General features: G+C 46.3%; 5 protein-coding genes across 15 annotated transcripts in view; 2 read left to right on the top strand and 3 right to left on the bottom strand.

Annotated features, from left to right (window-relative positions):
- Window positions 1-2,536: 2,536 nt before the first annotated feature.
- LOC125941034 (transportin-1-like) lies at window positions 2,537-3,478 on the bottom strand. Its single transcript, XM_049657945.1, has one exon. The coding sequence runs from the start codon at window positions 3,476-3,478 to the stop codon at window positions 2,537-2,539; it is 942 nt and encodes a 313-aa protein (XP_049513902.1).
- Window positions 3,479-13,006: 9,528 nt separating this feature from the next.
- LOC119465915 (ribonuclease 3-like) lies at window positions 13,007-34,242 on the bottom strand. The gene is given in 7 exon segments (XM_049656841.1): window positions 13,007-13,988; window positions 16,039-16,332; window positions 16,334-16,347; window positions 16,946-17,068; window positions 18,651-18,726; window positions 20,025-20,129; window positions 34,063-34,242. Coding segments are annotated over 6 exon segments (762 nt in total). The 5' UTR covers window positions 20,100-20,129; window positions 34,063-34,242; the 3' UTR covers window positions 13,007-13,808.
- Window positions 34,243-49,480: 15,238 nt separating this feature from the next.
- Window positions 49,481-55,388, top strand: LOC119465918 (T-cell immunomodulatory protein). The gene is made up of 3 exons (XM_037726394.2): window positions 49,481-51,091; window positions 51,804-52,061; window positions 54,067-55,388. The coding sequence occupies exons 1-3, from the start codon at window positions 49,688-49,690 to the stop codon at window positions 54,205-54,207; spliced, it is 1,803 nt and encodes a 600-aa protein (XP_037582322.1). The 5' UTR covers window positions 49,481-49,687; the 3' UTR covers window positions 54,208-55,388.
- Window positions 55,389-55,393: 5 nt separating this feature from the next.
- Window positions 55,394-57,217, bottom strand: LOC119465920 (thioredoxin domain-containing protein 15). Its single transcript, XM_037726395.2, has one exon. The coding sequence runs from the start codon at window positions 57,011-57,013 to the stop codon at window positions 56,147-56,149; it is 867 nt and encodes a 288-aa protein (XP_037582323.1). The 5' UTR covers window positions 57,014-57,217; the 3' UTR covers window positions 55,394-56,146.
- A 1,142-nt stretch (window positions 57,218-58,359) lies between these two features.
- The window catches only part of LOC119465917 (RB1-inducible coiled-coil protein 1-like), a 96,764-nt gene continuing 83,985 nt past the window's right edge, over window positions 58,360-71,138 (top strand). For 9 of the 11 annotated variants that reach the window (XR_007463801.1, XR_007463800.1, XR_007463798.1 and 6 more), the window contains exons 1-9: window positions 58,360-58,793; window positions 59,065-59,165; window positions 59,798-60,006; window positions 64,673-64,758; window positions 65,565-65,680; window positions 67,195-67,281; window positions 67,599-67,713; window positions 68,174-68,230; window positions 69,250-69,420. Coding sequence is in view for 4 of the 11 variants with exons in the window: in XM_049656985.1 (XP_049512942.1) it covers window positions 59,098-59,165; window positions 59,798-60,006; window positions 64,673-64,758; window positions 65,565-65,680; window positions 67,195-67,281; window positions 67,599-67,713; window positions 68,174-68,230; window positions 69,250-69,420 (909 nt within the window). In the remaining 7 variants the exon portion in view is untranslated. The remainder of the gene's footprint in view (window positions 58,794-59,064; window positions 59,166-59,797; window positions 60,007-64,672; window positions 64,759-65,564; window positions 65,681-67,194; window positions 67,282-67,598; window positions 67,714-68,173; window positions 68,231-69,249; window positions 69,421-71,138) is intronic. The other 2 variants (XM_049656987.1, XM_037726393.2) reach the window with 1 other exon arrangement.

Here is a 71,138-nt window from a genome sequence, read left to right on the forward strand (position 1 = left end):
CTCACTCTCATTTCCGTGCGGCGCTGAACACCTTCGAAATTTTAGGATTGGAATGGCCCCTAAACGGAGTATTTTCGGCCCGTCATGGTCTGTTTCGGACATTACCTGCAGCCTCAATGTACCCCGGCTACCGGCAAAACGCATCATTCCAATTGCCGAAGCTAAATTCCTTGTACTGGACCACTTGAGCACACCGCACCAAAGCCACCTACAAGCGTACACAGACGGGTCGGTGTGTGCACAAACAGATAGCTGCGCAGCGGAATTCTGTATATCCTCCCTTCGTGTATCATGGTCTAACCGTCTGGATCACGTAGGTTCGTCTACAACAGTACAAATCGCCGCAATTACCGTGGCCTTGCGAAAACTATGGGTATACTATGATACTGCACAAGATATCGTCGTGCTGACGGACACAAAGTCCGCATTACAGCGATTACATCTTGGCCCATGTGAAAACACCCGTGCACTTAGATTTAGGTGCACGTTAAAGAGCCCCAGGTGGTCCAAATTATTCCGGCGTCCCCCACTACGGCGTGCCTCATAATCAGATCGTGGTTTGGCACGTAAAGCCCCATAAATAACATCTTGGCCTACCTCGAGAGCAGTTTACAAGGCAATCTCTAGCACTGATCAAAGATCTAATGAGCTAGGAATTTAACGTAAAAGTTTACTCGATCCCATCCCACGTAGGAATTGAAAGAAACGAAAAAGGTTGACGCTCTTGCACGCCTAGCGCTGACATGTGTCCCAAAAATGAGAGCGCCAAGCATTTTTCAGAACTCTAAGTATGCAATCCGTTATCACTTTAAGGCGATCCACAAGACTTCACACCAAACCTGTGTGATCCATGGACTTACTCGCGAAGGAGCGACGCTGTTGTACCGCATCACAACCGACTCCGCGTACACACCGGCTTGGTCATTCAAGACAGGAATTTGCGCTTCTCCGCTCTGTTGCTTCTGTGGTGATATCGGCGACATTGACCAATTCACTTAGCTATGCCCACAGTTCCGCACAGAAAGAAACGCGATGGTCGACAGCCTGCGAAAGAGTGGTCTTTCGCACAGGACAGTAAAAGACGTCGTTTTCCCCGGAGGGCCCGCGGCAATCAGGAAGAGAGTGCAAAGGAATGCTGATTGCCTTCCTGTGAGACACGGGGCTCATTGACACCTGGTGATACACCCCTTATCTCAACTCATAGGAGGCTCGGGCGGAACAATTGCCGGCTATGTATACCAGGCTAACCCCGCCTGCTGCAACACTACCACCACCACCCCCCAAACCATGGAATGTCAATTGGCAGGGATGTTCGGGGGAAACCGACACCTTCTTGAATGGCCACACAGCCAGCATGTGGGAATAGACGCTCGGAAGCTACACATTTGCTATAATTGACATGAACTTCATCGCTATGTCAAATACGTGCTCCAAACCGGCGCGCACGCCGTGCGTCGTCTTTAGTGGACTAGGTGTGACACGCCGATCAACGCCTGGGTTGATAGTATGCCTTGAATTGCGAGGGCATTTCAAGCCTCCGGCTTCGGGTGGCGTGCTGGTGTGTGCGGTGTGGGTGAAGAGAGGGGAAGCATTCAGCTCGGCATCACCGAATGCTGCACAATGCCGTACTGCTGCGTACCGCACTGCAAATCATGGAGCGGCCGGAAAGAAACCGGAGTATCATTCCACGAAATTCCCAGTGACCAAGAACTTCGCGAAAAGTGGCTTAAGGTAATCTCGAGAGACAACTGGACCCCAAATAGCACATCTTGTTATTCCACTGTTTGTAGCCGACAAACAGTGGAATAACAATTCGTCCCGTCCGACTTTAAAGAAGGGTGCACGACACGAAGACTGAAGAAAGGCGTTGTGCCCAGCGTCTTCCAAGAGTATCCATCATATTTGCAGCCTCGAAAGCAAACCGAAAGAAGCTATGCAGCCCTCAGGAAGCGTACCACGACCCTCGAGGAGCATCTCGACAGGGGGAAGACGTTGCTCCCAACACCAGATGTTGCTGCACTAGCAATGGTTGGTGGATATATCGCACGAAAAATCCACGAAACCATTTCCTGTGATGAATGCTTCACTCTAGTAACGAAACCAAACACTTCTACGCCATCGGATGCCTTAATTAGGCACCAGGACAGAGGTGTACTCCTCTATCCGTCTGCTGAGCTTGTAATGGTTCTGCATTCGCTAAAGAAGTACGTGGACGTTTTCCTCGCAAAAGCGAGAAAGATGAAGCAGCCAGTAAAGGCTGCCGTTGACAACGCCGCGAAAGTACTTCAGAAACGTGTACAACTCAAGTGGTCAACCACAGGCCATCTCGGGACTCGGAAAAACAGCGACAGTCGCTCTACCACAGCCGCACAGTCACTGCTCGTTCTCCGCCATTCTAGTACGATTTCAACATTTTCGCGCAACTCCTGTCAAATTCTCGAAAAAGATTAATCAAACATGTTTAATTGATTAAGTCGAATAAATGAAAGGTGGACATCGATGAAGGTTAATCGTCTTGCGGGATACTTTTAATCGATTAATCGTTTATCGATAATACCAATTCTATGCAGACTGGCTTCTTCGTCATGAAGGTCAATGTCGTGCACGCCTCTAGCGCAACACTTCCGTCGGTATCTTGCATCTTGACCATCGCGTACTCTATGATTCTGCTCATATGAGGGACGAGACAGTCGATTTGATTTTCTAGCAGTACTATCAGAGCACGGCACATGGTTTTCTGCACTTTGGAGTCTTCTTCATACACCAACTGCAGCAAGCTCGTAACAGCGGAGTCAGCGTGGACCATCACAGCATGTGCGCGATTGAGGAATAGCAGGCCGATGAAAGTTATGGCACAGAACCGGATCCGAGGGCTCTTGTGCCGAAAGAACTTCAGAAACTTGGGTGCAAGAGCAGTGAGCTGATCTTTCAGTGGCCCTGTACGCAGCGCCTCAGCGTAGTCCCGACAGATCTTGTGCAGCGCCCCGAAAGAACCCTCGCAGACTCTGTCGTCCTTCGAGTCTAGCAGTTCGCCGAGCCGCGGAAGCAATTCAGGCCAGCGTGTGAGCTCGAGCGTCGAGTCAGTCGTGATGAAGAAGCCCAGAGCAGCAACGATCACCGCCAAGGGATCGCCCACGCTTTCGAAGCTGTTTGTCTCGGTGGAGTCGCTCACATGCCGGGGAACGTTGCCAGAGTCGGCGATCACATCTTCATCCAACAAAGATCCGGTTGGTTTTGTCAACCGCTCATTCTCAAACTTCAACTCTGCGATGATGAATACCAGGTAGTTGCTGAAGTTGGGAATTTCACTCAGCTTCTTGATTTCCTGCCGAGCCGTTAGCCTCGTCGCTTCCTTAGCAGACAGCGAATCCTTCAGAAGCTGCAAGATTTGCTGAAGACGTCCCTCTTGGGGCACCCACGGTGAAGACGACTGACCGCTCTTCTTCACGAACGGGAATCCCACGTAACGGCAGCTCATTACGTCGTAGTTGTTTTCGAGGACAGACTGGAACCATGAAAGCGCGAGCCGGGCACCTTCTTTCTCTTCTTTTTCTTCTTCTACTACTTCTCCTAATGGCAGTTCCCCATACAGCGCGATGATTGGCCCAACATAGTACGGTGCCCGTTTGCCACTACATAGCCATCTAGATGAAAAAAAAAAAAAATCGTGAGTTTGTGGCAGCTACCCACTCAGGGGGATTGGTTAAGCACCGATTAGCTCAAAATAAAATGTGGAATAAAGATGGAAAACAAATGAAGCTAATATTGAGAATGTATTTATAGGTTAAAATCAAGAGGTGGAATTTATAAAACTAAGAAATAAATGAAAAAATAAAAATATAGAACCAATCGGACTAAATTTTACAGAAAGAAAAAAGGAAACAGTAAGGCCAAAATTAAGAGATTGAATCGCATTTACCTTACAATAAATTTTTAGATTACAGCAAGAACCTTCCGGTCGCCGTGCCCAAGATTAAGGCAACCGAGAATAACCAATTAGAAACAGTCATATATAACCCCAGAAGATTAAATACAGGGTGTTTCTATTGTTAATTTTTGTAATATCAAGAACCGTCGATTAGAAATTGAAAATGTTCTATGGTATCTTCGTCTCTACAAGAAAGCCGCAGTATTGCCCGAAAGGCGAAGCATTGATAGGGATAGCAAACTCATACAATTATCTGAAGTAAGACTCTGATTTTTATCGATGGTGTAAATTGAAGTAAACATTCGCGTACTGGTTAAATTAACAAGCCCAGACAAACATGGACAGATCTCACTAGCTGACCGCGAGCAATCGCCGTCACAGCGCCGGCGCGCAGAATGCCGCCGGCAGCGGGGAGCGAGAGCTTTGTGCTGCCGCTCGGGAGGACCCCCCGAGAAGACCGCGCGCATGAAGCTGTCAGCCATCTCAGCTCGCCCTCATGCGTTGCACCCGCCGCATATTAACTCCATGATGCGACGCGCGGGCAGCGTATATGCGCGGACGGCCGTGCGACGCCGCGGCCGGTCTAGAAGTAAAGGTAAAGCGGATACGCCACCAGACCGAACGCCGGCGGCGCCGCTCGTCCTCTGCGGTTATGCGCCAAGACTTCCTATCCGGGCACTTCGTGCACCACGATGCTGCTTACCGCGCAGAGGTGTTGAGCTATCGCGCAGCTACTATGGGGTATGGCGTTTTGTGTTTACGCCACGAAATTTTCTAACCAACCAGAGGTATATAAAGCTTCGCTGTAAAAAAAAAAAACAATGTTGAAATGTATAGAAAAATGCTAGATGAAAAACAGCGTACCTGATTAAATCAAGCAGGCTAGGGGACTATTTGTCATCGCCCCGTTTCAAAGTGGTGCCATGAAACCATCATAATCATGATAACAATAAGTCACTCTCTGTCTCTCTCTCTGCATTCGCTGATCACGTGTGCGTATGTATACGTGTGTGTGCATCACTGCGGTAGCTAACATAAGCGCGACGACGCAGAGCGTATTCTCTGTCAATTGGGAAACGCACCAGGTGGTGGTGGTTTTTTCGTCCCATTGGCTACGTGGGTCACGGCATGCCAGGTACTACGATGAGGTGCTACGTCTCGCTTTCGCCAGCCTTCCGGATTCAACAGGTAGGCCGGAAACAGTAGCGCGTCGTGTCGTCTGTTCCTTTCGGAACTTTTGCCCGTTTCGGTGGGTCTGTACGTTTGGCTCTGTAGCCGAGTGCGGGGGTCGAGACATCTGTCTAGAACCGCGTACTCCGGACTGTGCTGGCGACATTAGCGACAACACGTGATACGAAAGCGGCTATGCGCGGATACTTTTGCGAGATGCCTTGCCTCGTATCGCACCTGTTGGTGGAAGTTGTTTAGTCCGTCAGGAGCGCGTTCTAGACCAGTGTCTTTGAGTTCTGTACAAACACAGCATTTGCGTTGGCCATTCTCTCGCCATACGGAACGCTCTGCTCGTATCGAAGACATTTTTCGTCAACAGTCGAAACGCGACTGACAGCAGCCAAGGTACAACTTCAGAAGTGCTTTCGTCCTGCAGAAGGTGCCTGACCGGCGAGGAATATTCACTCTCGCCGGGAGGCTCAGTCGTAGCTTGTGCAAAAAAAAAAAAAAAAAAAAAAAACGTTTCATTTTTGTTTACAGAGATACGTGTTATTGGTTCCTAGTTGGCCCAGACTAGAATGCGCATGCGTAGTTTGGGGCCCCCATCTATCTCAGCCTTTCTACCTCACTCGAATGTATTGAAAGCCGTGCCAACCAGGTTTACTTAAAATTAGTACTCCTACCACAGCAGAGTGTCTCATATAAAATTTTGAGGCTATCTACACTACTTGGAACTAAGACGTATAATACTGCAAAGCTATGCCTGTATGACCAGTTCTATTACTCATCTACCAGTCGCCCGCAACCTTCACTGTACATCACCGCTCTTCGCGCATCCATCACCAGAAATCCGTATATACATCACCTGCGTGTGGTATTTCACATCCTAGGTCCTTTCTTTTTCTTTTTTGCATACAGAGAGGAACTGAAATGATCTGCCAGAAGATGTCATTCACCACTCCGGCACTGTCGAAGACATCTTTCTTCAGTAGTGTAGGGTAGCCAACCGGGCACGTCCTTGGTTAACCTCCCTACCTTTCCCTCTTCGTTTTTCTCTCTTTCTTCAGTAAATAAGCCCTCCTCTCATGTAATACCCATGGCAGGGGCATTTGGGGAATACATCAATCAACAAATAAACAAACTCACAAATAAATAATTAAACAAACAAATTATAGAATTTATAGCTGCCTAAAGAAAAAAAGCGGGACTCAAAATCGTGTTGCCCATTCGTCCCCCCTTCTCGTCAGCCTTATCCCTGCGAGGTACTGCGTCGACACGGTGCGAAGGCGGCATAACAATAGTTACGGATAAAAATAAGAGAGAGAAATAAAGAAAGAATCGGCCCGCTTTCTGTTACTGCCTTCTCAGGAGCACGCTTTGCAAGGGTTCGTTCTATGCCCCTGCCCAGCCTTTTCTATTTCCTCTGTCCACTCCCCTTGAAATTCGTCGCGGGTCGTTTCGACGCCTGGGCCTTCCTGCGGTCTCGGCGACGCGAGTTCTGTTCCACTGCCGTCACCGTGACAGCTCTGCATTCGAGCACCTGCTTATAAGTTTCCTGGAGGACGAGGTGCTGGCGTCAGCTATCGCCGCTGTGAGGACGATGACCTTCTCTTTCTTTTTTCCTCTTCTTGTCCCCGTCTCCTTCCCGAGGGGTTGACACGTACTCCCCAAAGGGCTGCCTCTTCTTCGCCACAATCACTCTCTCTCTCCCTGCACTCGCTGATCACGTGTGTGTGTGTGTGTGTGTGTGTGTGTGTGTGTGTGTGTGTGTGTGTGTGTGTGTGTGTGTGTGTGTGTGTGTGTGTGCGTGCGTGCGTGCGTGCGTGCGTGCGTGCGTCGCTGAGGTGACTAACATAAGCGCGACGACAGACAAGGAGTGCGCATTCGCTGTCAGTTGGCGAACAGACTATGTCGTGGTGGTCGTTTCGTCCCAGTGGCTACGTTGGTCCACGGGATTCTCGGTACTACGCTGAGACGCTGCGGCCCGCCCTCGGCCTTCCGGATTCAACAGGTAAAACGGAAACAGAAGTGACTCGTGTCGTCTGTTCCTTTCTGAACTTTTCCCAATTTCGGTGGGGTCTGTTTGGTTCTGCATCCGATTACAGTGGTTGAGACACCGGCTGTCTTGAAACGCGGCGCGTCCCCCGGACTGTGCTGGAGACAACACTCGATACTAAACCCACAGCATATGGCGATGCGCGGCTACTTTTACGAGCTGCCTTGTCTACTATCGCCCTGCCAGTGGCAACTGTTTAGTCCGTCAGGAGCGCGTTCTATAGACCAATGTCTTTGACTTCTGTAGAAACACAACATTTGCCGTTTGCCATTTGCTCGCCATGCGAAACGCTCTACTCGAATCGAAGACAATTTGCGCGCGTCTGCGTAAACAGCCGAAACGGTATACCGTGTTTTTATGCCTATATTCATTGACGGCAGCCAAGGCAGAAATTCAGAAGCGCGTCTGGCTGCGGATGGTCGTCTCAGGCTGTGCCCGATCTAAGAGGAATATTACCTCTCGCCAGATGGTTTCGTCATAGCTAGGTGGTGCAAAAGAAGAAAAAAATAGAAAACTTTCATTTCTGTTTACAGCGATAAATGTTATTGGTTCCTATTTGCCCCAAAGGGATGTGAAACGATAGTCGTAATTAATGGACGCTGTGCGATATTTAGACAGCAATAGCTCGGAATTATGTTAAAATCGATGGAATAAATTACATGATGGACCGCAGGTAAGTTTCCTCAATCATCTGGCCTGCTTAACCCCACACTTCAGAAGGACTGAAAGCCAGCAACATGTTCGCAAGGCTGTACAACTTCGTGTCCGTATTCACACGGTCAGGTCTGAGTCGCCTGACAACGTCGCGATTTTGTGAGTGTGTGCACGTGTTTGACACAGAATTAGGTGTTCTGTTCTCGAGGATGCAGAATTTTTTTTTTTTGAAGTACACTCCGTGCGCTGCTTAATCAGTGATATACGGGGTGCTTTTTCAGATCACACAGAATTTTCATAAATCGCCTGGGGCATACATCGTTTAATTGTATAGTCCTTGATTAAAACTATATTCTGAAGTTTCACGAGCCAAAACCACGATGTGCCTATGAGGCACGCCGTAGTGGGTCACTCCGGATTTATTTTAACTACCTGGTGTTCTGTAACGTGCACCCAATGCACAGTACAGGGGTGTTTTTGAATTTCGACCCCATCAATACGCGGTCGGGATTTGATCCCGTGTCCCTGGGCCTAGCATCGCAACACCAAAGCCGCTACGTTCGCCACCAAGACGGGTCTGTAGTCCTTGAGCTAGATTACTCGAAACGGCGGACATGACTCGCACGAGAAATTGAAATGCATTATCGACTGATAACAAACAATCGCTAATGAACTTTCGAATTAATTGCTTTACGGCACATATTGTAATCTTACGAATTGTAGCGGTCGAGTTTGCGTGGAATATTTACTGGGAACGAATTCGAAGGATCCGCACAAGTTTCCAGATATGCGGCCGTGAAACTTGCGGCAAATGCACTATTGCTTCCTCTTATTTTGTAAACAAACCGCAGTTTTATGCATTGAAGCACAAATGTAATTGGAACACGCACGTATTAATTTCGCCGCACACTTTGAGAACGAAGGTCTCGTAACACTGGTGTCATCCTGAAAATCCGTTCCTTGCGAACTCACCGGATTTGCAATATGTGCCATGAACTAATTAATGTTAGCGAAACTGTAAGTTATTAAAATATTCAATTTGATTTCTCGTGGTGGTACATGTCCGCCTTTTTGAGTATTCCCGCTCCATCACCATGATTGTTTTATTTGCCTCTGACGATTTTAAAAGTTCTTTATCCATTCGGTATATACTCTGCAATTGAGCTATTGAATATAAAAAAAACGTTTTGAGTGCTCTCTCACTGACCTGGCAGACGGGATCGACTCCCTTGAAAACCTTCAAGGCAGTGGTGCGCTGGAAACTCGGACCGCACCATGACCGCAGTTTCGTTTACACGAAGCCGACAATCGAAGGGGAGTCGGCGTGTCGAATCGTAACCCGTTCGTCGGATTCATGCAAACGCTATAGCGTGTCGGTGTGACGGAGCGTAGGGGCGAGTTTCACTCAGTCCGACTGCGAAGAGCGTTGTTGATTCGCCCGACCCGCTTGCGCAAGGCGCACAGACATGGTTTGGTCAGTGTCTGTCAGTGAAACCGAGGAGGTGACTGTAGCCGATCCTTTCTTAATTACTACACAGAAGCGACAGCAGTACGACAGGCGTGGCACGAGTCGAATGCGAAGCACACAATGAAATATGATTGAATGATTGATTTGGCAGCGCGTGTACCCAACTTTCCGGTGACATGTTCATGGTGTGGTCCGTGGCCCTCGGGCTACGTGGAGCTCACATGAGCGGTTTGTGACAATGCGTAAACGCCACCTGCGATTTTCTTCATGTAACGTGTGCTTTGCGAATAGAAATCGCGAATATGAATTTAATAGTGTTGGTCAATTGGTTCGAGAATTCTCATTTTAAAAACATTATCAGTTGAATGGACGCCCAGTTGGGAACAGCATTACACTGCACGTATCAAAATATGTCAATAAGCCATTTTTTTTTTCAAGTAAACATATGTCGCGCGAACTTTATCTTTAAGTTTGTATTCGATTCGACATTCGAAGGTCGTTTTTCACGAAGTTCGTCTGCCATTTGGTTCGGAAATCTCGCTGTTTGAACGCCCCTAGTAACGAGGATTCCCGAGTTCAAGCACCAAGTCGCGCGCCAAGTGGCTCGCTTTTTCGATCACTGATCACTTAAAAGACGAGAAGACGGCAATATATATATATATATATATATATATATATATATATATATATATATATATATATATATATATATATATAAAGATCACGTGCGCGTGACGCCTGCGGCAGAAAGGATGTTCCATATCCGCCGCCATGGTTTGTGAGTGGTGGCGCGGTTAGTTCTAGTTGTAAAAACACAAATACCCCAGAAAGTGGATGGGAAAACGGCTCCGCGGTAGCTCAATGGTAAGAGCTAGCATCGCACGCGTAATGCGAAGACGTGAGATCGTTCCCCACCTGCGGACAGTTGTTTTTTCATCCATCATTTCTTTAATTCAATTAGTAAGTACGAGTAATTTCCCCTATGCTGTCCTTGGTGTAACTGCGAACAGGTATATTGCTTTCGTGTCCAGCACGGACAAGTTAGCTTCGCTCGCTTGTTCCACCCCCTCAAGCTCTCCACGCGGAACGAGACTCACCCAGGAAAAAAAAAGAAGAAAAAATGTCACAGTTTCGCCCTAAGGGCGAAGCAATGAATGCGATAGCAACACAGCAATGTCATACGAAGTAAGGTGAGCGGCTTTGGTAGCAATATGAATTGTAGTAAACATGAGCTGATTAAGTAAGCAGGTGTGCTGCGGCGTAAGTGGACCTACATGAAGAGAGAACTCGATGACCACGAGAAGGCGCGTGTGAAACGGTGGTGTTGATGAGAAGCGCTTCCCGTGGGCAGCGCGTGCGAAGGGACACACCTGTAGCGCTGCATTGCCGATCCGGGCAGCATTACATGTGTAGCGTGCGTTGGAAAATGTGGCCCGACTATTACTAACTGAATGAACAAGCGTGGTGTGAGCGCGCACAAACAAACATGAATAGATCACACTGAATGACTGCAGACAACGACTGCCAAAACGCTGGCAGCAAGCTCATACGCTGCAGCGGGCGAAGGTACGTGCGGTCTATCGCTTCAACAGAAACTGAGCCGCGAATGCACAGTGCATAAAGGTCAGAGCCGTGTGGAGATAAGAGACGGTGCGGGCGAGCGACGAGCGCGGTTGTTGGCAGAGTAGAAGTGCCCCCCCCCCCCTCCCCTTCGGCGCTGGCTTCCCGCTTCCTTGCTTGCGCGTGGGAGAGGTAAGAGACGGTGCGGGCGAGCGACGAGCACGGTTGTTGGCAAAGTAGAAGTGCCCCCCCCCCCCCCCTCGCTCCCTCCGGCGCTGGCTTCCCGCTTCCTTGCTTGCGCGTGGGAGATTGAGTGCGTTCGCTCTCCGTGATAGCACGCGTCCCCGCACGCTTCCGCTGGGCATACGTCGCGCGGCGAAGATTTTATCTATACGGAACCTCACGGCGACGGCGACGCCAACGGCAGAAATCCGGTTCAAGTGTCCATATAATTGCTATCGCAATAAAAAGAAAGGATGGTGCAAGTTGAATGCCCCTTCCATGTGTCGTCTGGAGGGCACCCCTTCCAAAATGTTTCGACGAGGATACGCGTTGTCGCCAACTCAAAACTTGCTCGTGGAGTTTCGGTGCCAGCTGCATGGCTCAGCTGCATCTTCAGGAGCGACGACAGACAGAAGGTGGTTGAGTTTCTAGCGGCGAGGGCGGCAAGTTTTTGTTGCACGTTCTTCTTTAGGTGTCGATGACCGGTCGAAAAAGGGGCGAGGGGGCGCTGCGGCGGACGCGCGTGCTCGACAAGAGTCGATTTGTGGGGGACTGGTTTAGGCTTTCAAGGAACGAAAAGGTAGGCGTGCAAAAAAGGAGTCGTTCTAGGTTTCGAGAAAACCTGTCGTGCACCTTGAGAGGGAAAGACAGACGTTCGACCGGTTGACGACCCTGCAGAGCCTCGATCGGTTCACCACGTGCGTGTCCTAACTACGTTTACACGAAGCCGGCCGTAGAGTGTCGCCTTTTTTAGCGCGTCTCGGTAATTGCTATGCGATAGCGTTGCAAAATAATAAGAATTGATTGTTTATTATGTTTAGTGTTTGTTACAGATACGCAGTCTTTGAACTTTCGGAATAGGGATATAGTCACCGCAACGATCTATGCGGCAGACAAGCAGATGTGTTTATGAAGTTTATTACTGCCATATTCACGTAACGGGTGTCGAAGATTCGATTTCCGTTATACATTGGTCCTGCCAGTTGATACTGCTGCCGCGCTGGTAGGCCCGTATAATCAATGGCTCCGAAAAATTACTCAGCGACTGTATTTGTCTTTCTTTCGAAGTTAATGCCCTGAACTGCACGCAAATGCAAAAAAAAAAGTAAGATATTTGTGCCAATACGACAATCGTAAACGATCACTGGAAATCGGGCAGTTTACAGTAAAATCGTAAAAGTTGGCAGGTGTGCGGCGGCGAGAGGAGAGTAGCAAACGGCAGTTGTCGTCTCACTCCCTGCAAGCAACATGCCAGCCTTTACATGCACCGCGCGAGACGACTTTTACCCCGTCTCCTATCGCATCAATGCACGATGTAATCCCACCGCCTACATGAATGCGTTGCGCCAGAAATCCGATGCAGTGCGCCAATTCATGTAAAACGCAGCTCTATATATAGTGCAGTCGTGTACCGGAAGACTGCGATTGTGACAGCAAAGCTGGTGGAATCTTTCATGACGTTGTGTACTACCAAATGACTGAGAAGTGGCACTTAAGTTTTGTCAACTTTGTTCAATTATATATTCGTGCCTGTTAGATCTTCGTGCCTGCTGCTACTATTCTCTAAATTCATATACATGCACTGGAAAAAAAAGTTTCAAACAAAACGTTGTAATGACCTATTTCTTACCGTTCTTGTTCCAGGGTAATCGTGAGGCTAGCGACTTATTAGCTGCCATGGAAGCATTTCTCGATAATAGCTCATATCTTCCCTTTATTTAAGAGGAGAAACACGGAGAAGGCGGGAGATGGATATTCAAGACGATGAGCAAAACGAGAACTAGGTGAAAGCAAGAGCCAACGTTTCGACAAGTGGACTTAGACAAGACCATTTGTCAAAACGTTGGCTCCTGCGTTCATCTCGTTCTCGGTTTGCTAATCGCCTTTATTTCAGAGAAAATTCATATCTATCACAAATGAGAATAAATGCAAGGCGACACTACTGATTAAAAAAACGCAATTGTCAATTTAATTTTTTCTCCGATACAAGCACAAGAAAGTCTTGACGTGACATGCAAACGCGTCAGGCGGATGGATACATCACAACAGAAATAGCTCCACCTTCATGTAGCAGATCAAGCTCGTAGCCCACGCTACAAGTAACAAAGGCTTCATTTCATTCACGCAAGATATATACATCAAGAGAAAGAAATGCATATGTCATAACACTTCAAGCACACAAACACAGTGCAAATGCAAGGAAAACGGATCGCTCCGGCGTCGCGTGCATATTAATGTTGCCGGAGTGTACCGGGATAAGGCCGTCCGTATTCCTAGCCAATCACTTTCGAAGGCAGTGCCATAAATTTCCCCCTTCAATTCATAAGGCAAATGCAGGCCGGAAAGTTAAGTTGTGATGTAGCCCTGAACGAACCTGCAGAACGCGTCAACTGACGGTGGACCATATGCAACGTTTCAGCTACATTCACCTGTTTTTCACTGCCTGTAGTCCTCCGGTAGCAGAGTCACTCAATGTGATGTGATCTGCTTCGGGCCTGTGAATCTAAAACTTCACTGCAGCCAATTGTCGCAGTAGTCTTGAAGTTGACCCACAGACATCCTGCTATGATCGACAGGGAATACGGGCATACAGCACAGCCCCTCGCCTTTTGTACACAATACGACACGGCGCGAAGCGGCAGCACCCGAAGAGGTAGTAAAATATAAGCATGGCCTCCGAAATCAGGGTGCTCCACGCCGTCCGATCCCGGAGGCCATATTATAGGGAAGAAGGTACGATGACTAGGGCTTCAGTCTCCGAGCTCCATTTCGACCACTTCGTCGAGGAACGGTTTGAGCATGGGCAGGAACACGCGCACGACGGCGCGCAGGTCGTAACCGCTGTCCACGTACACGGCGCCGGCCACGGACTGGAAGAAGTTCTGGATGAAGCAGCGACGCTTCTCCACGGTGCTCAGCTGCTTCAGGGTCTGCGGTGCCGGGAGAAGGCGTTCGGTGGGGCATGTGCGGGAGAGATACAGGAAGAAGCGTTACCACATGTGGACATTTCATTCATTCATTCATTCATTCATTCATTCATTCATTCATTCATTCATTCATTCATTCATACTATGCAGCCCCTATAGTCCACGTATTGGTAGCTCAAATAATCAATTACAAATAAGCAATGTTCAATTAAGGCCGGTAAATGAAAGATAAATTGAGTTATGGGGTTCAGCATCCTGGAACATCGCAGTGGGTCATGAGCGATGCTGTAGTGGAAGCCTTCGGATTAAAATACACGAGCGTCTCTGCATTCCGTTTTCGTAGGAATCCGACCATCGCAGATGGGAATCGATCCCTCGACCACGTGCTCTGCTGCGCAACGTCATCACCAACAACAGCCTAAACAGTAAACTCATAATGTCATGAGCGTGCTTAAGATACGAAGACGCAAACGGTCCCAGGCGAGCTGGTTGGCTCCCAGCCAGACCGTTTCTTCGGTACGGAAACCGGTGTCGTCCCATTATTTAAAAGCTCTGAATTAGCCCTTTCAGACGACAATTGATTCTCGATCTTGATTGAAAATTGAGTTTCACCATATTTCTTGCATTCACAGGATGACGAAAAGCGTACAGTTGCAGAACGATGCAAGAATTTTCTTTTCTTCACTGTGTTTTGCAACGTTTGCACAATTCGGACTCCATGCGAGGTCAGGTACGAGATTAACTACTACTTCGTCTAGCATGTATGGAAAGAACCCATCCAGCTACTTTAAAAGTATGCCTGACGTATGTAAAACATTGTCAATAACAGTGAAAGTGAACCCGCTACATGACAACATACTGACGCGGTGAGCAAACACCCGGTCGTCCACATTCTATAACTTGTTTGAGTAGGACACCTTACACGTATCATTAACTTGCCGAACAGGTGGTATCGGAATTGTTTAAAGATTATACGACTCGTTTTAAATATAATTATTTTCACCAATGCTGTTGCTTTTGGTGGGTGCTATCTTGACATACATGATTGCGCCCACAGAGCCTCAATGACCGGATACTAGAGGGCCGGACAATAAAGAATTGAATAAATATTCGTAAAAATAAGTAACGGTGCTGAGTGTACGCTTATTTTATAATATTCTTTGGGTTATACCTCCGATGTGCTTTCTTTAAATAATTAATTTCTCATGTTCATTAGTTGCGTTGGCCTTCTTGCATAACGTCCATAAAAGGAGCGAAATAAACATCTTGGGATTATAATTTCGCTTTCACCTAGAAGTCTCCGTGGTTACATCGATTTAAAATATTATGAAACATTCATGGATCATGCCTTGAGGGATTTTCCTGCGCCAGAACGGCCTAAGAGCGAGAAAAAATAAATACTTGAAAATCAGTTTCGGCATGCGGAAGTTTCAGTGCGAACTTCAAGAATGGAATGCTCGGCCTAGATTTTTATCCACTAGTAAACAACTTTCTTCCGCTGAATGATTATAAACGAAGTTTTGAAACACCTTACCTGCCTTAAAAAGAGACACTGAATTAATTTAGACAAGTGAGGTACTTCTTTCAAAACTCCCGTTTCGTCAATTTCACGGAAAGGGGTGGATTAGCAGAAAATAATATGCCGGCCAAACTTCCATTTTTTTTTTTCATTTTCAAATTTCGCACTCGAACCCCAGCGCCGGCACGTCACTGTGACGTCAGGATGTCCAAGTATTTTCTCAAATGGTTATGCCGCAGTAAACGTTCTCGAAACTTTCAGTGTTTAACTTCTTTTGAATACAATGAAGTGCATCATAAGGGAGGGGGGAAATTAACTAGGCCCTCGTAGACATCGTAAAAACATTTATGACGTTAACGGCGAGCTAGTGTACGTCCGAGCTCAAACCGGGGCCTTCGAGTTTCGTCAGCGCAACGCCACATAGCCACTAAGCTACCGCGGGGGGTTAGCGGTCGCTAAAGTCCGCGTGTTCGATGTAGACAGTAATTCGCTTTATCCGGGTTCGGACTGCACGTTAGCCGGGCGGCCTCTCACCTGAACACCCTTGACGTTCTTAATGTACTCGTTGAGGTGCTCCCAGTCCCGGCGGTCGTCGAGGAATACTGCCTCGTGGAACCCGTTGCGCACCGCCAGCAGCGCGTACGCCTCCTGGCACTCCACCAGGGCGCGCCTCTGCGCCAGCTGCTCCTTGGTCTTGACGGCGCAGTTCTCGAGCAGGTACTGCGAGATGACGAACTTGAGCACGTAGTCGCCCACGTAGTCGAGCGGGTCGCAGAAGGTCTTGTTGTTGGGACGCTTGCTCTGCTTGTACGTGCGGTGCAGAAGCGCCGCGAAGCAACGTGCCTGCGGCGGTGAGGAGGAGGAGGAAGAGGGATGTCGCAGTGTAACGAGGTAACACGGCTCGAAAACTTTGCGCTGGTAACGCGCCTCTCCCGATAGAACGGTGGTGGCTTTGCGCCAACATGGCTCTGCGACTGCCTGAGTGATAAAACTCCACAACCACTTCAGCACTGTCACGGCATGTGGAGTCGCTCTGCTCAAAGTCTACCCTTTCAGGGTAGCGCTGACCGATGGTTTAGTCGGTAAAGCAGTACCACAGTGGCCGCGCAAAAGTGGCGCGTGACTCTTAAAAGAGGGGGACCACAGGGGATGACCGTTGTCATGTGCGGTTCTCCCCCTTTATTTCGTGTCACTTAAGCCCTAGCGCTGAGGCAGGCTAAATTTCTCCTTTAACGCATATAAGGAAACTGTGCGTCCGTTAAGGCTAAAGCTCTTTGCTCATATTAAGTACTACACCGCGAACTTGGGCGGAGTTCAGTTGGAAATAGGGCAGGTTTAAGTGACCTTCTCGTGTCCATGAGAGGGCCGCGCGAGGTCCAGCCCGTCGGCCTCATAATGAACTCAGCAAGAAGAGATAGAGGCAGGCAATATGCGACTCAACTCTTCGTCTTGAACTCGTAGCCCCCGAGCCTTTCCTTGACAAACTTGTCCGGGTACTCCATCTGCAGCTTCACCACCAGCTCGGGCTTCAGCACGAAGTGCGGATGGGTCCCCTCGGTCGAACCTGCCCACAGACAGACAGAGAGAGAGAGAGAGAGACATAAGAAAGTACTGCAGAGTGTCGCTCGAAGAAAAGTATTAAGCAGAATGCAAAACCGCGGTAGCTGGTTCGATTTGGGCCGCTCGACGATAACGCCGACAAAGTCAACCGTACAACGATGACTATAATGACCGCAACGGCAACTACACAGTGATGATGATGATAATGACAAGGAAAACCGTGCAATGGTGACGATAACGACGACAGCGAAGGAGACGAGGACAATGGTGCAACGAAAGCGACACCAGACACGCCTCACAAATCGTGTGCGCCCGGAATCGAATCCTGTATGAAAACAAATACTTTTCCTTCTCCGGTGGCTGGTGTCTGTGATGAGGATAGTAAACACCATGGCGATACCATTGCGAGATGTCACGAAAGTTGGCTACAGCCATTGTAAGTTGGCTTAGGAAAGTACATGGAAAGTACATGGCTTAGGAAGTACGTGGAAGCACAGAGATCGCTTTGATCGGCATTCAATGGAGCGATTTTAATGATATCTGTCGCAGCCAAAATAAATGATAAAAATGTGGAAACTGTCGGAAGCAGACTTTTTCATTCAGGCCACTAGTTCCTGTCAGACAAAACAATTTTTAAAATCGACCAATTTATTAAAATTTAAGTGTACTGCAGTTTACAAGTGTAAAAACAATGTCACAATTATGCCGACTGCATGTATCGGGGCATCTAAAGGAAACAAAATTGTTGTAAATAAGGCTTTTGCAAAACTTTGCAACGATTTTGCAACGATTTCGCGTGAGCTGTAAACTAATAAACCACGTTTGTCTACTTGTGACTCTCTAAAAAAACAAAATTTACAGAATCAGTTATATCTGTTTTTAGTGAAGCCTCTGCGGAGTTCTAAACTTCGTGGTTAATTTTTTTTTTTTAGTTCTTGAGTGACTTTTGCAAGAAAAGTTGAGGCCCTAAATCTAAATTCTGCTTCTCTCAAACGCCAAAAGTTTGCTTTTTCTGTCAAATCTAAGAAATTTAATTCGATCCTGTTCAGCGGTTGTCTATCCGGGACCAGATCCTGCGTTTCACACATGTTTATTTCAATAGGATAGTTGGAGTTGGGGCTCAAATAAAGCTTTCTCTCAATACCACCCATAAAGAAGAACCAATCGCTGTGTCCCACCAGCAAGAAACACGTTTCAAGGACGACAACTTTTTCGTTTCAAGGCAGAAGTTCACAGGAGGATGGATGCTTGATGTGACCAACAGTGGTGGAACAAGAAATGTCGCCCTGCAGCCAACGTTTTCGAGAAGGGTCGCTGCCCTGGCGGAGTAAAGTCCCTTTGTCGAAAGTTTGGCTACAGTTACGCATTCGTTACGTATTCACGCAGCGTCTCAGACATCGGGTTTTAAGCAAACAAACACGGCGTAGTGTATCGGTATGCGCCCTCAATACGCAGCATTCACGGGCACTTCGCAATCTTCGAGCCGACACGTTCGGAGTCGTAGTATACCGTATTTCATAGAATTCAAGCATCTCTATTGTCTTTTCTTTCCTTTCTAAGTCGATCCTAACCGATTTCGAACTCACCGTTCTCAAACAGCCTGCTCGTGGCGGATGAGCCTGCCGGTGCCTTCGGCGCTTCTTTCAAAGGAGCCTTTGTAACCTGCGGAAGGGAAAAAAAAAAAAGAGGGAAGAGGACATCTATGAAGCATTATATTTTCAACAGTCAACTTTGCGTGGTGCTCGCGTTTGCCATGTGTTCACTTCGCCACTTCGCACATGTCTAGTATCTTCTCCCTATCGGCATGTGTTGTCATCCGTTATTAGCTACTATATATGTTATTATTGCGATTGGAACATGGACACTCCAGGCGCATTACTGTCGTCGTCGTCGCCGTGATGTTCCGTATAAACTCCAGGGGCGATAACATCGCCGCCGCGCGCCGTACGCTTTTGTATGCGCGAGTGAAAGTTTGCGAGGGATGTGCCCACGATGGTGGTTCAACTCACGCGCGCAAGGGAGGGGAGCTGGGGATGAAGAGCGCCGTCTTTTCATAATTAGTCCTCACCTTGACCCAAGTGCTGCTTATATTTGGACTACACTACGACCACGAGTCCTAGTGCGGTTCAATGGTTCGAAACCTTGGCATTCGTGCGTGAATCACTTTAATGCGAAGCATTATTGAAACCGACACCCGAGTTTCTTCGCGCGTCGGGATGGGTAGTGTGGTTTAATTTAGACCGGCTGTGAGCGCCAGTGAGTAATAAAACAATAAATCACGACATAAAGCCTGCGCTGCCAGCTGATATAGATATCTCTAAAGCACGCGTGCAGAAGAGCGCGTGGAATTCAACGGCTTTGATTTTCTTAAATTTCTTACGCTTGAGCTGCACCCCATTCCTGGTGAATCCTTCAGAACGTGTATGTGACATTAGGAGTGTAGAATGCCTAAATATATTATAGACAAGTGTTCTCTGTGCACGCACCGCTCATCACCATTTCTACCCCCCGAAAAGCATCATACATCGCCTTATATTACTCCCGAGATCGCGGCGTCGAGGCCTAACACAGTTTTGAGGTTTTACACTTCTGCTCGGTGTAAAGAGGACAGTTTGAAAAAAAAAAATCGAGGCATTTTTTTAACATGAAATATACGAATGTGTTTTCACCCGAAATCAGTACCCTACCTATTATGACACAAGATAAACGAAGAAACAGCGTCTGATGACAGACACTTGCTGTCTTTCTTTGTCACCGAGCGCGGTCTCAATCGGCCGACGGTTACGTTCATAATGCGTCAAACTAGCTCAGAGGCTTGCGTAAACTGTACTTGACCGACTTTAAAAAAGTGGTGAAAGTTGAGTGCGTGTGGGCTGAGTGAGACCTGAGAGGGAGAGAGTGCGGACTTAAAAACAGATCTGCATCAAGAGCAAGCTCAAGCACGTCTGTACAGGGCTCACCTTTTTGGTGGATTCGTGTCCTTCCAATTCGTCAAGGATTTCCGCCATGTCGACAAATCCGTCGGCGTTCTCCATTGTGAGGAAAGGAAGTCTAAGGAGTCTCGTCTAAGGGAAATAAAAAAAAGAACAGCATGCGAATAAAAAGAGCTTAGAAAGCTGGGCACACCCGCCGACCACGACGCCATTTGCATTGGCCGGACTAAAGCGCGTCTAGTCCTGAGCGAACGTGGCACACAAAAATATGAACGCCGATTAGTAAGGACGCCGACAGTACTAAAGCAAAAAAAAAAAAAAAAAGAGTGACCGGGGGTGTAAATCACCACGCGCGGTGATTTATAGCAATTATTGCGCGTGGCCGTGAACGAGATGAACTGGTGAGACAACACCCGCGGTTGCTTAGCGAGTGCTTTAGCAATGTTCTAAGAATCTGTCAAAGTATGTTCAAAAGCTTGAGTTTTCATGAGCGGTTATACGCGTTTCACGTAATTGCGTCAGGCCTCGTAACGATGCACATTAGGGAGCTTTAGAAGTAGGGGACCCAAAAGTCACGAGATGCTATCGACCAGACGTGCCCAAAATAACGTAAAATGAACACTCAAGATCTCAAGCGAACTTTTGCCTGTTTTGGGGCAAGTTATAAGCCACTTGGGTGCGCTATTTCTAAATCTCCCTATTTACTGAAGCGGGTAGCCTGCCTTCATTGCGATAGAGCCGCGACCGATGGTGCTATTCTGGACTTTAAGCTTACAAGAACTGAAAGTTGGGTCAGTTTGTATTCATGCGTGGTAGGCCTAACATCGCAAGGAAAAAGAAGACGTCGGGATAAACGTTGACTTCAAACTTCAAATATTAGTTTATTCCAGACGAAAGGTACTTTGTTTTTACCCGCCGTCACAAAACAAGACAGGCGGCTAAAAAAGTGCTTTTCGTATGGAATGAACTTTAGCTTGATGATAGCGCTTGTCCTGTCGTCTTCTCCATCTTCCTTGCGCTGTTAGGCCTATCATGCTTTCCTGGAGACCATCGCATTCGGCAATGTTGGCGTTTTGAGCCAACCACAGACTGCGTAGCTGCGCTGTCAGCCAATCGGAGCTGATAAGATTGTGAATTTGACAGTACGGAGGAACTTGACCATTTTAACTTGTTGCGTGTCCAGAAAAAGCCAATCAGAGAGGCCGGAGCAGCGCTCTGGATCAATCAGAACTGTCAAGATGGCGTTTCTATAATTTGGTTGATCTTTACAATGCCCAGAATAGCATCCTTCGTGAAATCAGCAACATTGTTTTCCACCTCGTGGCACCGACGGCTGGGTTCCGATACTCGCCGTAGACGGCAAAGTAGACGGCTAAGTGGACAGCGGCCATCATAAGAGGAAGCTTTAGCTCCGGCCCAAATCGGATGCCGCCTATTCAAATAAATGTTAAACGCCGCAATGCTTTTCTGATATAACCCAATGGACTGATTTTACTGAAATGTGTTGCACTTGAGAGATAAAGTTAAACTCTAGTGACTGTTAAAGGTATTTTTGATTTACCGGGGCCTGCAATTTTTTCACAAAATTTGCAAAAGTTGACAACTCTGAAAAAATAAGGGCGCGAAGTTTACAAATACGTAACTCTGCAACAAAAACAGACATCTCAGTCATGTAAACTACATCCGTTAAAGCATCCAAAGCGAGAAAACTTTATAGATTAATTTATATCTGACGTGATTTTGTTACAATGTTTACGTGACTTTTGCAAAAACACCTATTCCCATGCATATTACTGGTGTATCTAAGAGCCATCAATTGTGTCCGCTTTAGATCTTTCAAGTTTCGTTCCAATTCTGACGAAGACGTCAAATAAGGCAGCTTCGCGAAGACCGCATCGAAACCAAAAACGATGCAGGCTACTTTGCTGTCCAAACAAGATGGTAGTTGTGCAGGAAGCTTGGAAACTCGACGGGAACGTCGTCCGCGCATAATAAAAACTTAGCCACGCTTTCCTATGCGCCTAATGTAAGTCGCGCTGTGCTTTTGAAAGATTCGCACGCGTAAGAAGGTGCAAAACAGAGATAATATGTGCTTTTCTCAGTTCTTTTCTTAAATTCTTGTCGCCACCAGGTGGCATTATATTGCAGAGGCGCCGAAATTGTAATGAAGTGGTGGAAATTCACGAAGGACTGCAGCAAGTATGTCCTGTCTCCATTGCAACTCACGCTATATGTTAAGGGCATAGAAAGACGACTGGGAAAAAGTGAATCAGGGTTTGATTTATCCTACATGCCTAATTGGCAAATGATGCAACACAAGGTCCCCGGACTGATTATGCAGACGACGTAGTGCTACTAGCGGAAAATGCGAGATATTTGCAGAGACTTGCGAATATGTGTGGCAACGGAGCGACAAATCTAGGCCTCAAGTTTACTATTAGCGCAGAGAAATCGGGAATTGCGATCTCCAATGAAGAGACGAGTAATTATATATGTGGTGCATGTCAATTCAACAGCAAGCATTACCCATAGTCAAACAATATAAATACCTTGGCGTATACATAAACGAAGAAAGTACTTACTGAAGCACCCACGAAGATAATCTGAAAATAAAGGGGAAGCGGAATGCAGCAATAATGAAACATTGATCATGGGGCCACAATAAATATGAGGTGGTGCGTGGAACATGGAAATTAAGGACTAATGGTGCCAGCGCTAACGTTCGCAAATGCCATTCTATGCTTAAAATCGGATATCTTGTCGGGGTTGATTGGAAGTTCACCAAAGTTCAGTAGGCCTGTTGGCTTTGGGAGCCCACGGTAAAACCACAAATGATGCAGTGCAGGGTGACATGGGTTGGGCCTCTTTTGAAGTCAGAGAAGAACAGAGCAATATTAGCTTTGCAGAAAGACGCGGGAACGTGGATGAACATAAATAGGCGGATAAAGTGCACAAGTATCTTATACCACAAAAGTGGGGACACAGAATGGAGGAAGAGGTCAAGAAAGTTGTCAACCAATACAGCGTAACTGAAAGTGTAAATGTACAACCAGGAGTCACACACACACACAAAAAGTGAGAGATACAGAGACAGCGAATTGGATGCAGAGAATGGGAACAAGAAAGACCATACGAGATTTACAAGGATGGGGAGAAAGAAATTCAAAGGGAGAATCAGTGCGATTACACAAAAGGTAATGCCTTGCTATTTGAGGCTCGAGCTGCTTGCCTAAGGACCGGAGCAAGTACCCGCATCAAGATGAGGGCATGTGTACGCTGCACCAAAAATCCAGGACCCACTCGGCACATCCTAATGGAATGTGGAGGGATTCACCCAGTGAGACCCATAGGTGACGTATACACCTTCCAGCAGCGCTTGGATTTAAAGTGGACGGAAGCATCAACCGGTCAGCAGTGGAGATAAGCAAGAGACGTTTAGAGCACTGGTGGAAAGAAAGCAGGCAAGATATTGATACGACCGGATCCCTTACAGGCATAGGTAGCGGTACAAAGTAGATAGAGAAGTTTTGAGGACGAGAAAAAAAAAGAAAGACTGAGATGTATACAAAAATGCTAGAATGGAAAGTCTCTATAGTCTAGGTGAATATTTGTAAAAACCCCGTCTAAAAGGGGCTGCCAATAAATCAGCAGCCTTCCCATTGTTTTCTGGACGGTTTGAGACGCGTTCCATTACTTTGGTCTTCGATGCTGGCCAGAATTGGAACACACGCGACCTTTCTGTGGTAGGTGGAGTCTCGCGGTTGCCACCAAACCGCTTCCTCGAATCTAGGCCGACCCCAGAGTTTCGTACATTACTTTTTTTTTTTAAACATAAGTATCGGCCTCCATTCAATTAGACACGCTGTTTAAACGAGCGCTGCGGTTGTTTCGTTCACGTTGGGTTCATCTGTGAACTGAAACTGCGCAAGTGCTGCGTGCATACACGCTTTAAAAATACAGAGTCCGAAGATTATCGGCAAGTTCAATGGTTCAGCACTTTCTTCCGTTTCCCTGAGTCGGCAAGTCAGCTGCGTCGGCAGAATGCGGTGCGTAAAATGTACTCCCAAGCTCCATTTATCCGCAGCACAACGTACGCGCCTGCGGCATCGGCGCACTGCGTGTTTTCTCCCTCGTCTTCCTGGGATAATGTTCGTGCTGCCGGCTGCGTTGTTATTTCCGCACACTGTTTGATTCTCGTATTGCTTTCCTGCTTGCCTATAGCCAACCGACCTCGGTAACACGAGGACCGCACTGCTCACAGACACTCGGCTGGAAGCAGGGTGAAACATGTGCGACTGTGCACACGCGCGTGCGCAGTGGCTCAATAACACAGCTGAAAGCCGAGAACCACAGTGTAACCACAACTATACAAAGGAACGCACGTGCAATTCGAGAGCACGTGCGTGCTCTGGCGAAGCGGCTTCAGCTTCGCTTGGAGATGCAGTGCGTGGGAACGGACGCCTGTGTGGTCGGCATGCTGCGAAATATACATAGTTTTTTTTTTTTTTTTTCGCGTGCATTGGAGCCATACATACAAGGAGACACTAAAGATGCGTAGTCCGCACTCTGCACCGACGTCCTACACTGAACATGTCAAATTTCTCAAAACCGTTGACAAAACAAGCGTGAGTGCAGTTATTTTTTTACTGCTATACTTGGAGCCGGGTGGATCCGTCAGTGATCACAGGTGAACTTTGGCTCACAGAGGTCGTTGATGATGATGATAAGCACTTTATTTGTATCGAGGAGAAGCAGAGCGTGAGAACAGGTTCTAAGCTTTTGATGATTTATGTATCTCAGTGTAAAACGCTTCAGAAGCATACACTAAAGCTAAGCGGGAGCAAAACACACGAAGATGGCAAATCAGCCAATATAGCACCCGTCATAATTCGTCCCCAGGATAAGCATACAACACGGACTCGAAACACACGATAGCGGCCTTTCCAAGTTATGGAGATGTTCTGTCATAAAGTGTGGATACGGAAATCACATAAGTTATTAGTGTTTATTAAATAGCTATAAAATTAGAATATTGACCACCGGAATTATATCGAACTCGCTGCTAATTGACAACACTATCACATAAGAAAAAAATAAAATACGCAAGTGAATGATAAACAAACACCACGCTACACTGACCTACGTTATTATTTAAAAAATAATTTATGCTGTCAATTAAGGTTTCCACGAAAATTCGTATGGCCACGTAATATATTTGTACGCGCTTTCATCTTGAACTTGATCAGCGACGGCCGATCATCATCTTCAAAATTTAACTTAGTTATCACGCCATTACGCGATACGCAGAATCTCGCCTCAGTGAAGTGCTAGAAAACATCCGAGCAGATATGGTGGTCTATAAGGAAGGAATAGTATGATTACAACGTGAAAATAGAAGGGGGAAAAAGGTGATGAAGGTATACCCAGAAATGTTTCGTGAATTATTTGTAGCCTTAAACAGCCCCTAAAACGTTTAGAGAGTAGAGGCCGCATGCAACACACGTATACATTACCTTATCTATAATGAACCGCAGAGTTTGCTAAAAGAACTGGTGAATCTCGATGTAAATAATAGCCGAAAAAAAGAAGGCCCGTGAACTTCGTGAAAAAAGAATTGTCGCAGAAAAAAAAAAAAGGAATGACACCTGTTCAGCGCTTTATTCGAAAAATAACGTTAGAGCGGAAAAAATAAAATGCCAGGACTCTAACCATAGTTTCACGCCTCTGAATAGGTACGCCGAATTTCTTGAGAGAAAATATTCGCCGAAAAAAACAACATAGCAGTTGGCGCAAGAAAAAGAAAGAAAGAATTAGAACCATAGAAAACGCGAAAATGCTTTGTTTGGATAAATACCGACGTTATGGCGAATCCCGCCATTCCCTAGGGAAAAGAAAAAAGAAAAGAAAAGATAGAGAATACGCTGAGCGCTACCTGCACGTCAAGGACGTCCTGATGAATAATTCATAATTGATGATGATGATGATGATAATGAATAGTTCCTTCTGATTCCGTGACGCCGTCATTTGATCTATACACAGCACCGTTGCCCGTGAACGGCAGACGATGAGGCACGAACCAAATGAAATTCATTTATAGCTCCAATTCAAGTCGCGAAGTTTTTGCCCTAATAAACTTCACTCTGCAAACGGACTGGGGACGCATTCTGGGACGATCACTTTCGGCGATACTATCGCGTCGGCCATCAGGTGCAAGCTGATTCGCTGGTTGATGACTACGTCACGCGACGGCGACAGCATCGCCGAAAGTAATCGTGCGAGAATACGTCCCCTGATGTCAAGCCGTGCCGCTTTTTCACTCCGTCATACGTCCACGAGAGTAAAATCACGTCTTTGTTTTTTTTTTTTTTTCTTTTTTAAAGATACATCGTGGTGAAGTAAACATTGTGAGCTGTGCAGTTTTACAGGGCAATGTAGCCATCAAAACTGCTATTCTAGCTCGTTCTCGTTTAGCGTACGTCATTAAGCATAGTTTCGGTTTCGTGTCATGGCGACTGCGTCCGCAAATAACCGACAACCTCGGCAATGCGTCAGATGGTGGCCAGCTGGCAGCGGTAAGCGACCCCGGAAACCGAAACTACGGCAGCGCGAGTCAGAGACCTTGAGTTGAAGGAGCAACAACGCAAAACTTTGCACGCCCGGTCGTCGCTCACACGTGCTCGCCCTGTCTATACCGCCTTCAGCAAAAAAAAAAAAAAAAAAAAAAAAAAAAAGAAGAAAAAAAAAAGTTTTAAAAAGTCAGACAGCCTTGCAGCACATCGCGCGCATGCCGTTCGAAAACGAAACGATGAAGAACTCAAAAAAAAATGCCGTTCGAAAACGAAACGATGAAGAACTCAAAAAAAAAAAAAGGGGGGGGGGAACACTCACTCCGGAAGGGGAAAAAGAATAAACACAATTGCAAGCGAACTGGCATACTACATGATGCACTCACGGTTCGCGTTGCTATTTGGGTGCCCCAACTAACACAGAGAGGATTTTTAAAAATAGTTAAGCCCTCTGTGCGGATGAAACCAACTGTGTGTTGGCTGCTAGCAAGGAGAAGCCTCCAGTTTTTTTTTTTTTTTTTTTTTTTTTTTTGCATTCTCCAATTAGTAGAGTGAGTAGAATTCACAATAGACAAACTTTTTAATTATTAACTTCACGGCTTGCAATGTCAATACAATTGTTAGAGCACATTTGGAAACATCATTTTCAACTCTTTGCAATGCGTACAGCTTTGCGGGTGTTTATTTATTTATTTATTTATTTATTTATTTATTTATTTATTTATTTATTTATTTATTTCCGTGTTGCATAGAAAGCCCGCGCGCGCATTTCTTTTATATGCGATGAAGAAAAAAAAGTTACACAAGAAGTATCGCGTCGCATAGGCCCCTGGACGCCTGCCTTAAGCATTACACGTCTTGCCCAATTCAGCATTTTCCTCCTTATTTCAGACTATCAGCTACACCCGGTTGTTATATAACTTCAAGACAGAGGTATCCATAGTACATGGCATAAATGACATGGGGTGATGGCGTCGTTGTCCTTTCTTTAACTCGATATGTATCAGGACATATGTGGCGAGACATGAGTGCATGAAATGACAAGAATACCATGGAATGACATGATCATGCAATGCATGTCTTGTCAAAAACATGCTATGAGATTCATGGTATTCATGCCATTCGTGTGATGACATTTATGCCATGTCATTCGCGTCAGGTGATGTAAGCGTCTGTCATTCATATCCAGATATATATCGAGTTAAACAGCCATGACAGCATCATGTCATTGATGCTGACTCAACGAAAACGAAACTATGGCAGTCTATGACCGAACACGCGTACGTTTTGGCTTTAATAGCGTTGCGCGATGCTCCCTCCCAACTTTTTCTTTCCTCCACGACCTCCTCTCATACTCATCCGGGGTACTCGGCACGCAGATGAAGTCGGCTGACGCTGACTCAACGAAAACGAAACTATGGCAGTCGATGACCGAACACGCGTACGTCTTGGCTTCAATCCTGTTGCGCGAAGCTTTCTCCCAACTTTTTTTTTTCTTTCCTCCACGGCCTCGTCTGACTCATTCGGGGGACTCGACGCTCCAATAAAGGCGGCTGACGCTGACTCAAGGAAAACGAATCTACCGCAGACAATGGCCGAACACGCGTACGTTTTGGCTTTAAACGTGTTGCACGGTGCTCTTCAAGGGAGGTTATACACTAAAGCTTTCGTATAAGTTTTCGTACATAACCTCCTTGATGATCTCGCTCTCAACTTTTTTCTTTCCTCTACGGCCTCGTCTTATACTCATGCGGGGGTCTCGACGCGCAAATGAAGTCGGCTGACGCTGACTCAACCGAAAACGAAACTATGGCAGTCCATGACCGAACACGCGCTTTCCGGCGTCGCACCGGCCGCACGGCGATGGAAATCATCGTTCGGAGCTCCCGAGTCAACGCGCCTCATTTCCCGAGGCGCAGACGCCGCCAGCGATATGCTTCAGTACGCTGAACCCCGACGGATGCACGACGTGTCAGCCGATGCGTATCTCTAGAAAACTGCGAGCCGATGCTCCGAAAGCTAATAAACGCCCAGCAGCCTTGTCCTCTGTGTTGTCCCTACACACGGTGCAGCTTGACACAGCAAAGGCAGCTCTTCCTCATGTAATTCGCTGATGTTACAGTAAGGTGTTCATCCGTGGCGAGTTAGCGCAGGCGCTTCGTCGATGTTCAAGTCGTTTTTTAAAGCGAATACCTTTCTTCGCCTCTTTCTTCTGTTTTCGTGATTGGTCGGTGGTCGTTGGTCGCATTCGGAACGGAAAACGTTCCTTAGTTCGTTCGTTGGGTTTTCGCTTATACTGACAATCATCGTCGATGGTTTATGCACAATTTTTTTTTTTTGTCCTCGTGTTGCGGCGCTGACAGCTACTATGAACCTTACTATTGAGTGAAAGAATTTCACTCGAGCGTGCGAACTTGGGTACCTATTGCTCGCTGGAAAAAGGTTAACAGCGCGAAACTATAAATAAATGCGCGAAACACGCAGGGCAACCCCCTTTCACCGTCGTCTTAAGTTCGCCCTATTAATCATTTCGCCAATGTGAACCGGTTGGCCCAGCCACACGCGGCGTGTTATTGGGCTATATTGAGCTGCTTCAGTACCTTCGCAGTTTGCTCAACCTTTGGTCCTAATTACCACCATCGTGTCATCATAATCAATAAAGAAGAAGGAGCGCTTTTCTGTGTTTTTCTATCCTTCTCGTATTCGCCTAAGCTTGCGCTATTTATTCTTTAGCAAGTATGATTAACAGCGCAAGGACACCAGAGGGGACAGATGAGAGAACAGAGCGCTGACTTCCCACAGTTTTTCTTTTCAGAAAGCCTCACTATATACCGGCGTTTTTTTTAGAAGGTCCAAAAATTTTAAAAATTGTCTGTGGCAGATTGCATAATTCTAACCCTTGCTCTAAATTACTGCATGAGGCGGTTAGTAGTTCTCCAATTAATAAAAATGCTTAATTGAACAATTACCATAATTACGCTAACAAACTTTTTTAATTATTTGCTTTACGGCCCATATCCACCGTGGTTGCTAAGTGGCTAGGGTTTTGGTCTGCTAAGTACGAGGTCGCGGGATTGATTCCCGGCCACGGCGGCCGCATTTCGATGGGGGCGAAATCCGAAACCACCCGTGTATTTAGATTTAGGGGCACGTTAAGGAACCCCAGATGGTGCCTCATAATCGGATCGTGGTTTTGGCCCGTAAAACCCCATAATTATTACTTTGCGACACATATTTAAATCTACGAATTATAGCCGTTGAGTTCGCAACGAGTACATCCACTTGGAACGAATTCTCAGGACTGCACCTATTAACGAGACATTAATATAAAGTCACAGAGAAGCCCAATTAACAGCCACGAGCTAGCTGAACGCAGCGATAAACACCACAAAGAAAAAAATTCAACGTAGTGATATAGCTCGAGGTATCTGATATCCTTGTCAGTGGGAGCGACAGAGGGGGTACTGACGCAACCATTCTTTAAGCACAGTTTTGTTTACGCTTCCATTATCTCGCTCGTGACACAACTTCTGTGTTTTGCGATAATACTCTGTGAATCTTGGGCTGCATCCGCACGTGCTGCGGTGGGAAGAAAGCCATCCCTGTTTTGCGCGGTCTTCATTGCGTATGTCTTCTTTCAGCCTTTCATTTACGCATCGGCCTCTCTGTCCGACGTAATATTAACCACAGGACGAGGGAATCTGGCGCACCTAGGTTATTTGCGCACTCCGTAAATTTATTTCGCTGTTTTAAGGCACCCTCGTTTGGGCTGGGAGGGTCATATTGCACAGGTTGCCTGATTTTCCCCTCTTTTTCACTGTAGATAAGCCATCTGTGTTTCCGTTTAGTGGTTTGCTACGTATGTACTAAGTGAACTCTAACAAAACCTGTAGCATTTCAAAGTTATTGTATAGAAGAAAGCGTTCCCCGCCGTCTCTTATCATCAAGGATGTAAAGAAAGATTACCACACTTTCACCGTAGGGGCGAAGCAATGAATGCGAAAGCTGTACATTAGAATACCGTATAGACCCTTTTACGGGCCGCACCCCCCCCCCCCCCCCCCCCCAATTTTGTACGAGGTACGGCCTTTGCACGGGACCGGACCATTTGGTCTAATTCTTCCGGCAGCAAGTATGTGTGACGAGCGTGAAGTCCGCGGTAATCTTTTTTGATCGTCCACCATTACAAAAGCTGCTCGATTGCCGTGTTCCTCGCCGTACGCGACAACCTTGAGCTTAAATGCAGCATCGCACGCCATCAAACGCTTCCCCTCCGTTGTGGACTCCCAGTTATTCGATTCCGTTAACAGTTATTCAATTCCGACCGATCGACCAATGCCTTATCCAACCTCGTTGTTTCGTTGAGAGAAGCTGGGTGCTACGCAGCGAGTAAATTTTTACGTGAATTGACAGTGGCATTAAGTTTTTTAAACCACAATTTTCTGCATCGAATACTCGTCTATACTGCGACACGTAAGCGGATAAGCACGTGACTAATTATTTTCTAGCTGAAATCAGTTAGAAATTAAAAACTGACAACGCGCCGCTCTAGGCATAAAGCTAATGCTGCTGCAGCACAAAATAACCCAGCGGCCATTGTTCTTTCTGTTCTCGTTTAGAAAAAAAAAAGAAGAAAAAAAAACGGGCAGAAAGAAAGTTTTCTCCGCTGCTGTTTTTCACTTCGATGTGTTCATTCGTTTTTCTACACTATATCCCTCCAAGCATAGCTAGCAGCTGATTATCTTTCAGCTCAGACACTTTAGGATAGCGAAAGTAAATACACGAGGATAGATACGAGCCTACTGTAACTGGTGTCAGCGTTTTTTTTTATCGCGGCCGTCCACTCTGCCTACAGTATTTAACAATGCCGCTGCATACAATACGTTGACAACGCGGAACCTCCGGCAAGAGTATAATCAAGGCAGGGTACTTGAGTTATTTTGTCTGAAGCACGAGCTGCAGGTTCGCGTATACGTATGAAAGACGAATATGTCCGAGAAACTTTCGCGGGATCAAATCCCGGCCACGGCGGCCGCATTTCGATGGGGGGCGAAATGTGGGAAACACCCGTGTACTTGGATTTAGGTGCACTTTAAAGAACCCCAGGTGGTGGTCCAAACTATTCCGGAGTCCCCCACTATACGGCTTGCCTCGTAATCAGATCGTGCTTTTGGCACGTAAAACCCCATAATTTTTTGTCCCAGGAATTTGAGACTGACGCCGATCCATGAGGTCACTAAATGTTGCGATTTATGGTTCATGTCCAATACACGATTCGATCAGCGTAATCTAGCTATTTATGGAACGAGAGATGGACACACAGTAACATTTCTCAAGGAGAAGCACGGTAACGCTGCGCTTGCATGCACTGGCAAACCAGTCTTTTTCGCGCTGATGCAAACGGCGAACGCGGCATCTTGTGTTATATCATGGCGTTTTGAGCCGCGGTTTCGGGCAAGCACTAACTTTAAATCACCCTTTGACGGTTTAGGAGCCGATATATTGCACGGGGACTTCAGACTGCCAGTGTTCTATTATTCAAGAAGTGACGAATTTTTCAAAGCGTTGAAGTCAAAGCTCGCGAGTCCGATGCCACTTTCACGACACGGACAAGTGGCTTATTAGGTGTTGTCTTCAGCACTCGCAAGCGTGCCGCTTGCTGCTTTCTTTACCACATGTAACGCGAGGAGTAGACGAGGAGGCCTCGCTGCTTTCTAAGGCCGGTCCCGCGTTAAGTCATTTTGTTCTCTCGTTGCAGTCAGCTTCCTGCGCCAGACGCGCTTTGAAGGGTAACTTGAGCAGCTCAGAAACATCGTCGCAGCTATGCCGCATCTGCAAGACGTGCTCGCCTGGTTGTACATGCTAGAACAACGGCCACCGTGCTTAGCATTCCACGTCTTGGTGATAGAAGCAGGATAAAAGTGTTTTTCGCTGACACGATCCATTGGTTGAAGTATGGCCTCCCTCAGCAGTTGCAGGTGGGCAACTGCTAGGTCTGGCTGAGGCGTATTGGTCTGGCTGAGAGAATAGTTTCGAAATTTCGCTGCGGCAGACACATGCCTTATCCCGTAGCGGGATATTTGCGGCGGTATGTTTTTTTGTCCTCAGACAGCCAACGCGATTCCTCAAATAGCAAGGCACTGCCATTTGTGTTACCGTACAGATTTGCCCTCCTGATTTCTTTGTTGCCGTATTTGCAAATCGCCATGGTCTTTTTTGTTTCCATCCTTTGCATCCAATTTACCGTCTCTGTCTCTCTCACTTTCTTTCTGATGACTCCTGGTTGTCTATTTACACTTTCATTTACCCAGCACTTGGTTGTCAACTTTCTTGACCTATTACTCCATTCCGGGTTCATGCTTTTGAGGTACGGATACTTGTGCACTTTAGCCGCCCATTTATTTTGATTTTCCAATCATAACTTAGTTGCTTTCGTAATTTCCGCAGCTGTGCTAAAAGACGTCGCAGGAGCAAAGTTGTTATTTCTTATGCGGAGTGAAAAGTCCATCGCTCCGTTCACTGAAACCCCTGTTGGGTTTCAAAAGAGTTCAAGGCATCGTTCACTTACCTCGGGCGCGATTCTACGATATGTCGAACGACAGTTGAGCTTTGTTTAGTCACGGGAGAGCAGTTGGACCGTCACTGCATGCGTATTGCGTTATATATTGTGTTACGTAACACTTAAAATTTAAGGGTCGGTTGAAAATGCGTGATAGTGATACGAATGGTAAACGTTATAAAAATAAGAGAATTAGACAAAGAACAAGAAGAAAGCAACGACCACATATCGAGTAATTAAACAGTATAATAGTATTACACATGTGCACTCTCCGTCGCCGTGACCTTTAATATAATTAACAAAACAAAACTCCGGTAGGAACTTTTCATATTTTACAGAACTTAAATGAAGAAGAAATAGCTATTGTATAATATAGCGCCAAGTAGCCACATTACGCGTCATATTATACAACGCGCGCTTACCTTTCCGCCTGACGTTGTGGTAAACGATAACGGCGGAAAAACTTTATTAGCAACAGCAGGAAACGGACGCGTTCGACGTTGTCTGCGCAACAGCCTTTTTGACGCATAGACACGGCCACTGGTTTGAGCACCCCCTGCGTGGGCTTCCTCGTTCCATTCCATTCGCCAATTTCATCCTCTCTACCGGACTCTACGGCGGGAAAAGCGGATGTCATAACAGCTGCCGTAATATAGGAGTCTTCGACGTTTGTTTGAGCCACACCAGACTCGATTTAGAAGGCGAACTTCCCTTAGAAACCAAGCTGGTTATACGACAAAAGCGCCGGAATACGACTCAATGCCAACTTGTTGCTATCGCGTAAAACCCGGCTTCGTCGACTTGTCCGACACCGGACGCACGCGCAGAGATAGCACACGCTGAACGCGGAGCGCTCCAAGCAAGCAACACAAGACAAAAGGCTGGGCCACTGGCGGGAGCCGTCAGGAAAACACGATGGAAAGCGCGAGACAGTACTCACCTGCGGTTTGAGACACCGAGGCTAGAAGCGTATGACGGCCTACGACGTGTATAGGGGTCGGCTGGCAAAAGCTGCAGCGGTCCCTGACTGCGCGCTGTTGTCACGGCTGTTGTCGCTGCTAGCTGTGCAAACGACGCCGTGAAAGCGAATGAGCCGCTGCTGCCTCGCGGCCAAGCCAAGCGACCCCTACAACTCGCCTGCAAAAGAGGAGAGAGCGTATGACGGCTGTCTGAGGAGAGAGAGACGAGAGAGTTTGAGAGGAGGATTTGGCAACGCTTCCGCAGGGGAATCATTTGCTCACTTTAACACTGTTTTACACCCGGCGTGCTCTATCTACCCTCCTCGGAGCTCTTGTGTCGAAGCGGCGCGCCGCGCCGAAGTAGTGCGCTAGAATTGTAGCGCCGAAGAAGGCTGGGACTAGACTGCACTAGAATTCTAGTACACAGTATAATAGCTGGCACCGACAAGACAAGCGGGTTGGCGAGAAGGATTTTGTTAGGCTTGCGCGAGAGAGTCGGTGCTTGTTTAAAAACAGGCCTTTTTTTTACGGCGTCCGGTTGTGAGTGTCGCGGAATCAGAAAAAAAAAAAAAAAAATTTAGAAAGAGCGTAAATTAAGGGGCGCTAGGAGAGCGTGCCCAGACGAGCTCCTCGCCGGCGTTGCCCTCTCACGCCCGATCTCTCTCACTCTCGGCCAGTTTACATTCTTGTTTCTCACGACCACCTCCGACTGCTTCGTTATCTTTTGTCACACTCGCTTTCGAAACTCGGCTCTCCAGTTGCCTTTTTTTATGCTTTCAGAGATTCACTCGGGGCCATATAGAGAGAGCTTTATATTAGGGGACGCAAGTGGCTTGCATACCCAAGAATGCTAAGTCTGCTTGATTGTTGATGGCACCCAAGCGACTTTCGTAGGCAAGCAAGTCCTCTTGCGTTCCCTGATTCATAACTCTCTAATACTCGTATATAGTTCCAGTGCTGTTGGAGAAATGTTTAGATAGGCTTAGCTGCGCGGAATGTGGATGCGCATTGCATTGTAGCTCAGCTGCCAATACTCTGCATTGTTAGTGTATCCGAAGAACAGCACCAAGCGGATGGAAAAACGAACCAGAAGAAAGCGTAGAGAGGTCAGGATGTTAGTCAATGCGATAGCTCGTTAGCGTTTCCTGCGTTGGTGTCTGCAGCCCCTTGGGAGGCGTTTAAGAGGAAGCTTTCGCTATATGTGCTCCTATCTAAATACGTGCGAAAAGAGATATCGTTTGATAAATCGCCAACCACCGCATCAAATTTGGTGAGGTTTGTCGTATTTAAAAGGAAAAGGTAAAGTATAGTGACTGTTGGCAGCGGATTTTTGATTTAGACCGTCAGTTCTTTTACAAAAAGCAAATTTTCAGAAAACGAAATTATCAGGCAATGAGAAATGGTATCGCAATTCAGTAGATTCCCTGTAATAATACATTTGAAGCGGACAAAATTGATGTATTATACACCGCGCTCTGCAGTATACCGTTCTTGTGGGAGTTACAAACTTGATATAAAAAGTTGCAGCTTACGTGAATTTGTTACAATGTTTGCAAGGGTGTTGCAAAAGTCACACCCAGAGTATAACTTTTGCAGCACCCTTTCAAACATTGCAACAAATTCACGTAAGCTGCACATTTTTATATCAAGTTTGTTCGCTTTAGATGCTCTAACGAATGCAGTTTACAGAACGGCGATATCTGTTGTTGATGCAGAGAATTAGTAAACTTCGGTTTCCGTTTTTTAAACCTACAATTGTTTCAAATTCTTGTAAAAAGTCTCGGAACTTAAATCAAGATTCCACTTCCAACAGTCACTAAAATTGAACTTTCTCTCTAATATGCAACAAATTTCATTAAAATCGACCCAGAGGTTATCTCAAAAAAGAATTTCAGCGTTTTACATAAATTTGAATAGGCGGCATCAGAGTTGGGCCTAGCTAGAGCTTCCTTTTAAGTGGTTATGTAAACTTATGCAGTGCCACAGAAGACCTTAGGGAACCAGACCACTTGTCATACCGTACACATGCGTCTATGTGTGTTCTCAGTTTTTTTTTATGTGATCTTAAAAGTGATTCTCGTCTAGAAATTTCTGTTCAGTGGATCTGACATGTAACATCAATGCATTTTGGAAGACAGTAAGATCATAAATCGCAAAAGTGGTTCTAGTGTAGAAATTTCTGCTCAATCGATTTGACAGGTAAAGTTAATGCATTTTAGCAGATAGTGGGAGCTGATATCTCAAAAATGGCTCTAGTCTAGAAATTTCGGCTGAATGAATTTCACATGTATATAACGTCAATGCATTTTAGCAGACAGTGGGAGCAGATATCTATCTCAATAGAGGTTTTAGTCTATAAATTTCTGCTCAATGGATTTGGCATGTAACGTCAATGCATTTTAGCAGATAGTGGGAGCAGATATCTCAAGAGTGGTTCTAGTCTAGAAATTTCTGCTCAATAGATTTGACATGTAACAACAATGCATTTTAGCGCATAGTGGGATCAGATATTTCAGTATTGGTCTAGTTTAGATATTTCTGCTGAATGGATTTGACTTCTAACGTCAATGCATTGTAGCAGATAGTGGGAGCAGATATCTTAAAAGTGATTCTAGTCTAGAAATTTATGCTCAATGGCATGTAACGTCAATGCATTTTGGTGGACAGTGGGAGCAGATATATCAAAAGTGGTGCTAGTCTAGAAATGTATGCTCAATATATTTGACAGGTAACAACAATGCATATTAGCGGATAGTGCGAGCAGATATCTCAATAGTGGCCTAGTCTAGAAATTTCTACTCAGTGGATTTGACATGTAATGTCAATCCATTTTAGCAGATAGTGGGAGCAGATATCTCCAGAGTGGTTCTAGTCTAGAAATTTCTGCTCAATAGATTTGACATGTAACAACAATGCGTTTTAGCAGGTAGTGGGAGCTGATATCACAAAAATGGCTCTAGTCTAGAAATTTTTGCTCAGTGTATTTTATATGTAACGTCCATTCATTTTAGCGGATAATAGGAACATATATCTCAATAGTGGTTCTAGTATAGAGATTTCTGCTCAAATGATTTCACATGTATGTATTTTATTCACGTCAATGCATTTTGCATGTATGATTTTACATGTATGCATGATTTCACGTCAATGCATTTTAGCAGATAGTGGGAGCAGATATCTCGAAAGTGGTTCTAGTCTAGAAATTTCTGCTCAATGAATTTGGCATGTAACGTCAATGCATTTTAGCAGGTAGTGGGAGCTGATATCTCAAAAATGGCTCTAGTCTAGAAATTTCGGCTGAATGAATTTCACATCTATATTGTCAATGCATTTTAGCAGACAGTAGGAGCAGATATCTCAATAGAGGTTTTCGTCTATAAATTTCTGCTCAATGGATTTGGCATGTAACGTCAATGCATTTTAGCAGATAGTGGGAGCAGATTTCTCAAGAGTGGTTCTAGTCCAGAAATTTCTGCCCTATAGATTTGGCATGTAACGTCAATGCATTTTAGCAGATAGTGGGAGCAGATATCTCAAGAGTCGTTCTAGTCTAGAAATTTCTGCTCAATAGATTTGACATGTAACAACAATGCATTTTAGCGCATAGTGTGAGCAGATATTTCAATAGTGGTCTAGTTTAGATATTTCTGATGAATGGATTTGACATCTAACGTCAATGCATTGTAGCAGATAGTGGTCGCAGATATTTCAATAGTGGTCTAGTTTAGATATTTCTGCTGAATGGATTTGACATCTAACGTCAATGCATTGTAGCAGATAGTGGGAGCAGATATCTTAAAAGTGATTCTAGTTTAGAAATTTATGGTCAATGGATTTGGCATGTAACGTCAATGCATTTTGGCGGACAGTGGGAGCAGATATCTCAAAAGTGGTTACAGTCTAGAAATGTAGGCTCAATACATTTGACAGGTAAGAACAATGCATATTAGCGGATAGTGCGAGCAGATATCTCAAAAATGGCTCAAGTCTTGAAATTTCTGCTCAATGAATTTCACATGTATGTTGTCAATGCATTTTAGCAGATAATGGGAGCAGATATCTCAAAAATGGCTCAAGTCTTGAAATTTCTGCTTAATGAATTTGGCATGTAACGTCAATGCATTTTAGCAGGTAGTGGGAGCTGATATGTCAAAAATGGCTCTAGTCTAGAAATTTCGGCTGAATTAATTTCACATGTATATAATGCCAATGCATTTTAGCAGACAGTAGGAGCAGATATCTCAATAGAGGCCTGCCGCGGCAAATCCTGATCCGACACATAGCCCCACATGCTTGCCAAGCAAAGCGTGACGTTTCAGTAGCTTCCGCGACTGGCCGATTACATTCGGTTAGAAACTTCCTCGCACTTGTCGTCAAGGGGCTTTTCGGTCTGACATGATAGCGGGACCGCATTTTCCTCGTTCCCGCGGTTTTCGGTTTCGACACTGCCTGGATTTACCGTTGAAGTTCGATGATAAATATCTCGAATTAGGTGCGACTTTCAAGATGTTTAACAAATGAGGGTGCTTTAAAATGTGACTGCCTTTAAATTCACCATTTAAAGATGCCCCCCTGTAAGGCACTAATAAAAAAAATGAATACTTTTTTAAAATTAGTCTTCTGAAGCTTACATCATTAGAGACAAAACATATCCGCCCCACCTAGGAATTCGTCTGCAAAAACACCAAGCTCGCTGCGCTTATAGCATTTTTTTTTAAATCTGTATTGTCAAGAAAAACATACTGTACATATATCGCAAGAAAAATAACCCCTCACTGCATGCTGTATTGTATATGATACGCACAGGACTACTTCTAACATAAAAAAATCCCCCCCCCCCCCCCAAAAAAAACAAAAAAAAAAAAAAACTTCCTCCTTGCTCGGAATTTATGTGCTGTTTAGCTATACATAGCGACTTTAGCACTGGCACTTATGTTTTAGTCATTTTTCCTTTAAAATAAATATGCTGGCAGCTCGTCACACAACGCGCAAAAATTTGTAAATAAACAGGTCATTTCGATGTATCATATCAGGTATGATACAGCATGCAGTTATGGGTTGTTTTGTGGAGGACACTAGTGATACGTTTCCTCGCGAGAGAACAAATATCGCGGCAAAATTTCCTGTTTGTACGAACTACACCTTTTCTTGGAACAATTATTGGTGCAGAATAGGTAAGAAAATGAAAATGCCAGCAGTGACTGCAATGAAGATATATCGTGGAGCCTGCCAGGTTCCAGGAGCTCTCACAAGAAGAGAAATAAGGTTTTCTTTCGGCTTGCGCCAGCCTCTTAAAGACTATACAAAGCAAAAATTAGCGCAACACGAAGTCCGGTCTAGATATTTAAGGTATGAATTAGTCAAGGATGACGGTCATCAAATTTTAATGACACTTGTACTAGCAGGAGCTGTGAGAAATACGCTCCATCTCCTAAAGCAATGTGTCATGTTCTTGCAATGGTTGGGATATTTTTTGCAAGTTTAATGCAATTCGAAAGTCTTTATGCACGGTAAAAAATATGCCCACTGCGTGGTGTATGATACGCGACAATGTTTGCTAATAAATTTGCAACCAAGCGTTTCTTTAGAAATGTGAGATTGGTTTAGGAATATCCGGCCTCAACAAAGGCTTGTCTAACTTTTTTAAAACAAAATTGATATCCACGCGGTAAGGGGATAACATCGAAGAAATTCAGGAAAACAAGCATGGCAGTTTGCAAATCTTTCAAGAAAGAAGAAAAGCAGCTCGTATAGCAAATTCCACTGTTCGATTTGGGACACATTCTCGTCTGCTCCAATGATGTGATTGGACGGTTGTTTGATCGATCAAAGTGTGTATCACTCACTCACTCACTCACTCACTCACTCACTCACTCACTCACTCACTCACTCACTCACTCACTCACTCACTCACTCACTCACTCACTCACTCACTCACTCACTCACTCACTCACTCACTCACTCACGCTCATCATACATAATATGTACATAAACAAGCACGCATCACTTGTTCTTCCTTTGTTCTCCCTTTTCATTTTTTATTCATTTCTGCCCTCTAATTCTCTCTCTCTCTCTCAGTGTAGGTTTATCATTTTCACCCCACATAACGAATGTACATCCCTCAGTGTACGGTAGCGAACTGCGGGCAACGTGGCCTTTCATTTTCTTTCTCTCACTCACTTTTACTGCTTGAAGAACGTCCAAAAGTAAGGTCTTGTCCCTGCAACTAATCAAACGACGTTCTCTTGTTTCAGACTTATCACGAGGAGGAGGCCAGCTGACGAACGAGACGCACAAGTCCCAGGTAAGAAAGGCTCCGGGGTCTACTTGGGAAGTTAAAGCGCGCGATGTGAAGTTTATCTCTGTCTTTTTTTTTTCCGCACTTGCACAAGTGCATTATAATTAAAACATGAAACGGTATAGCGAGATGACGGAACCAGAAGAGATAGCATGGTTTACAGCGAAGCTGTTAGTGCGACTATAGAAACTCTCAGAAATGTTATATATGCCTGTTTTTATGGTTTTCTGAAAAGACTAAATTTCTCACGAAGTTTATATTTTAGTAAATGCGGGAGGTGTTGGGGACAATATGCAGGCAAATTACGAGGTTTACGTGTTAATTAAAGGTTTAATTAAATTTGTCACACCCTCATTTCCAGCCTGTTTAGAGACGTTATATGAAACGCTCAGTGATGCTACTGCGGACTTCTGATTAGGAGCAATTTTTTTTGAGGATCAGAAATTTCATTTTGGAGCACTTTGGAGCAGGCATTTTGGCATTTGGCAGCAGCTGATTTTTCACATCCTGAAGTATTTCGAAAAAGAGAGTTGCAATTTATATTCAAAGACCTGAATAATTCGTACGTTCTTACGAGAAGCTTGGTAAACATTTCCGTCCATTGCAGATCTCGTGGAGAAAAAAATGCTTTTCTGTGCATGCGACACACACACACACACTCAAATTGATATCGTTTCATATATTGCTAGTTTTCCCAGATGTAATTCGGTATATCCAGAAACAGAAATGATGGACACATCGGCGGCATGCAGTTATTATAATCACATGTCATGCTGAGCTTCAAACAAGCTACAGTAGAACCCCGCTGTTACGTTCCCGGGTGCTGCGTTTCCCGGCTGTTACGTCGTTTTCGGCCGGTCGCGGCATACCTCCCAAAGGACGCAATGCATTGGTAACCCCGCTGTTGTGTCACAACTATGGGACCGTTCCCGCATCATACGTTGCGAACTGCCACCCCGCGCCGGCCCGAGCGGCCATTTTGACTTTTCATGTCACTTGGCTTGGTGGCTTGACGATGAAGGATTGGTCGCCCAAAGGGCCGGGGGCGACACCTACGACGTATTTTCGGTTTACGCTAGCAAAAGCATGGCATTGAGATCCGTATTTGCTATCTAAAGATGGTGTCAATGACGCCTTGGGGCCCTAAAATTGGTTATGGCGCATAGATGTTCCGTATAAAGTCCAAGGGCGATAACGCCATCGCCGCGCGCCGTATGCTGTACGTGCAAGTGAAAGCGTGTGAGGGCAGCAGACGACCGCGGCCAAATCTCGCGCGCGCAAAAAAGTGGGCAGGAAGCGGATGGAGATTCTAGAAAGAGGAAGCGCGCCTTCCGTGGCACTCGAGGCACCGGCGAGGGAGCGAGGGGGAGGGAGGCATAGCGGGCGGCGTTGTACTCTGGCATCAACTGCGTACTGCGCGGCGGCGCCGCGGGCCGTATCTTGAAAGCGATCTGCGTTGGGGGCACAGAGTCTAGGCAGTGTAGGCATGGTGTAGGTGCGTCGGCCGGCTCGTAGCTTTGTGCCTACTGTGTGTTCTCGGCGCTCAGTTTGCGCTGAAGCGAGACAGCGGCACGAAGGTCACTTCGCTCGCTGCTTCTGCGGCGCTTCCTCATGCCAGCGTTTGACAGCGCGTGTCCGTGCTCATCGAGTGTGATGTGTTCATGTTTGTCTGTGCGCGCGGACACAATGCTTGTTAATATAGTTTGAATTTGCCTTTATTTCCATAAACGTACAATTTATGGGGGACTTAAGGAAAAAGTTATGGGGGACGAAAAGGAAAAAGCAAATTGGCGGGCCTTAAAGTTAATAAGCGAATGTTTACAGCTTTACACGGATGATAAAACTACTATCCTTACTTTGTAGAGCTGTCTAATTTGCAATCGCATCGGTGCTTCGGCTTTCGGGCGAAACTACGACTTTTTTCACACGTAAGAATTAAAATAATATTGTGTGCAGTTCAACACTACTCTCATTTCTCAATTTTTTCCTGTTTCTCGGCTCTTGCGTTTCCCGGCTCTCACGTTTTTTTTTTTGCTTTTTTTTTACGGTCTCGCGAAAAACATATCAGCGGGGTTCTACTGTACTAGCTGCGTCTACAGAGTAGATAACGTCCGCCGATGAATCGCCTATTTACCTTGAAGCCACGAGCCTCAACAGAAACCGCACTTTGCCGTCGAGCCGCCTTGCAAGGCAGACGCCGCGTCGGGCGTCGGGCGCCATGCGTGGTGCTGTGGCTTAATCGGGACGCATGCACGCGCTAGTGCTGTTTCGTCTCCTGTTCGCAACTAAGGTTGCAACTAAGTCTCGCCCTATCATCATGTTGCACGTTTTAATTCTCCGGTAGTGCAATTGTCAGCGATAGACACCGTCAAATACGAGACTGTTTGGCGCTGTTTGGCGCAGTTAGGCGCAATTTTCGTTGATTGTATCCGGATGGCGCTGTAAATACCATTTGGCGCACTTTTGGCGCAGTTGGCGCAGTAGTGGAATCACTCAGTTACGCTTACAAAGTTTCCCCATTTCCCTGGGCAAACCAAAACGGCAGAGATCTCATAATTCGAGGGAATAGGAGCCGCTCTATGGGGGGCGTGTACCGAAAGGTTGAAGTATGTGATTTAATTCGTGCCTTGGATGAGCTGGGTTCGTCCGCGCGTTTCTGAAAAAAAAATGGTCAAGGACGAGGTCAGCTCGTCGTCGGCACTTTGTGTTTTCTAGCAATGCTATGGACGAACTGGTTTCAACTTGGTGCGTTGTCGTGCTTCTGGTCGATGGCGGCGCAAGCAGCAGCCAGTTTATTCTGGCGGAATAAATTAAACGCGTTGGTAACTGGGGTCCTGGAAAATATATTTAGGCCGTTTTGGTCAGAATTTGAGATAATAGCGTGCCCGGGAATGAGTTATGTGCTTTGAAAATAATTACTGAATACTCGTTTTCTTTCAATTTTCATTGGTTTTCTCGGTCTCCTCGGTGAACTATGCGAGGCACGCTGTTTATATTTTTGTGGAAGTAGGAAGCATGTTGTGAGTGACGGGCGATGAACGAGTAAGTTAATTAAAGCATTTGTAGAAAATTACTTATTCAAGCGTTAAAGGGTGTGATACTGCCGTCATCCGCAATGTTTCCAGAGTTCTAAAAGAACTGGATAAGCAATCGAATTCAAAATCGGTGAAAATGGGGGCCATCATGGAACTGGGGGTATGGGGGCACATCACACAGCTGCTCTACTCCAGGGAAGGGTGACGGGAAAAAAGTGGTGTCATCGAGGCACCCTATTATTTCGTTAACCGCAGCGCAGTTCTTTACGCTGACGGGGTTATAGGGTGCCCCTAGTGGCCCTAGTCTCATTCAGACAGAGAGCAAATGCCGCGTTCCGTAACTAACAGCACTAGACTCTCCATCGTGCGCCTCGGTGTCAGCCGCTTCGGCGTTGCGTAGGCCTACTGTCAATCATGGCTTAAACCAAAGAATGCGAGCGCAAAAAGTATCTTCAAGTATTTCTAAACTAGTACTCAACCGCAGTAATCCTGGGTATTTCGTTGATACCACAGAGCAATGCAGTGTCAGCGGCAATTTATCATCGTGAAAAATACGAGAATGTAGTTCCGCTCGTCCATGTGTGATGAGACGCTGGGAAACGCCCTCCTCGCATGACGTCAAAGAAATGGAATTCGTTACAATCAAACATACTATGCAGAATTTTTAAAGCGAAGCTTTGTACCTCTACCAGCCAAGGGTTCTGTCGTGTCCGTCGTTGTAAGCAAAAAACGATCCCGACGAACCGCTAACAATTTCAAGTATAGCAGTATAGCTTACTTGAATTCAGGCATTCAGCGTACAACTAAGCACTCGTTTTCGCAAGAAAAACCACAAGAACAAGCTTCAAAGTGATGAGCCAACATGATGGATGATAAGGGCTGCGGGCAAACAACGGAAACAGGCTCGGCGCGGTCCGTAAGATTAGATTGCAGCTGTTGCAAAGCTTATGCAGCTGCTTGAAAGAGGGTTGACGTCATTCGAAACCCTTCCAGCCTAGTAACTGCTTCGGTTCATTTTCTAGACTACCCCACTATGGGTAGACCACAGAAAGTAAAGACGGCAGAACGTGCATTCGCGGAACGTGCATTGAATTAACCTTGGCAAAGAATGTAACTACAGTGAAAACTGAAAATTTGAGTGTATATCACACCGATCAAAAGCAGTAGTGAACATTGTTGTGAAGTAAATAATAATAAAGGCCGTGCTTAAAGTTACGTTGTAGTGTGTGAAATATCAAGTGCGCCGCAGTCACCGTGAGGGTGGCGTAAAAAGCTTCGCTTTCCAACCACCTTCACAGGGTGGATTGGCGGGCAATTTTTTTAACACCCGCCCCACCGTGAATGCTTAGTGGATTTGGCGTTGCGCCGCTAAGCAGGAGGTCGCGGGATCAAATCCCGGCCGCGGCGGCCGCATTTCGTACGCCCGTGTATAGCGTGTATTGAACCCTAGGTGGTTGAAATTAACCCGGAGTTCTCCGCTATGGCATGCCTCATAATTATTTCGTGCTTGGGGCACGTACACCCCAGTATTTAATTAATCAAATTTAAAAAAATTGCAGATTCGTCAGAAAGGCGACCGAAGCATCGATTGCGATAGCAAATTAGTATACAGCTGTACGAAGTAAGGGTAGTTGTTTTATCGGCCGTATAAACTTGTAAACATTCGCTTACTAACTAAATTAACAAGCATGGTGTCACGCGCGCACAAACAAACATGAACACATCTCGCTCTACGACCGCAACTGCTGTCGAAACGCTGGAGTGAGGAAGCGCGGCTGCAGCAGCGAGCGAATTGACCTTCGTGCTGCCTCTCGCTTCAACGCTAACTGCGACTAACACACAGCTAGGGTACGGCGGACTCCGTTCCCGTCGCAGATCCCTTTCAAGATAGGGCGCGTGCGGTCGCGCCACCGTCGGAGCGTAACCCCCCCCCCCCGCATCGGTGGCTTGCGCGCGACAGAAGACGACGCGCTTCCTCGATCCCCAATTTCCTCTCTTGCGTGCGCGAGATCGAGCCACCATCGTCGGCGCTCCCTCGCACGCTTTCACTCGCACACACAACATACGGCGCGCGGCGACGGTGTTATCGCTCTTGGAATTTATACAGAACATCACGGCGACGGCGGACATGCGCCTTAAGTGTCCATACAATTTCTATCGCAATAAAAATTTGAGGGCAAAACCAGCAACAACGAAATGCTTGCAGAAGTGAGACCTTGATGTACATGTGGTCATTTGTAAATCTGTAAATAAAGTTTAATCAAGATGTCCATGTGTAGATGCACTGTCAGTACTTGAAAAAATGTGGTTGATCCCTCATAGGAATCGGTATAGAACACGAAAGTGAAACGTGTCTTCACAGAAGTAGTGTAATGTTTATTGCACATTGATATATAATGTCTACTGGTGTTTTGTGGCTAAAGCGCCCTTAGGCGTTGATGCACCCACGCTGACGCCTGGTGGCACGTCTCCTCCATCACGACTACCAACGTCGATGACCATGAGCAACCGTCGTGCATATGGAAGCTGCACTACGCTGCACACGCTAGCACAACGCGAAAGACGAAGCACGTAACTGACACACTAATACAACGCGCAAGACAAAGCACGTAACTCAATCGTCACCGAGTCAAATCAGCGCGTACAGCGCGTCCTAATTGCAGCCTCCGCGATCAACTTCAGAAACATTTTCAGAGCTAATTGCGGAGGCCACGCTCCGCTGTGCTGAGTACGGTGAACGCCACCTAGGTGGCGTTGGTAGTGCTTCTTGATGCCAGCGTCCCTTCGAATGCTGGCATCGAGGCGTCGTAGTGCTGAGACCACCGAAGCGTTCACTGTCGGTGCGCGTTAGTGTCATAATGCAGTACTTGTCTTTTCTGCTCGTAGGCGGCGGCACCGCCCCGAGCAAGAGCGCGGGTACACGGAGGAGTGTTAGATATATAAGGCGCGTCTGTGTAGCTCTCTGCAAATGCGTTTGTGGCGCAATGGGTTAAGCGCTCGGCGATCTATCGTCGCGGACCGAGAGGTCGTGGGTTCGATTTCCAAATTTTGCATGTTTGTGGAACTTTTTCTTCTGGTTTCTTTCTTTGTATTATGTTCTATGACGTATTTCCGTGACGGAAATATCGTCAGTGAAGTCTTGGTGGACCCCGGCATAAAACACTTTCGTGTTAAAAAGAAAATAGTCGTGGTCGGGCGGAGGGAGGGGTGACCGACCGACGCTCTCCCCCCCCCTCCCGGTCAGAAAGTTTTCCGGGTTTCGTTTTGGCCGAACTTGGCAGGTATGAACATGGCCGGTATATACAACTCTATTTCTTCCTCTTCCTGCCAAATAGAATATCGGCTACTCCCTTTTGCTCTCTAATTCACACCGCTGCCTTCCTGTCCCTTTACGGCAAGCATCATTCATTCCCTTGTTGTTCAACTCATTAACTACAATGCAGAAATGAAGATCGGATCCTTTATTCTATTCTCGCGGATGCGCGACAATGGAGGCTTTATATGTATATACCTTATGCATGGTTATGACCGAAACGGGGAACAATCATACGACTGGCAGGTTCACTTAGAGCTGCAAAATATTTCTGGATTTGCTTTTTTTTTTTTTGCGCCGTGTTGGGAAACTTGGTTATGCCGTTGCAAGTACTGGCGCTTAATTATCAGTGTCACTGTCTCGCGAAGCACGCGGGCCAATTGTGAAATAAACCAAAGGAGCGCCGTGGAGTGCTCTCCAGCTGTGGGAAGCGACTTATCACTTTCCGACAGTCCGTCAGAAATTTGACGAGCGCCGCAATGTCACGCGCACCTGCGTTTGTACACGTACAAAATACTACAGATAGCGAAGCTCATGCACGTCCTCGCTCCTGTTTTTGCGAAATACTGGCTTTCCGATCCACGCGTCAATCCGAAGTCCACTTATTCTCCCGCTGTTTGAAACACCGCAGCACCAGCCGCAGTCTGTTATTAGTGAGTTTTAGGTTAGGGGACACAAGCCGCACCCAACCGTCGGGGAACGCAAATCGCCGGGAGCACGAATTAAAGAAACCAAAGTGAGCCCAAAAGAGCGCGAAGGGACCATAATAGGGTTTGCGTCCTCTAATCTAAAACTCTCTATTGAACACGAGGTCGCGGGTTCGTCTGCGTTTTCGCGCACTCGATCGTCGCCTGCATCGATGCGCGAATTTTCCGCCCGCGCGTGCTACTCGCCAGTTTTTGTGCACTTCTGAGTGTCTCATGACGTGTACTATGACGTTTCAGTAGCCATTCATGACCACACAAGAGTGAGTAAAACTGTATGCGAAGTCATTCGGCGGCGTCAAGCTAAAGCATGCTGAAGTATGTGGAACAAGAACTGTCATTGTGAAGACGCGTTAATGCGTGCACCGGTGGTGAACACTGAATCGGGATTCGTTAGGTGTATGCGCGGTATTTTAGAACGATATCATGTTCGGGATTGATCGCAACGTTCTTTGTGTAGCAGTAACAAAACAAGACGTTCAATGTTTGTGTGCGTGTCCAAGTTCACGCCTCATGGGGTGGCGCCCTTTGGAATTGAAATGCGGGTCTTATGCTTTTGCTGGTTAAAGAAGCCACACGTGATTTTGTAGTCGGAAACGTGTTATAGACGTCGGCTTTTGGGCACCACCTATTTACGTCAATCTTACAGCACTCTTATTTTTTTCTACACTTCTTTTTTAATAGGTGGTGTCCAAATCAACGTGCCATACCGTATGAAGTTAAAATGCAAATCTTAGAGGCTATGCTTTTTCTCGGTAAATACAGCAGTAACGATATTAAGCACCAGAAACACGTCAGTTTTTGAACACTATCTAAAAGACATCTGACATGTTTCTGGCTTACGCAATAAGTTGTGTCCAAAATCACGACTTCTATGACTTGTTTTCGGCTCTTGGAATCGCTTCCGGCGATTTCAAACAGCGAAAGCATAGCCTTTAAGACTAGCATTTTAATGTGGATTTGGACATCACCTATTTCTTTCGCCGCATGCAACCAGCAAAAGCATAGCCTGTAAGATGCGCATTTTTTTAGTATAGAGGAGGCTATCAGAGTAATCAGGGGTTTTCAAATCCACGTCCCAAATGTAGAGTGTACTCACTAGTGGTGATCAGTGAGTGTACTCTACTAAAGCCCCTATATTTATAAAAGTAGCGCCATTCTTAGATCTTGCCGCCACCGCGCTCACCCCGGCGCTTCCTCCTCGCCCTCTCTTAGCCGCCTCCTGTCGCCCCAGCTCCTCCGCTCCCCCATTGGCCAATCCGTGTCACGTGGAAGTTCGCGTCGCGCTTTGTATATTTTTTTTCTTTCCAGCGCGCTCCGACTGCCATTCTCGGCCTGTGCGACGAAAGTGCTGTACGCACAAACGGATCAAACGTGTTAGGGACAAGAACTTCGTTGTGATGGCATGCTGCTGCGCCTTAAGTTGCCGCAACCGACAAGGCGAGGGCAAAAGGCTTTTTTGTTTACCATCCGGCGTGCGCAAACGCTTGTTGCACACTTGATATTTGCGCCGTCTCGCATCGTCGCGTTGCTACTTCCAAAACGGCATTATTAAGACCAGTTACTGACTAACGAAGCAAAATCGCGCCTCAAAAACGTCTCCGCAGGGCGCGATCGAAGTTTTCCTCGGATTTCCTCTGGTAGCGCGTTAGCTGTCGTCTGCCACGGCAGGCCCGACGCAGGCGGCGCCACTGTCGATATCGCGCCTCGATCGCGCTGGTCGCGCCGAGCGCGATAGTGGAACGGAGGAGGAGGGAAGTGGATGGCGCTACTTTTATAAATATAGGGGCTTTATACTCTACCACAGGGTAGCGCGCTCTGGATTTAAAATGCAGGTTTTAAAGACTGCGTTCTTGCTGTTCAAATGTGGCGATTGCAGTTTTAAAAGCCGAAAATACATCATTAACGTCAAGTTCTGAACACCACCTATTTTTAAATTTTTTCCAAAGGCTGGTAGCGCCATCTAGCAAGTTTTTTTGACAGCGTTGTCAGGTGTTGTTCCTAGGATGCATCGGAAACGGGATAGGTTCCGTGTACACTCTAGTTCCGTGTCTTATGCAATTTACCTGCGCGGTTTTTGGTAAATATGGTAATTTAATTCTAGTAAAGCTTGTTACATTCGCTGCGACAAAAGGACGAAAGACTGCTACCAGTGCTCTAAGTCACGCCAAAGCTTGCGTCGCCGTTTGTCATCCCCTGCCGCGCCAGGTGTGAAATTATGTTGCCCGAAGGGAACGACGAGGTGCAACAATCGTGATGGGAGTCGTGACAGCCGCCCGGGCGATCACCGTCCTGCTCTCGGTCGTGTTTCTCCCAGGAGCTTGGAGCTTTCGCGACATCACGGTTGATGTATTCGGCAGCGCCCAACCGAGCGTTCTCGGCGCCTTCGGCGACTTCAACTCGGACAAGCTCACCGATCTCTTCCTCGCGTCGAGCGATTCTCACAAGCTGGAGATATGGGTCGCCACGGGCGTGAAGCCGTCGTTCGAGAAGTCCGAGGTGCAGTGCACCGTTCCTGGCGTCATCACAAGCATCATGCCGGGCGACTTTGACGGTGACTCCATCATGGACGTGCTCGTAACGTCCAAGGACAGCGGCGACAAGTCCGACGTCGTCGACGTTCGAATCTTCTGGGGTCGCTTGCGAATGGGCGTGGACTGCGCGAACAGCACGCACGTAGCGGGCCTAGGTTGGCAGCCGCTGCTGTTGGACTACAACGGGGACCGGGTCGTCGACCTGCTGTCCGCCCGCGCGGAAGACCCCAACACGAGGACCGTGTGGACGTTCGGTCCGAGCAGGACTCCGACGCCCGTGGCGCTCGGTGTGGGTGCGAGCGCGCTCGCGAAGCCGCACTCGAATTCATTCGTGGACTTGAACGACGACATGACCGCCGATCTCATGCTGACCGCCCATTCCTCCATGGAGGTCTGGTACTGGGTCGGCAACGGTTCGTTTAGCGGTCCGCACAGGCGCGACTACCCGCCTGACGCCGCGGTGAAAGGTCAGTCCCTCTTCGTCGACGTCGACGCGGACGGTGACATGGAACACGTCATGCCCGTCTGCCTCGGAAGCCCCGACTGCAAGCACTCGGCGATCATGGTGCTCAACGGTAGCCACTGGGTCACTTGGTTCGAGTCGTTTCAAGACGGCGCCAACTACACTTGGAAATTCCACGTTGATGAGGGCCAACCGCCCGATGTCGCGATGCCGGTCGCCTTGCGTACGGGGGACGTTGACATGGACGGTTATCCCGACTTCTTAGCGATATTGGAAGGCAAGCCGCAGGGCCAGAAGAAGGTAGTCACTCGGGCCACACTCCTGCTCAACGTCCGCTGCTCGAGCTGCCCGTTTGGGCGTAACTTGGTCCCTTACTGGAATTACGGGGCCCTCGCGAACTTTGACTCCGCCAAGCTGGCCGCGTTCTTCGACATCGACGAAGACGGGCACATGGACATCCTGCTGACGAACGGTACCCGGCAGAATGGATTTCACACGTTCGCACTTCGCAACCAGTTTAGCGACGATGCGTGCTTCATCAAGGTTTTGGCTCTGAGTGGCCTCTGCTACACCGACTGTCCGCAGGGTCACCTGGCCTACGGCACGAATCAACCGGGACCTCTGGTGCGGTACCGGATCATAACGTCCAGTGGCTACCCGCAGGTGTGTACCTTTTACTTTGGCCAGAATGCCAATTTGTACGACATGATGTATCTTCGGCAAAGGAAGTGTGCTTACTTTGTTTGAAGTGTAAATGTGTAGCAAGCATTTGTTCTGTGAATTGCTGCCTCTATTGGCCGAATGGGAAATGCATGGCAAGTTCTCAGGAATTTCTCATGTAGTATTAACAATAGATACAACATGAATCAGAAATGTAGTGAAGCAGGTCAGCACTGTTCGTAGGAGGAGAGTGCGCTGTTCCCCGTAGAAGGAAAAGAATTCAACAGCTCAAGGCTTGTGCTGTCGCCGAGATAGTTAACTTGCTCAACTGTGTTTTTTTATAAAGAAGCGTAATCAACCAAACACCCACTTACAGTAACTATGCTTGACATTTATGCTTCAATTGCCATTTGCATACAGTAAGATTTTTCATGTTGAACAGCTACATGGAGAAAAAAGTGGCACAAAATTGTAAAACAAAAATATTCTAGTGAGAACAGACATGAGGGCCAGCTGTGAATTGTGATCATTCTTATTGTCACTTCTTATCTCTTCGCACTGTTTTGTACCACTGAGTTCGTGTGCTGGCACGTGCATGTAAGTGCCGGAATATTTATCGACATCTCTAGTGTTCTAGCATAGTTGTGTTCTGGTTTTTAGTTAACATTAACTCATTTACCTGTCTGCCTTTCTTTTTCCTTCTTACATGCTGCAGGAAAGCTGCAGCAGCCAGCTCTACCAGTCGGCACACTACGCACTGCAGCTGCCTTATTCAGTTTTTGGGCTTGGCCAGTCGCCAAACTTTGTGGACGTGCTGACTGTCGCCTTAGCTAACAACGAGAGCTCCGAGCACCCCAGTGTGCACCACCAGTGGACCCAAATCATCCCAAACTCGCAGATGGTGGTCATCCCATACCCGGCAAATGACCCATCACGCTGGGTCAACAAGCTTTTCGTCACTCCTGGACGACAGGTACAATTTCCTGGAATGAGTGCACATTTCTTCCGGCTTTCCCTGCCATCTCCTGAATTTGAACTGGCATGTCCAAAGTGTGGAGAAATGTTGATAAGGATGTGACATTACCATTGCTACAAAGAACTTGCATTGCAGAAGCTCTTCAGGCAAATTACAGTGCAGTTAAAATGTACATTTCACTGCAGCTGAATGGTGGTGCCCTCTGTCACCACAACAATAAAACACCCCTTTCACAATAGGGATGGCAGATGGCGCCATCATTCGACTGCAGTGAAATCTACATTTCTTTAGTGGCGTAGCTGCAGATGTGGCATTAAAGTGGACCCCTGCGAAATGCTATATCTGTGCGAAATATGAGCATTAACAAGCGAGTCAAGGAGTCATTTATACCTGGCACTCGTATTTAAGTAACACTTGGTATAAACTTGAGGGAAGTTGGGTACTTTGGGTACTATGTATGCTCAGTGTTGCAGATCCTACTTTTGAGTATGCTTTGATTTTCCAACAAAAATTACTGTGGAGAAATGTGGCGTTAATGTCTATGGGGAGCTACAATTATGGTGGTTCATTAAACACGGGAATGATGGTTAGTAAACGGATATGCCTAAACTACATTCTTCTAGCTTCAAACGACCTTGCACCTTTGAAAGTTTTTATTTTCAACAAAATATTGTGTTTTGAATGCAACAGTTCACAGTGACTATTCATGTGTGCAGAGACGTGTTACCTTCAAGTGTTACTTCAAACGAAACGCAATTTCATAGAGATTTAGAAGAATTAAGCTTAATAAATAATGCGTTAAGGGTGTTTGAAACCACAAGCATGAAGATAAGAAAAAATCCATATGCTACCGAACTTTCCCATAGTAGCTGAACATTCGAAGAAATGGAGTTTTAGCACATCAATGAGATCAATCGTGACCCAATCAGAGGAGATTGCACTCACAATGGGATGCGTTGGCGAAGACAGTTGCAGAAGATATAGACGATTATGCAGGGCATAAGCTTGAGCTTTGAAAGCGTTTTCAAAGAGTAATGACACTAAAATTTTGTGTCCCACTTTATTTTGCCATTATCGGCAGCTCCGTAATTGTGATACAAAGCCCAGATTTCTCCGGAGTGCCACAAATAATTAATTACACCACCATTTAAGCAAACCATTCAATACGCGTGTGAAGTGCAGCGCTGCTTCAGATGCGAATGAGACTATTCACACCATCGAAAGCAGAAGGAGCAGTTACGTGACATCACAAACAAATTGATAGCGCTGCAGTCAGCCTGGTGTGGTGATTAAAGGCCATACAGTGACCGTGCCACTGAAAGCTGCCAAAAATGCCCTTCCAATGCACTTCTCTAGAGGGGATCTCGCTCTCTCCTTTTGTCCTGTCGAGTAGACTTTGCTGTAAGCAGTGTTTGTGTGTACGCACGTCAGTGGCGTCTCGTACCGCGAGATTGTCGCATCCGGCTTTGGCGACATGAATAGCCTCCCTTTTCACGTCCAAAGCAGTGCTGCGCTTCATATGCATGTTGAGCTGGTGTGCATTAAAAGGTAACCTAATTATTTCTTGCACTCTCGAGGAATTGAGGCTCCATAGCGTAATTACCGGGTCAACAGCTATCCAATAAAGAAATAGAAGCTAGACAATTATTTTCTGTCATTGTAGAAAATTGCCGTCAAAGCCCCATTGCTGCGTTTCAATTTGAGCCGCCTGCACCAAAATAAACGATTCGACGCAATTTCCACTTGACCTTTTTCTCTACTGCTCTCTCCGAATCGGCCAGAGCTGAGGTCACATGAGAGGTACACAGAAGTGGCACTACTTCGTCTTTTTCTCGCTTGCAAAAGCTTTGTTCTAGCTATGAATGATGAATTTGTTATTACGAAGCCTTGTCTTTCAATCTAGCTTGACCTAGCAATATTTTCCTTTACTGTCCCTCCAAATTTGCCCTCACGAGCATTGAATTGTTCGAGTAGTAACATGTGTGGGTCCTGTATATTTCAGGTGCTGCTGACATTCATTGCTCTGGCTGGAACATGCGTCTTTATTGTGCTGATCATCGGAGCCCTGCACTGGCTGGAGAAACGAGAGGATCGTCGTATGAAGCTCCAAGAGGCACATCAATTCCACTTTGATGCCATGTAGTGCGATATTTAACATGTTGTCATGCCGAGTGTTCTCACTGTAAGCAAACCTGTGGTGTTCAGCAATAAGACTGCCTTACCTGGTCGCCATTCCGTGCAGCAGTGAAGAAGCGTTTGTGATGTAGCTTTGAAGACTGTTCGGTGAATGTTACAAGGCCCTACAGGGCGGGGCCGTAAACCTTGGAAGTCCCATGCTTTGCTGGGATTAAAGGTGTGTGCCTTCCAATAGGAAGCCCCATTCTTCAAGCTTCATGAAGCGGTTGAACTTTAGTGGAGGGATATTGTGGACTCTGCCCTTCCGGGGCTAATTATGAAATCTATTCATGTGGTAAACGTCAGGTGCTCCAACAATTGACAGGCCTTGGTTATAGCTACTATTAGCGTACTTTCTTGCATCACCACGAGTGTAGGACTATCACGTTGAGCTTTCTGGTGCAGCTGCATTTAATGAATTTGACCGTGCTTGACTGGCAGTTGGTCTACATAAATTTTCACGCAATTGAAATCTTGCTACGATTTTCCTTCCCATTACACTTTTTACCCAGAGTTAATTGCTTTATGCAATGTGGGTTTCGAGATGTCCAGCATTTCTTGTCACTTTGTGAAGTTGAAATGATGCGCCAAGTGAAGAATATGTATGCGGCTGAGTGAGAATTATGTTAAGCAGCCTGGTGTAAAACCAAAGTGTATTGTTTTTCTCATTTCTTTGCTCTGGCATTCTCTTTAAACAAGTCTTTGCATTGCTGATGCTTCATCTTCAAGTGATTATTCTTTTTAGGAATCTCTACATATGTGAAGTCCAGAAGAGGCCCATCATCCCACTGCTCTTATGCTCAGCATATTTGCTTTTTCGCCTCTTAAGTGTGTTTTGTTTGGAAGAACATGATTTGGTGCAGAGCAAACCCTCTGAATCATGTATATCTGCAGGTAACATGAATGTGGTGGGAACCTATTTCAATACGATTGTCAAAAGCAGGTGATTATGTGCCTTCGTAGGCAGTGCTTAAATGCAATGAAAGTTTGAGGCTTACTTTCATATTTATTGCATTAAAAACTTGTGTTACTTCGTTCCTAGTCAAACTTTTCACGGAAGCTTACTGTTGGATAAATGTATTGAAACAGCTAATGGTGATCTATTTTTCTTGCCTTGTTGGTTATAAAAGCATGTTGTTTGCCCCCCAAGAGTGTTTATTGCGTAGAGACTTTTATTTTATTGAACAGAACACCAACGTATATAAACAAATAGTCAATTATTTCATCACTTCAGAGATAACAGTAAGCCTGGCTGGGTTTTCTGGAAGGTTCTCAAACGAAATGCATACACAGGCTCAGTGCTGCTGCATTTATCCAGGTCTGTAACCAAAACATCTCGTATTTAGCACAGAACTGTTTGTGAAGACTTCATATGGTACACGACAGTCTATGGTTTATTTACACATCACACAATGCACCTACTCTCGTCGCACGTTCCAGCAGTCATCTACTACAAGCTTGCGCCTATGAGCAGATGCACCAATAGTCGTAACTTTCACGTAGGCCTAAAAAGTGCAACTTCTTGTCATTATAGCTCACCACCATCACTGTTCAGCTACAATGATGCGCCACTTCCTTGACAAATGCACTTTACGGGCTACCACCTTGTCACCACGTAATGGTCAGCCAGCCCAGAGCTCTTTGATTGGTCTGAACAGCTCAACTTTTAGCATCATCTTGTATGGTGTGTTATTGACAGCAAAATCCACTTGTAAATAGCTGCTGGCTTCTTACCACAGCAGACATACAAGAAAATGCTGTAAATCTTGCCCGTTTCTGAGATCCCCGTTTCACACAATGACGTAACACGGGACAGCACCTTCACGAGCTGCTCTCTGCCTTCAAAACCATCCTGTGAAACTTTGGCAGCGTGCGCACTTCGATACTGCTCCGCCCTACACGCCTTATCAGTCTTGATGCTGGTGTTGGGCTTCCCGCCAGGCGTTCTGGACGCTGGCCACCATTCTCTTGCAGAGGCTGGACCGCAGAAAGGCGCCTACGGCACAGACGATGGTGAACAGCCACGCCGAAATGAGCACCCAGTCGGTGTATTCCAACGGCTTATCGGCCAGCGGACCGCTGTAGTCTGGGTCTAGCGGCCGACTGGCTTGCATTCCCGTGTGCCTAGTAACGAACGCCATCAAACCTTGCATAGTCACGAACGTGTCGTTGAACTTGGCCACGGCGCGGCCGTTGTGGAAGAGGAGTATGCTGGGGACGGCGACGAGGCCGTAGCGCATGTTTATGTGGCTCGACTTGACCACGTCCACGGCGTAGAACTCGAGATCGGGAAAGCCGGCGGGCAAAGCGTTGACGTAGGGCGCAGCGCTGGCGCAGAAATTGCAGTAGGGAGAGTAGAACGTGACGACAATGCAACGGCCGCTGGTCGAGTTGGTCTTGTTTGGCGCGGGCGAGAGCTCCTGTAGAAGAGCCGTGCCGTTGATCAGCTGCAACGCGTTGAATTCGTCACTTTCGTTCCTCGACACGTTACTGGGGAGGCAACGGATCGGATTCGTCGTCGCCGACGACGCGTTGCGGGCGCCAGCCGTTTCCGTGGAGTTGTTGGTGTCGTCGGCAGCTGTGCTGTTAGTTTCCGCGTCTTGTTCCGCAGCGTCGACATGCAGTACATTCTGGACACCTGGATCTTCTGGTTCAGTGACGACCGCGTCTTCGGTGTTTTCACGAGATGTTACGACAATTTCCTCAACCTGCTCGCCGAGGCAGGAAAATAACGAAACGGCGAACACGCAGCACCAAAACGAGACAGGAGCCATGTTGCTGATGTCAGTGTCGGTTGCACTGTTGCCGTGGTATCGTGACCACAGATCGTGACTAATAATAATCGTAACATAACAGAAGCATAAACTACGCGCATGGGTGCATGTACTGACAATGTTAATTTTCTGGATAATTGCTTGTTATCGTTACAAGATACGGACATCCCCTAGGTCCACTTGAAATATTGCAGCACGCTTTGACTTTTTAACGCGTTAATTGTTTATCGTATCCATGGAAACAAAGTTTCATGCCTCTGCTACACTGTATGTACCTCTGCTTCATCCGACACCGCGCACGAGGTCGCGGGCGTGGTGGATGCTGGTTCGACTCCCGCCCGGCATGGTCAAGACACAAATTGTCAAAAAAAAAAAAAAAAAAGCGCGCTTTCCACATACTCTCTTTAAAAAGTTTGCACCCTTTGGCCTATCTTGTCCCACAACGATAATCTATCTCACACGCATTTCCTTTATTTGGCGCTGTGTGCCAGGTACTTCCAGGTCACGAATGGCGTGTGTAGCATATGCGCGTTATCAGCGCGCATTCTCTACACGATAGTAGCCAGCGCAGTGTTTTCAAGAAAGAAAACGCAAGCAAGGCAGATGAGTTACTGTTGTGGGACAAGATAAGCGCCAGGGGTGCGAACTTGCTTGAGAGTGATAGCTTTGCAGCGTGTAAAGCGGTGCAAGCCAACTTATCTAACTGGCGGTTAATTTCATTACGAATCACGATCGGTCATATTAACCTGATTGATAAGCACGTATAATCGCAAAATAAATTCGTGTCGTGGCGCTTGATAACACTTTGGAGTTAGGCTATCTGGAGCGAGTTCACTTTGATTACGTCTTCAAAAGAAGCGCCAGGACCAATTTCTTTCAATAACGGAAAACCACAGGGAAAACTTCAATATTCAGAGCCGTTCAGAGACGCTGCTTCGGTAGCCACTGGGCCTAATATTTCAAGAATCACCTTTCGCCGGACCGATGCCGCTAACCTAGTGACTGATGGGTGTTCTGTGGTGACTGTACTAGTGTCGCAAGACAAAAAAAAAAAAAAAAAGTGTGGCGCAGCGCACGTGGAAAGCGCGCGCGCGCGCGTAGCGCTCTGACCTTGAGTTGCGAGACCCATGAAACACCGATGTCGAAACAGTGTCGCTGTTTCTAAGCAAGTGAACTGCGCGGTTTCTTTCCCTTCTGCTATGCGTTTAGTGAATAATAAAAAAAAAATGAGGAAGAGAAACTTGGTTTAACTCGCCCAAGATATCATGGTCGTCCAATCTACATGATAAGCCACTGATATATCGTTGGGCTTTCGAAATGCCCTTTATATACCGCGCTATGATCGCCCCCCCTTCACTATTTGCGTTGTGGCTGCTGCAGTTGGCAGCGTTTCCCAGATGGCTCTATCGAGAGTTGGCAACACTAACAATAACATGGCGGTCAGCTGTTGGAAGTCGAAGAGCAGTGGGTGATTAGAGTAGCGAGAAACGCGTCCGCGTATCCGCCTAGAAATTGCCGATAAACTTATCCCACTGCGCTAGATGTTGTCCGAAGGACGTGACCGTCCGATACGTCGGGATTCGCATGCTACCGGAGCGTCTGCGACTGACAGTCTACGACGAAGCTTGTGCCTGGTGCGAGCATGATACTACGGATACCGTGCTTTGTCGATACGGCGCTTCGGGTGATCTCCTCCCAATTGGCTCTGGCGAAAAGGTTTTTCGCACTCTACTCACCCGGCTCCAACAGAGCGGACATCTACCCGCGACATTTTTCTTAGGTAACGTCGCACTCTGTTTTACCGTGAGCAGTCGCGCCTTTGCTTCTTTTCCGTGCAGCTTTGTAGGGCAAACCTCTAACCCCGTTGCGTTTTCTTCAGAAATGTTAAAAAGCTACTCTGATTTGGAACCGTCGTAAGTGTGTAGAGAGTCTGTTGCCAAACGAGTACTCGCGTGCTTTCGAGCGTGATAAGTTTTCCAAGACGTGCGTGCTAGAGGAAGCGCTGAAGGCTGTTCGGTAACATCTGCCCCCTTCGTCCACGGCGTTTGCAGGTCACTGTGCAGTCTATCGACGAGAGCCGCAAGATGTTGTACGTGTTCCTCGTCGATACAGGCAAGATGGTGACCTTTGATATGAACCACGCCGTCGAAAGGTGAGTGCGCTAATGTGCATGAGTCAAGGGAATTTGGTTTGCGCGTAACCATAGCAACACAGTGAAATCCTTTGTTCCACACCTGACGGCGAACGCGAACTTGTTATCGCGTACTGCGTTTGTTTGTGCATGCCCAAGACATGCTTCGCTTGCTGTTGTTCTTGGGAGGCGCCCGTCAATTTTGTTCTCGGTCCGCGCTGTCAGTTGCCTTTTCCTTAATAAACGCTTTCTTCGGACCTCGGTGCCTCTCGACAGCGTCGATTGAATGAGCGCGCTGCGTTTCGAAACGTGTCACGAGCAAATGCATGTTAAAACGCATTGTTTCTCTGACTGGTCATTATTGCAGTCAAGAAGCCGTAATTTAACCTTGAGTGCGAGCGTAATCGTGTTTCTTGCACAAAACATGCTGTTCTTATTTCTTGTTCCAAACATGATTTTTTTTCATGAATCGTCCATGTTGATGGTTTAGCTTTAAACCCGTAGATCTGGACACACTACAAGCCTGTCGTATCCAGTAGATCAGTCTGCAGTACATCGCTCAATTAATGCTTGTGGCTGGTAAAGGCTCGGCGAATGTTGCAGACTTGCTGTGCTGTTCTGCTTTCACAACATCGAATTGACCTGTTTTGCAGTGTGGAACATCTCAAAGCAGTGATTTCTCAACGGTTCAATGTGCCGATCGAAAAACAAGTGCTGCTCATCAGCGGAGGCGAAAGCCTGCAGCCGGCAGCTTCTGTGGGCAGCTATAGTGCAGGCACCGACACCAACCCAATCTTCTTCTTCAACAAGGTTTCCATTGAATCGGACTCTCTTGTCAGGTCCAGTGAACTGGTCTCGTCAGGTAAGCATTTTTCACTCTTTGGAACGAGATAAGTAGGGCAGAACAGACATTAGATGAGTACCTCTTCGCCGGGTGCACTCTGTTAATTTCATTTCTCATTCACGACTTGGTTGTAGGCCTGTTTAAAGGCCTGTTTCTAACAGGTGGCTGGGCAACAAGTTCCATATTTTGTTAAGAACTTCCTTTTTCGTCGCAATATTGTGTGTTAAGGGCAGCCATTCTGTCAAGCAGTTAGTTAAAGGAACATTTTGCTTCAAGCTACAATTTTATTTCTTCAAATCGGATGCACCTAAACAGCATCATACAGGGCCTTTACGTGAACCCAACAGAGGTGGGTCAAGCTGGCTTGTCGGGTCTTAATTGGCCTGTAGCGTTCGTGTGAATGCTAGCCGATCTGGCTGAATGAGCGTTGAGTCGAGCTGAGCTAGCCTGGCTGTATCGGGTAGGTTACCTAGCCTGACCCGTTTTCGGCGCGCATTTGAACGCAAACTGGTTGGGCCAGCCAGCACTGAGACTTGCGCTGGCAGTGGCATTGGTGTCGGGGCAAGGCAAAGAGAAGCACTGTGTAGTGCAACCTTGCAACGGTAAGAGGCATAAAGTAGGGCTATTTGCAGACGGCTGCGAGAACCAGAATCCATCTTCGATTGCATTGGTGTCTGAGCTTGATGCTGCGTGCTGCCGTTGTCCCGACTTGTCGAAAGCAAGTTTATGTAAACACGGTCATGGTCAATTTGGGTTCACGTAAATACAGTGTGTCTGTAAAGCCATGGTGCACTTTTGACTGGTCAGAGGAAACCAACACAACAAGATAGAAATGTGAAATCTTCACCAGATAAAAGGAAAACTCCAAGTTTCCGTAGTATGATGTGTAAGGGCGTGAGCAGACGAGTGATGACGCAGAACCACGAACTGGTGCAGGAGCGGATTAGCCCATGCCAGTCCAGATGTGGGACGGTACAGAGGAAAGTTCAGTGTGTTCTGTGGCTTGCTAAATTCGAATCCGTGACCAAAGGGCAACGTGAATATCGTCGCTTGTACAACGAAGTGCCACCACATAGGAATAACATCATTCGGTGGGATAATCGCTTGAAGGATACCGGCAGTTTATTGGACAAACCCCGTTCTGGTAGGCCATCAGTAAGTGATGAGTCTGTAGAGGCTATACGGGAGAGCTACCTAAGGAGCCTTAAAGATCTGTGCGTGCGTGTGCTCGACAATTACACCTAAGCAAGACTACAGTTCATAAGGTGTTAAAGAAACGTCTACGTTTTTCGGGTTACAAATTGCATCTGTTGCACGCTGTCAAACCGGCGGATAGACCCAAACGATTCGCGTTTGCAATAGATATGCTTCATGATATCAACGATGATGAGCGATTTCTGCAAAAGGTTGTGTTTAGCGATGAGGCGACATTCCGATGTCTGTGGACATGTTGATCACCATAACGTCTGAATATGGGCTGCTGAAGATCCTTGTGCCTACGTTGAGTATGAATGCAACACCTCTAAAGTGAACATAGGTGTGGCCTCATGCATGATGAAGTGGTCAGTTTCAGTTTATTATTCTTTAAATACAGTGAATGGGTTACAGATAATATACAGACGAGGGTCCCAAAGTCGAAAGACTGCAACGGGACTCTCGGTTAATAACATTGAAAAAACTTGTAAAGTTAAGCAAGTTACGCAAAAAAAAAAAAAAAAAAAAAACAATTGCGTAAATACAACATAGGAAAATTTAAGCAATTGTTAGTATATACAATCTTATAGTGCATAAAAATGCTGTCAATACATAAAAATGGCAAAGATAGCGTGGTTATTGTTGTAATCTTAGTAATACAAGTAAAAAAAAAAATCTTAAGGGCATGATTGAATGCATGAACAGTTTTAAGGATGTGGTGGCGCAAGCTGGCAAAACGGAAAAAAAATGCATGCAAAAAAAAGAAATTGTGATGGTACTTGTACCACCTTCTTGTGTCGACGAAAGATGCCACGTACCATAGGGGTGTACTTAATTGGAATTTCAAGTTTGAAACTTTCCAAGTTTATTCACTAGAACTCCTTAAGCAGGCAAGATCTGCAATAGCAAAATTGCTGAAAAAGTACCTGTGACCTAAATAGAATGCATTGCTTGTCAGTCTCTGCTTTTCCAAGATGGTGCTTCTTGTGTGCTTTGTCTAAAGTTAAATAATTGTTAATAAAGTGCGTATGTATGCTATGAAAGGTTAGTGCACAGGGCAAAGTATTTAAAAATGTGTGCTTTCTCTCGATCTGCAGGATTTTTACTAATTTCAACGTTCACAGGTTGGCAGGCATGCAATCATTCACTGCAATCTGTGCTTGTAGATGGCATTGGTAGAGAAGAGGAAAGGGAGAGGGTCCTTGGAACCAAGTTTATGGCTCGTGAGGCAGGCATTTATTTAGGGAGGCATTCATGATGTGCAATAAAGGTTGCGGTAGCGCCAGTTGATTGATTTGTAGTACAGTACCTGTACTACATGTGGTATGGAACACTGACAAGCTGTACTCTGTGTGCTGTAAACAAACATGGCAGAGTGGTATAATGTGAAGTTGCTGCCCCAATTTGAATGTACAAATGTTTGTGAGGCATGTCTCTTTGAATAGGTGCGGTGCGTAAATTACCTGTTCATTCCTGTTGTAATGATTACCTAATGTAAACGAGACTCTAGCCAAGGAACATTGCATACTGTTCATTGTCACTGAGCTGATCAGTTCTGCATCTAGTTCAATTAACTTTGATTTTTCTTTGTGTACACCTTCCTTTGTTTCACTATCAAGAGCTATGGTCAAAATGCACGAAATGCAGAGCCTTATTCTTAGAACCTTCGAGTAGCTTGATGCTGAGCACTTTTATAGCTTGCCACAAGAATTGTCCAGAGCATGTGCATTATGCTCAATATTCCCATGCTTTATATTTTATGTATTTTTTTTCTTGTTTCCATGTTTACTGTGTGTCACGCTTTAATTCTTAATCCTCAGTTATCTCCGTTGCCTTCTTTTAAGTGTGTGAGCCATGTCTTCGAAATAAACATTTTGCACAGGCATCGCCACATGCATGCGCATCTTATCACGTCGCACAAGAATTCAAATGGGCAAGCTTGTAAATTGACCAGTGTGAATTTGGTAGTCATGATGAGGCACCGGCATGACAATGGGGTCACAGTCACCAGGCTGACGAGTGTTCAGCAATGTGGCTGGTTAAAATAGTTCCATAGTCGGAGTACACCCTGAACCATTCACTTCATTCACATTATCAGTTCAAGAAGCTGCATGTAGCTGTTTTTTCATCATCATCAGCCTCTATTTTATGTCAACTGCAGGATGAAGGCCTCTCCCTGCGATCTCCAATTACCCCTGTCTTGCGCTAGCGTATTCCAACTTGCGCCTGCAAATTTCCTAACTTCATCATCCCATCTGGTTTTCTGCCAGCCTCGACTGCGCTTCTCTTGGTATCCATTCTGTACCCCTAATGGTCCACCGGTTATCCATCCTACGCATTACATGGCCTGCCCAGCTCCATTTCTTCTGCTTAATGTTCAACTAGAATATTGTTTATCCCCGTTTGTTCTCTGATCCACACCGCTCTCATCTTGTCTCTTAACGTCAGGCCTAACATTTTTCGTTTCATCGCTCTGTGTGCGGTCCTTAACTTGTTCTCGAGCTTCTTTGTTAACCTCCAAGTTTCTGCCCCATATGTTAGCACCGGTAGAATGCAATGATTGCATGCAATCAGTGAATGCAATGCAGTGGCAAGCTCCCAGTCAGAATGCAGTGGCAATCAGAATGCAATGCAGTGGTAAGCTCCCAGTCAAGATTTGGTAATGCCTGCCGTATGCACTCCAACCCACTTTTATTCTTCTGTAAATTTCTTTCTCGTGATCAGGGTCCCCTGGACCTAGATAAACATACTCCTTCACAGACTCTAGAAGCTGACTGGCGATCCTGAATTCTTGTTCCCTTGCCAGGCTATTGAACATTATCTTTGTCTTCTGCATATTCATCTTCAGCCCAATTCTTACTTTCTCGATTTACTGCTCTTTTTTACTGCCCCCTAAATGCATGGCATAGCGGAGGTACCCTCGTGCAACAACCACTGCTGTGAAGGTGCCAAGCCAGGTGTATTTATATATAGGGGAGTTCTTGAAACACGATTTGGTTAAACATGCTGCTGATAAGACTAGTGACACAAATGTCATTAGTCTTATCATGTCACTCCTGCTCTTTGACAGGCAGGCATGGAAAGCTTGCCAAATTTTATCTAGTAATTGTGCTGCACTAGATAGCATTAAGGTGTGAAAGTGCAGCCAGTTGATGCAAACACAAGTGATCGCACTCTCTCAAGCTATCACCTTTACATTTCGTCTGCATTCATGTGAAGACACTCGGATGTCATTTTGATCGTACGTGATGAACTCAAACTCGGAACATAATTTCTCGACCCCCCCCCCCCCCCCCCTTTCTTTTTTAGAGCTGCAAATCTTGTCCTAGGCAAAGGAGTAGCGCTCCCCCGTAAGATTTAATAAGGCATCTTGTGTTTGAGCTGTAATTCAAGAAGCAAATTATGTCTTGCAGATTCCAAAAGTTATGAGTGTGCTTGACAAAAACTGGCAGGCATAACCATTGCTGGCCCTTCTCGTGCTCTTTTTCAGACCAGGATATGTCGCTGGAGCTGGAAGCAGTGGTTGACATGCCGCCTTCTTTCAACACCGTGGTTACAAGGACACAGCTTGCTCAGGTGACACGGCGCTGCCACTTGCAGCATTCACGCTTACTCATATTGCTGCCTGATGTTCTTTCGCCTTACTTTGTTATTGTTGCATCATTTCTGTGTTTTGAAGCGCGAGTTCCTGATCACCTGCACGCATTGGTGTGACCGATGCATGCAGGTGATCTTAGGTGACCTCGAACTTGTGCTGTTATCATTGTATCTGAGGTTGCCTTCCAACTCGAGGCTTCCAGCTTGTGCATATTCCTTCACAAACATTCACTGCGCTATGCACGGGTTACTGGCAAGTTTGTCTCGTGTACACTACACCACCCTTATAAACGGGAACGTACGAGTGCGTGGCCTGCGTTCCACATTGGCTTCTTATGATGCTGCTACCAAGAGATTCAAGGGGCCCTCAAACACTTCTCTAGTCACCGTTATTCGGCTGCGAATCGCGTATATTGATAGTTGGAGAGACAAATCCAAGAAGAATGGCAGTGATAGGGGTACGCAGTAGAAACATAAAAACGTGGCCTACTAACTTTTTTATTTACTTCTTTATAATTGGGAATTGTTGTTTTCGTTATATTGAGTTTTGACTGTACTAATGATATAACACCTAGGAACATGCACATAGGCAACTTAGGGAGAATTATCATCAAATTTCTATCCACATTGAATTCCTCGTTACTACTGACCACACAGTTTCGGAGTATTGCTTCATTTCGGAGTACTGCGGGAAATTTTTCTTTATTGTAAAAGCATGTTTGGAAAAGGATGGCTAGGTTTATGTTTGTGCCACGACATACTTTTTTTTTTGTTTTCCCCTGCAGGAATTCTGTGATCGTGCTCGGGTGGAAGTGAGAACCTCCGAACTTCTTGTCCATGAACAGCACCTGCAGCAGCAGGGCTGGGCTGCTGTGGTTGCCAACCTTGATGACATGACGACGTGAGTCAGTCTTGGAGTTTGCCATACAGTTAAACCTCGATATAACAAAGCCGATATAACCTTTTATGCAAATAATTAGTCGCCGATAGATTTATTTACATGGAAGGGGCCACAAAATCAAGCAACTGGAAAAAGCAAGTTTCAATTGGAAAAGAAGTCATTTTGTTAAATTTGAGAGTCGGTCACAATAGATGCGGCTTCATGCTGTCCCGACGATATCTTCACATCGGTGGTACGAAGCGAGGCCTGCGATGCTTTCACGTCCACTCCGCCTCCACGGCTGATACTGTTGCCCGCAGTGGGACGACGCTATCGTGAGAAGCTCGGGCAAAGGGGAGTGAATGCTTTGTCTGCCTCTCTAACACTTCTCCGAAACTCGGAACATACGGAACCTCCAGCACGGTACGGGCGTGAAGACAGCATACATAAAGCCACAGCCATCTCGGTTCACCAACCTTTGCACCCGTAGAAGATTACCTTCAAAATGGGGTGCGCAGCCTGCGTATGCGCTGTGCCATGCTGACAGCCACACGCAGCCACCCCCGAGCTAAAGGAACAGACGCACACTCCCTGCCAAAATGCCCCACTCAAAGAATCTGCCGACTAAGGCTGAATTCGAGGTGTGCACATTGGCATCTTGCGCTGCAACGATTTGCACAGCACTTCGCATTACGTAGATATCAACTACAATAGTCTGTAAATATTCTTTAACTTTGGATCGTATGTTTTCCCGGTTAGTATGTTTGCGTCTCCAGTGTTTTTCCAAAACGTATGAACGAGATGTCATTATTTGGCGAACTTGTGCTCGGAAAGATGAACAGTGCTCAAATCGCGACCATATGGCAGTGAGAACAGTCACCGGCCATCAACTCTAATACCATGGGTCAAGTCTGGCCGCTGTCAATTGATGTTTCCGCACTTTACATTCGAGTGTATCTGCTGGTGCTCGCAAACATACAACACTATTTCTATCTTCTACATAATCTGATTAGAAAATTCTATTTTGCTGTCAAGTTGGCGACATTAAAGAAATGACGGATACAGTAATTTGCACCTGTACAGCACCTTGCTCCAAAGGGAGACTATGATACAGTGGAATCTGATACGATCTTCACGGGAACTTTAAAATAAAACTTATTATCAGACATACATTACTCCTATAAGACATTGGCCAGGAAAATAACCAAAACGTATTATCCTGAAAAACTTATCATGCAGAATCATACCAACGTGATTCCACTGTAACGGGGATAACCTGGTCAAAAATGGGTCACCGGCAAGGAGCAAAATAGTGTAAGCATTACAATGTCTTACGTGTCATGCGTGGACCAAAGCACGACACACAGAATGAACACTATATGCAAAGATTCTACCATAATGCGTCTCGTTTGGTAGACGTTGCCCAAGATATTTTGCATTTGTACTGCTTTAAGTTGAAGTAATGTCTAGTAAGTTTTTTTTTTTTTTTTTTTTTTTTTTTACCTGTTTCTGCTTCTCGCTACTTTGTTCTTCAGGAGTCTGAGGAACAACGCAGGAGGCATTGAACAGGAGCTGACAGAGTTCCTTCAAAGTCACCAGCAGCACACGGAGCTGCTTGAGAGGTAATTTTCATTTTTTATCATTTTTTCGTTTGGCGGACCCTCCATTGAAACAAGTTATACTTGCAGAGTCATTGCTGATCCTTGGAAACTCTGAAAAGCTCCTTGGCATTGATATGTTGCCTTTAAATACCTTGAAAACCCTAAAATTTTATTAGTTAACGATACTCTTTCTAATGTGCAGGGTACCATAGCAAATTGACCCCCCCCCCCCTTTTTTTTTTAAGAGTGGTAGACATCCGTCAAACAAAGGAAATGAATCTTGAGTGCAAAAGTATGATCTAATATTAGTGTTGCTGTTCGGTTTCTCTGCTGTGCAGTTTGGACGAAGATATCGTACTCCTGGGAAAGATTCCTGTTCTTCCGGCATTGCTGTCTTCCGAGCACCAGGATGAACAGAAGGGCATGATGTTGCTAGACTGGATCAACTCCACGGTGAGGCAGTTTGGTCTTAGAGTAAGCAGCCACCATTGGCAGACGAGAATTCAATCCTGATTTCTCACTGTGTGTGACCTACTGATTTCGTGACATTGGCATAGCTCGGAAGGAGTAAAGGACAAAGGAAAAAAAAAAAGACGGGAGGCAAGGGGGGGCACTCATCACTCCAGCTTGCGAGTCATGGCAGCATTGCGTGTGGGCGTCATTTTTCGAATTGCAATACAGCCCTTGCCGACCTGGACGTGCAGAACATTTGCAATGTGAAAATGCACCGACAGAGGTTGAAACACTGGCAGCCGTTTTGTTTTCAATACATGACTGCTGCAAGTTATGCGCATCTCGACAAGTTGTTCAAGCTGCCATTGCTGGCATTGGCATCTCTTGCCGCTCGAAAATATAGTTGGTGCCCATTGCCGGTATCGCAAAACTGTTGTGCTCTTTCATTTTGTCGTTACAGGACAGCAAAAGCAGTTTGAAAGATATGGCCAACCAGTGCAAGGCATGCCTGAAGCAGGTGGGTGTGGTATTGGAATACAATATGTTAGCAAGTATGTTAATTTGTGGAATGTGTTTGGTGCAGCCTTTTCTGAGACATCAAAGGGATATTTCTCTTCGGTTGGTTGTATTTGCTTTTGCTAATACTAGCCCTTTGATAGCTGTGTGTTTTTTTCCATAGTGCAAGAACTTCAGTTTAAGTAACACATTAGCAGGCTTTAAGTTCAAATTCTATTTATTGGCGAGATGATTGTGATTTGACAGATTTTAAAATCTGAAATCTGAGCAAAAATTAACTCGTAGCTAATTATACATTTTAATGAACATAATTACTCCAGTATAAACTTGTAAACACAGGCATAACTAAATTAACATGCTGAAGTCTTCTGAAGCAGTTCATATGAAGCACTTTAATTTGTACATTAAAAAAAAATTATTTTTTTGCTGAGCCACTGTCAGACACGAGCAACGACAGATGTGTTCGCACAGCTGTGCAGTCCTGGGGCCCCTTTGAACATGGGTACCGTGTTGCAGTTCACAATAAATGCGACTGTACATACCAGCTAGTTGACTTAGTCTCGGAATAGCAGAAATGCTTAGCGCTTTCTTCACATATTATTTATTGAGAACGATAGCTTCTTGGTACAGACAAGTGCACTTTGAGGCCGGACTGTTATAGACCTATCTCGTGGTGTACATGCCATGGCTTGAGGTGCACCAAGCACTGCCTCGCACATTTCAGCACTGCCTCGGGCTGACCCAAAAGCCTGTGGCCACACCTTCCAAACTCTCCTTCATATTAGGCTCAAGCCTGGCCTAACCAGCTGGCTTTCGCACTGAATGACGTGGCTACATACAAAGCCCGACTTCCACCTGACAATGATGTGCTGTTAAGTTGTGTGCCACAGCAAATGTTTACTTAGAGTGACCGTACACAGGCTATGGCAATTTGTACCATGGGTACCGTCACACTGGCTGTCACTGCAGCTGCTTCGCTGTTTGGGTTGAAACTGGAACAAAATTTTTGTTTTCGTGCAGCTTGTTGCGGAAGGCCTTGAGAAGTGCCGTGCGGAGGTGCAGAGGGTGATGGAGATGGTGGCCGACCAGCGCATGCTGGAGATTCGCGGGGTCGAGGAGTGGCTGATCAACCTCGACGAACTCATGGCCAGGGCACGCAAGCTCGAGCAGGACCAACAGGAGCACCTGCAGGTTGGTGAAGTTTCGCTCGCCTCCCTGCAGAGAGCGTGCAGAGAAGCCTGTTCTAATGTATCAGCTGTGTTACCGTGGTATGTCAGGGGCGTTGAACTGCCTAATTAAATGTACACCCAAAGGTCCTCTGTAGGAGTCACGTAGTCAGTTGACTTTTCCGGTACCAGCAAATCTCGCGGGTCGTCGCTTGTTACGTCCACAGCTGTTGCCGCCAATTCGGCGGTTATCGTGAAAAGTACAGTCGACGACCGATATTTCGGACGCCCAATTTTTCGGACATGCTTGATTATTCGGACTTTCATCCGGCACCAGGACATACCTCATAAATTCAATACATTTCTTAGCTCAAAATTTCGGACACTTAAGGACGGGCTGTTCGATATTTCGGACTTTCCAAGCGTCAGCCGAGCCGACTACCACGCATTCTTGCGTGTGTCGTCGCCATCTTGTTTGTTTACATTTTCCTCCTCCGCTAGGGTGGCGACCTCCGCTAAACTGATGCTGGATCGAGGCTATTTCCTGAACAGCGTCGCCGGTGTTGCTGCCGTAAAAGTTTTCTTTGTTTAAAGCTGTGATCGTCGGATAGGTCGGACCGCATCGACTGACTGTCCGCCTGCGTGTTTGCCAGTGTTTCACGTGTTGCTTATCTGCTGATTCATAATGGAGAAGAGATCGTCGATGTTGTCGTCGGCTTCGAGAGCTCCGATGAAGCGGGGAAAGTACGTCACCATGTCGATGGCGAAGAAAGCTGCTATCGTCAAGCTCGTTGAAAGTGGCCCATCGCGGGCAGAAGTTGCGAAAGAGTTTCAGATTTCCAAACAGACTCTTTCGGACTACATCAAAAATAAGCGAAAGATTTTGGAGGCAGCGGAAAAGTCTACTGGATCTCGTCAGAAAAATGTAAGCCAAGGCACCTACCCAAAGCTCGAGGAGGCCCTTCTCGTATGGCTGAAGTCAACAGTGGCCAGCAAGGTTCCCGTCTCCGGGGGCCTCCTCAAACAGAAAGCCGAGACGATGGCGCTTCAAATGAACATTGAAGGATTTAAGGTCAGTGACGGCTGGCTAAGAAACTTCAAGAAGTGCTTTGATCTCAGTTTTAAAAAACTGTGCGGCGAAAGTGCAGCTGTTGACCTGAGCGTCGTTGCGAACTACCGCTCTGAAAAGCTACAGTCCCTTTTACAGGAGTACTCGCCAGATGATACTTTCAACTGTGACGAGACCGGACTTTTTTTTAAGCTGATGCCAGAAAAGACTCTTGCCTTTGCTGGCGACCCTTGCCATGGTGGCAAACACAGTAAGGAGCGAGTTACTGTACTTATCGGTAGCAATATGTCAGGCACAGAAAAATTGCCGATGCTCGTCATCGGCAAGTCGAAAGCTCCGAGGTGCTTCAAAGGCGTGAAGTCCCTGCCTGTTTTGTACGAGGCCAACAAAAAAGCCTGGGTAACTCAGCAGATTTTTGAAAGCTATGTCAGAAGACTAGATCGCAAATTTGATCTAGAAGGCCGCAAAATTTTGTTGTTTGTCGACAACTGCGCTGCACACGGGCACATTAACAACTTGAAGTCTGTGCGCGTCGAGTTCTTGCCACCGAACACGACAAGTGTCCTACAACCGATGGACCAGGGTGTTATACGCACTCTCAAAGTGAACTATCGGTCACGTTTGCTTTCGCGTGTGGTGGTGTGCCTCGACAGTGGAAAAGTCTACTCGGTCGA

This window comes from Dermacentor silvarum, chromosome 10, assembly GCF_013339745.2.
Source record: "Dermacentor silvarum isolate Dsil-2018 chromosome 10, BIME_Dsil_1.4, whole genome shotgun sequence".
Classification (NCBI taxonomy): domain Eukaryota; kingdom Metazoa; phylum Arthropoda; class Arachnida; order Ixodida; family Ixodidae; genus Dermacentor; species Dermacentor silvarum.

Excerpts from the sequence above, each read along its gene's own strand:
- LOC119465920 (XM_037726395.2), bottom strand. The coding sequence starts at position 57,013 with ATGGCTCCTGTCTCGTTTTGGTGCTGCGTGTTCGCCGTTTCGTTATTT.
- LOC125941034 (XM_049657945.1), bottom strand. The coding sequence starts at position 3,478 with ATGAGCTGCCGTTACGTGGGATTCCCGTTCGTGAAGAAGAGCGGTCAG.
- LOC119465918 (XM_037726394.2), top strand. The coding sequence starts at position 49,688 with ATGGGAGTCGTGACAGCCGCCCGGGCGATCACCGTCCTGCTCTCGGTC. Across the intron at positions 51,092-51,803 it reads CGTCCAGTGGCTACCCGCAG|GAAAGCTGCAGCAGCCAGCT; the intron begins GTGTGTACCTTT and ends TACATGCTGCAG. Across the intron at positions 52,062-54,066 it reads TCGTCACTCCTGGACGACAG|GTGCTGCTGACATTCATTGC; the intron begins GTACAATTTCCT and ends TGTATATTTCAG.